The sequence below is a fragment of the Giraffa tippelskirchi genome, chromosome 4, assembly GCF_054371585.1.
Source record: "Giraffa tippelskirchi isolate mGirTip1 chromosome 4, T2T-mGirTip1v1.2.pri, whole genome shotgun sequence".
NCBI classification, from domain to species: domain Eukaryota; kingdom Metazoa; phylum Chordata; class Mammalia; order Artiodactyla; family Giraffidae; genus Giraffa; species Giraffa tippelskirchi.
In genome coordinates this window covers 208,161,475-208,233,153 of record NC_137278.1, presented here as the reverse complement: position 1 = coordinate 208,233,153, position 71,679 = coordinate 208,161,475, and the positions used below count along the sequence as shown (strand labels likewise).

Genomic DNA, 71,679 nt, shown 5'->3' with positions numbered 1-71,679 from the left:
ACTAGACCATTCAGGTATGACCTAAATCAAATCCTTATGATTATACAGTGGAGGCAATGAGTAGATTCAAGGGATTAGATCTGATGGAGTGCCTAAAGAACTATGGATGAAGGTTTGTAACATTGTATAGGAGGCAGTGACCAAAACCATCCCAAAGAAAAAGAAATACGAGACGGCGAAGTGGTTGTCTGAGGAGGCCTTACAAATAGCTATGAAAAGAAGAGAAGCAAAAGGCAAAGGAGAAAAGGAAAGATATACCCAACTGAATGCAGAGTTCCAGAGAATAGCAAGGAGAGGTAAGGAGGCCTTCTTAAATGAACAATGCAAAGAAATAGAGGAAAATAATAGAATGGGAAAGACTAGAGATCTCTTCAAGAAAATAAGAGATACCGAGGGAACATGTCATGCAAAGATGGGCACAATAAAGGACGGAAATGGTATGGACTTAGCAGAAGCAGAAGACATTAAGAAGAGGTGGCAAGAATACACAGAACTATACAAAAAAGATCTTAATGGCCTAGATAACCATGGTGGTGTGATCACTCACGTAGAACCAGATATCCTGGAATGTGAAGTCAAGTGGGTGTTAGGAAGCACCACTATGAACAAAGCTAGCGGAGGTGATGAATTCCAGCTGAGCTGTTTCAAATCCTAAAAGATGATGCTGTGAAAGTGCTGCCCTCAATATGCCAGCAAATTTGGAAAACTCAGCAGTGGCCACAGGACTGGAAAAGGTCAGTTTTCATCCTAATCCCAAAGAAAGGCAATGCCAAAGAGTGTTCCTTACTTGCCTCTTCTGGTTCCTGGCGGTCCCAGCATTCCTGAGCTGTGACCTCATCACTCCTGTCCCTGCTCCTGTCCTCACATGGCCTCCTCTGTGTCTCTGGGCTCCCTGCCTTCTCTCCGCTCCTGTAAGGACACTCACTTGTGATGGCTTTTAGGACCCATGCAGATAGTCTCTCTGGGTTATCTTCATCTTCAAATCCTTAATTTAGTCACATTCGCAAAGACCTCTTTTCTAGAAAGAAAGTGAAAGCGGCTCAGTCGTGTCCGACTCTTTGCAGCCCCATGAACTGTACACTCCATGGAATTCCCCAGGCCAGAATACTGGAGTGGGTAGCCTTTCCCTTCTCCAGGGGATCGTCCCAACCCAGGGATCGAAGCCAGGTCTCCCGCACTGCAGGCAGATTCTTTACCAGCTGAGCTATTAGGTTTCTAGATAAAGTAGCACTTAAAACATTCCGGAGAAGGCAATGGCACCCCACTCCAGTACTCTTGCCTGGAAAATCCCATGGATGGAGGAGCCTGGTAGGCTGCAGTCCATGGGGTCGCTAAGAGTCAGACACAACTGAGCGACTTCACTTTCACTTTTCCCTTTCATGCACTGGAGAAGGAAATGGCAACCCACTCCAGTATTCTTGCCTGGAGAATCCCAGGGATGGCGGAGCCCAGTGGGCTGCCGTCTATGGGGTCGCACAGAGTCGGACACGACTGAAGCGACTTAGCAGCAGTAGCAAACATTCTGGAGGACAAGACTTAGTATCTTTCAGTTCAGTTCAGTTCAGTCGCTCAGTCGTGTCCGACCCTTTGTGACCCCATGGATTGCAGCACCCCTGGCTTCCCTGTCCATCACCAACTCCCTGAGTTTACTCAGACTCATGTCCAGTGAGTCAGTGATGCCATCCAACCATCTCATCCTCTGTCATCCCCTTCTCCTCCTGCTTTCAATCTTTCCCAGCATCAGGGTCTTTTCAAATGAGTCAGTTCTTTGCATTAGGTGGCCAAAGTATTGGAGTTTCAGCTTCAGCATCAGTCCTTCCAATTAATATTCAGGACTGATTTCCTTTAGTATGAACTGGTTGGATCTCCTTGCAGACCAGGGGACTCTCAAGAGTCTTCTCCAACACCACACTTCAAAAGTATCAATTCTTCGGTGCTCAGCTTTCTTTATACTCCAACTCTCACATCCATACACGACTACTGGGAAAACCATAGCTTTGACTAGATGTTCCTTTGTCCACAAAGTAATGTCTCTGTGTTTTAATATGCAGTCTAGGCTGGTTATAACTTTTCTTCCAAGGAGCAAGCGTCTTTTAATTTTACGGCTGCAGTCACCATATGCAGTGATTTTGGAGCCCCCCAAAAATAGTCTGTCACTGTGTCCGCTGTTTCCCCATCTATTTGCCATGAAGTGATGGGACCAGATGCCATGATCTTAGTTTTCTGAATGTTGAGTTGTAAGGCAACTTTTTCACTCTCCTCTTTCACTTTCATCAAGAGGCTCTTAAGTTCTTCTTCGCCTCTGCTGTAAGGGTGGTGTCAGCTGCATATCTGAGGTTACTGATATTTCTCCCGGCAGTCTTGATTCCAGCCTGTGCTTCCTCCAGCCCGGCGTTTCTCACAATGTGCTCTGCATGTGAGTTAAATGGGGTGGTCATTATTCACCAGCCCAGGAGGCAGAATGTATCCCCATTATGTTTTTGTTTGTTTTTCTTTTATTCTTATATTTTCAAATGAATCCATATTTAAAGATATAAAAATATACAGAGAATAATGTTCTATTTTTTAAAAATTTAAATACTGAAGCCACAAAATATCTTTCAGTCCGTGTTTCCCCCTGTTTTTTGCCTTCCCTGCTTATCCAAATTCTCCTTTATTCTTTCAAGCCTCATCTCACCATCTCTAGTAAGTCTTCCCTGAGAGAGCTAGCTTTTGCTGGACCTCTCTTCAGAATCCCACAGAACTATCTTTTTTATTTTTTAAATTTTTTGGGCCTTGCTGCTCGGCATGCGGGATCTTAGTTCCCTGACCAGGGATTGAACCTGTGACCCCTGTAGTGGAAGCCCAGAGTCTTAACCACTGGACCACCAGGGAAGGCCCACCATAGAACATCACACTTTTTTTGGTCATCTTCCCCTGCATAGTCTGGCATTTAAAGTGTGAGTTTGTGTGTGTATGAACATGAATGTGTGATCTTTCCACGTATAAATAAAATCCTGGAACATTGGGTTCTGACTCTGTACTCTTCTGCTCTGGAGAAGGAGATGGCAACCCACTCCAATGTTCTTGCCTGGAGAATCCCAGGGACGACAGAGCCTGGTGGGCTGCCGTCTATGGGGTCGCACAGAGTCGGACACGACTGCAGCAACTTAGCAGCAGCAGCAGTCTCCTGCTCTCTAGAGGTCTTAAAGGTGTAGTAATGTGTTTAGCACAGTTTCACGCAGTGTTCAGGGGCATAGCTAGAGATGTGAAAATGAATGAGACATGGTCCCTATTTACAGGGGATTCAGAGAAGGAGAGAGATAAAGTCACATGATCACAGAAATGCTGTGATAGAGACACACTCAGCATGTGTGTGTACTTAGGAGGATGCACTTCACAACTGTTCTGTTGCAAAAGTTTATCATTCGTCACATATCTGCCCCTCAATGTCTTCACAGTTTAGTTAAGATGTCAAATTTTCCCCTCGATTGAGATTTTATCAACTTAATATTGGTGATTCTAGATGTTGCCCACTGATCAGAGTTGATATATTGTCTTTGATTTTTAGATATGAGGAATTTATAAGTTGATAAATATAATTTGGCAGGTGAAATCTTTCAAAACCTGGGAGTCCATTGCAGGGGGATGAACAAATGACATAAAAGGAATCACCTTTCTAGTGGGCAGTGTCTTAAACTTACATGTATTGTACATATGACAGCTGTTCATTGCAGGCGAATGGTACCCCTTGCCCTGCTCCCTGAATTCAAACGTTAAAGTCCTAGCCCCCATTGATCAGAAGGCGGCCACGCTGGAGATAGAGTCTTTGTCGTTGTTCAGTGGCTCAGTCGTGTCTGACTCTGTGCGGCCCCGTGGACTGTAGCCCGCCAGGCTCCTCTGTCCCTGGGATTTCCCAGGCAAGAATCCTGGAGTGGACTGCCACTTCCTTCTCCAGGGGCTCTTCCCTACCCAGGGATCGAGCCCACGTCTCTGGTGCCTCCTGCATTGGCAGGTGGATTCTTTAACAATAGTGCCACCTGGGAAGCTCCCTCTGCTCAGGCTGCCATAAGAAAGCAAGCTGAGTGACTTAAATGACAAACATCTGTTTTCTCATATTCCAGAAGTTTGGAGTCCCAGAGTAAGCTCTAGCGGGGTCAGTTCTCTTTCAGGCTGGTATTACAGATGGCTGCCTTCTCACAAGTCCTCACACGGCATTTCCTTGGTGTGTGGTGTGTGAGGAGATAGAGAGAAAGAAAGAGATCACTCTCTGGTGTCTCTTAAAGCAGTGGTCCCCAATTATTTTTGGCACCAGAGACCAGTTTTCTGGAAGACAGTTTTTCCACGGACATAGGGGATGATTTGAGTGTGTTACATTTATTGTGTACATTATTATTATTATGTTGTGATATATAATGAAATAATTATAAACTCACCATAATGCAGAATCAGTGAGGGCCCTGAGCTTGTTTTCCTGCAACTAGATGGTCCCATCTGGGGGTGACGGGAGACAGTGGCCGCAGGTCCCCAGTGCTAGCATCATCTCCTCAGCTCCACCTGAGATCATTAGACATTACATTCTCGAAAGGAGCCCTCAACCTAGATCCCTTGCACGCTCAGTTCACAGTAGGATTCTTGCTCCTATGAGAATCTAATGCTGCCACGGACCTAACAGGAGGCAGAGCTCAGACAGTAATGTGAGCAGTGAGGAGGGGCTGTAAATACAGATAAAGTTTGCTCGTTTCTTTACCTGGGCTCCTTCTGAGTGGCAGGGTTCCTAATGGGCCCATGGTCTGGAGGTAGTGTCCTTAAAGGACACTAATCCTATCAGATCAAGGCCCCACCCTTATCTCATTTAACCTTAATTACTTCTGTATAGGGCTTCCCAGGTAGCTCAGATGGTAAAGTGTCTGCCTGCAATGCGGGAGACCCAGGTTTAAACCCTGGGTCAGGAAGATCCCCTGGAGAAGGAAATAGCAACCCACTCCAGTATTCTTGCCTGGAAAATTCCATGGGTGAAGGAGTCTGGTAGGCTACAGTCCATAGGGTCGCAAAGAGTTGGACCCGACTGAGTGACTTCACTTTCACTTCTGTATAAGCCGTATCTCCAAATACAGACATATTGGGATTTAGGGCTTCAATAGGACATGTAAATTTGGGACTTGGGGGCACAATTCAGTCCACAACATGTGGCCCATCCAGGCTTAGAGTAATTTGAGAACAAAAGGCTCAAAAGTTGGTCTCTGTCTAGATATGAACTATAGACAGTTCTATTTTAATAAAAAGAATATTTTGAATAAAAAGGGGATATAGGATATTGAACAACAAATACAAGTGGAATGAGATAATCTGAGGTTGTGTATCTACATTATTATGTGCAGAATACTCGCACTGTGCTGTATTAGGCAAAGATACTACAATCCTTGGAACCTTTCCCAGAAGAACATGCTGCATTTCAAATATCTGTAATAGCAATAAGCCACCCAATCTATGATTTCACTTAATTATTTCTATCATTGCTTTGTACTTTAGGTTCTTTTCTTGCCAGCAAAACTCACATTTGGCATAGACTTCCAAATGCAAAATAAATTTTTAATATTTATGATTGGATAAACTTCATAGGAAAAGAATGTCTCAGAGCAAGTTCTTAAGACAGAACCTAAAGGTGGATAGGGCTTCCCAGGTGACGCTAGTGGTAAAGAATCCACCTGCCAATGCAGGAGATGTAAGAGATGCGGGTTCAATCCCTGGGTCAGGAAGATCCCCTAGAGAAGGAAATGGTAACCCACTCCAGTATTCTTGGCGGAGAATCCCATAGACAGAGGAGCCTGGCGGGCTACAGTCCATGGGGTCACAAAGAGTCAGACACGACTGAAGCGACTTGGCACAAAAGTGGATAAACTACTAGGTGAAGTTCCACATTATAGACAATTATGATATTCTGATTATCATGTCACTTTTGAGGGTTTTTTTTAAATGAAGAATAATCAGAGTACTTCTATTTTTTTTTTTTAATTGCTCTGTGTGGCGTGTGGCATCTTAGCTCCCCAACCAGGGATCAAACTGGCACTCCCTGCAATGTAAGGCACATTCTTAACCACTGGACCGTCAGGGAAGTCCCACGTTTGAGTTCTTTTACAATAAAAAAGCAACATTGTGAGAGAGGGATCATGGAGAGATGAGCAGTTAAAGAAACTAAATATGACACGTAAAGCCTCGTACTGAGAACTGCGAGAACTGAATAGTGAGACAAACTAGGTTGCAGTCTACACAGATTCTGCACGGAGATAAAATCCTGACAGCTGTATAGTTTGATGATTATGATTTTCAGATGAAATATACATCTGGGTATGGCTTCCCAGGTGGCTCCATCCCTGGGTCGGGAAGATGCCCTGGAGGAGGAAATGGCAACCCACTCCAGTATTCTTGCCTGAGAAATCCCATGGACAGAGAGGCCTGGTGGGTTGTAGTCAATGATGTCACAAACATCTGGACACGGCTGAGTGACTGAGCGTGCACACGTGCAGATATCTGGGTGAAACGTAATGTGAGTATACTGGAGACACGGCGCATACGATTTTCACAAGCGAAGACTGAAGAAGGTGTCAGAAGTCGATGTGATAGTTTTTATCTACAACTTTGTCTTAGCCCTCCCATACATTACCAGGTGATGAAGTCTCTTCAAGGATAATCTGGCTGGAGAAAATGAATATACTCATTGTACATTAAAAATACGAACCCTTATACTGCACCCTAGAAGCTGCTTATAGAACAATGCTGATACCCAGGGGAAACGCTCACATATTCTCTAAGCTCCAAATAAAATATCATAGGTGGAAGCACTTCTAGAATGGTGGACTAAGGGCCTCCAAAAATCAACTCTTTTTTAAATTTTAAAGAAATATTTATTTATTTGGCTGCATCACATCTTAGCTGTGGCACATGGGCTCTCTAGTTGTGGTACAAGAGCTTAGTTGCTCCGTGGGATCTTAGCGGCCCCGTGGCATGTGGGATCTTCCTTCATCGACCAGGGATCGAACCCATGTCTCCCGCATTGCAAAGGGGACTCTTAACCACTGGGCCACCAGGGAAATCCTCAGAAATCAACTCTTTTATAAAAGCAGGTACACCAAAGTACATGAAGTAAAACAGGATTGAACGCAGAAAAAGACAATTCAACAATAAAGGTTGAAGACTTAGATGTCCCACTTTCAATAGTGGGTAAGTAGGCAGATGATCCCCAAGAAAAGAGATGATGTAAACAACACTTTAAACCAACTGAAGCTAACAGACACCTGCAGAACACTCCACTCAACCAAAACAGAGTGCACGTTCTACTCAGTCGCACGTGGAACAGTCCCAGCACATATGTTACACCATAAAATAAGCCACATAAAGTTAAAAGGACTGAAATCACATGAAGAATGTTCTCCAATCACAGTGGAATGAAATATGAAATCAATAACAGATGGAAATTTGGGGAATTAAAAATATGAAACTTAAACATCATACTCATAAATAATGAATAGACAAAGATAATGGCACAAGAAATTGGAAAATACTTACAAGAGGAATGAAAATGAAGCCACAATATACCAGAACTTAAGAAAAACAGCAAATGCAATCTGAGAAGGACATCTCTATTACAAAGAAGAAAGATCTTGAAAAGATCCTATGAAAATCACATTTAAACTTCCTGAAGTTGTAACACTCTAATTTTTTTCTTTGGCTGCTTTGGGTCTTAGTTGCAGCCCATGAGATCTTCTGTCTTCTTTGGGGCCAGGGAGCTCTTAATTGCAACATGTGGGATCTAGTTCCCTGACTAGGGATCGAACCTGTGCCCCCTGAATGGGGAGCATGGAGTCCTAGACACTGGACCACCAGGGAAGTCTCACCCTTGGGTTTTAAATGAAGTTGGTTTTTGTCTGGTTTGCAGCCTCAGTGGTTCTCTCTTTAGAGGTCTCTGTTCCATTCATTCAGGTGATGAGGCCCTTAAGCACACACTAACCTTGTATTGTTTTCTCTGCTACAGGAATATCCACGTGAGCTTCTCCAACATGGGCTCGGTTAGCACTGGCTGGGAGAGGCAGGGGCCCAGGGGTAGCTTCCAGCCACCGTGAGAGTCTCACCTGAAGTCTCTTTCTTGCTGCCCCTCGCCCGTGGGGGTGTGGGGCTCCTCCTCTTCGGCTTTGCGAGTGGCCTGAGTGTGGCTGCTGCCTGGATGTGGAGGGCTGACAGCAGCAAAGGCCCGAGAAGCGCTGTGTGGGGACAGCTTGTGCTCATTCAGCTCCTTCTGGAGCTGACTTAGCTGTCTTCCACTCCTTGCCCTGAGGGGTTCCCAGGGGGCTTAGTGGTAAAGAATCCGTCTGCCAATGCAGGACATGCAGGAGATGTGGGTTTGATCCCTGGGTTGAGAAGACCCCTTGGAGAAGGAAATAGCAACCCACTCCAGTATCCTTGCCTGGGAAATATCGTGGGCCAAGGAGCCTGGCGGGCTACAGTCCACCAGTTTGCAAAAAGTCAGGCACAACTGAGCGACTGAGCGTGCGCTCTTCTCCTTGTCCCCACCCAAGCCTCTTACATGTATAACTTGAACCAGGGGTGTTCGTTTCCTCAGCAACTGCCTGAGCACCTGGTACCTTATGTTTGATGAGAATTGGATGTATTTGAACCAGCCCTGTGACCTGGGTCAACTCATTTGATATCCCTGGGCTTCCTTCCATCATCTTTTCTGCCAAGTAGGGACCTACCTTGAACTGGATGCTCTCCTCAAGGTGACTTTAACTCCAAAGTTCCCATCTTCAACATGTGTATGTCACTTTCTAATAGCTTCATCAACAACCCTTTCCATCCCCCCATCCCAAAGACAGCTGTCAGCACAGCCCAGGGTTTGGGGGAATGAATCTAGTCTTATAAGACACAAATTGTTTCTCTCATTTTCATTTCTTTCACATCTAAGATGATAATGATTGTTAGTATTTAATGATTTGTTTACCTGCAGAAGGTACCCAAGACTACTTTCAGGTTCAAAATTCTCAAGAAGGATTTGCAAATTCAGAAAGCTTTTATACTCATGGTCACATTAATTACCATGAAAAGAGATGGGTCCAAATCAGCAGAGGTAAGAGGTCCAGAGGGCAGGGTCCAGGGTAGCGCTGGTGTGGGACTCCCAGCCGCCCTCTCCCCGTGGAGTCGTGTGGACAGAGCTCCATTCTCCCAGCAGGGAAGATGCAGAGAAGAGGGTGACTCTGATGTATATTTAATCTGATTTGAGGATGCGTACGTGTTAAGTTGCTTCAGTTGTGTCTGACTCTTTGCGACCCCATGGACCACAGCCTGCCAGGCTCCTCTGTCCATGGGGATTCTCCAGGTGAGAATATGGAGTGGGTTGTCATGTCCTCCTCCAGGGGATCTTCCCAACCCAGGGACTGAACCCACTTCTCCTGCAGCTCCTGCATTGGCCAGCGGATTCTTTACCCCTAGCGCCACCTGGGCTGCCCTATAAGAACTGGCAAAATGTGAGCATTGATCAGATTTTCGGGGTCACACGACAGGAAGGTCAAGGATGACCCCCAGTTTCCTGCTTATGAGAGAGGGAATGTTGGAAGGGGTCTAGGTCTGGGGAAGGACGGGGAAGGATGGAGACAGTGAGTTTGGTTTTGAATATATTGGTATGAGGTGACTGTGAAAAGCTCGTGTGGGTCTGAAGTTCACAGAAGAGGTTTGAACTGGGAATAATAAGTGTTCAAAGAATTATCAAAGCCTTGTGAGCGGATGAAATTGCCTGGTGGTGGAATTTAGAGTGGGAAGGCACGTTCTTGAGGAGTTCCATTGAATGGAGTCTCTACTAGAGACTGGAGACTGAGGACACTCAGCCAGAAATACAGAAAGAAAACTAGGAGAAGATGTCAGCGTTTCAAGAGAGGGGATGGTTAGGGGAGTTGACTGTGCTAAAAGTTTAGGTAAGATGAAGTCGGTATTAATACAATGTCCATTGCATCTAAAATCACTGGTCATTGGTGACCCTGCAGTCAGCCGTTTTGGAGAAGGGAAGGGTGAGTAGAAGCCGTTTAGATGGTCTGAGAAATGAGGAGCAGACTCACTGTGGACCACTCGACAGAAGTTGGGCTGAGAACAGAAAGCCGGAGATCACGAAAGAACTGAGCTGGATAATGGGGTGGAGGGGTGATTTTTAAAACGTTATCTTTAAAAGTAGAGGGACTCTGAGCATGTTAAAGTACAGAGTGGAAGGATCTAAGAAGAGGCTGAAAACAAAGAGAGAGCGACAATGTTAGAATTCAGTTCTTGAGAAGGTGCGCCCGAAGCCAGGGCGCAAGGGGAGGCTTAACCCAGGAGAGCAGGAGGGAGGGAGCAGAGGATGGTTGCAGGCATGGGAGGGTCCGAGTGGTCACAGTCCCCTCTCTAATGCCACAGGAGGTGCCCATTTTCTGTTCAGTTCAATTCCACAAATACTCTTTGAAATGCTGGCTTGTGCCAGACACAAAGCTACTAGCTGCTGATGTGAGAGCGAATCTAAGGCTCTTGCAGAGTCAGCGAGAAGTAGGGGAGACAGGTGACCATGATCAGAGGTGACGTTCAGGGAGCAGGGACCAGGTTTGTTAACCAAGAGGGTAGCAATGAGATCTCATGACAGCTCAGGGAGTGAACAGCAGTGTGACTCTGTGCTAACAGATGAAGGATGGAAAGTCCAGAGAAATTAAATGACTCATCCCCAGTTAAAAGAAGCTGTGGGACTGAAATGAAAACCCAGAAAATCCCCCTGGACGCTGTGCTCCTCATGACGACATCACATGCCAGTTCTTGTCCCTAAACCACGTCGCAGGAGAGCAACTGGCCAAGATTCTGGGCGCCTGGTTATCTCTGGTTTTCCAGGGCAATCCTGGTTTAATGTCATTCTCATCTTTTCAGCGAAGGCAATTCATTAACTTTCCTTCTGGCATCTCTTCAGATGGCATGTTCATACTCAGCGATCATAATGCAGCCTGTTAACCCACTGCTGCTTCTGCAAAGCTGGTCTCTCTATGTATTAATCCTTCTTGGGTTTTTTAAAATTATAGCTCTTTTCTACATCCCAAACTGGGGCACACAGGACTTATTTTAATTTAGGAATCTTTATGGGAATCTTACAAAAGGCTCACGTGGGTGGGGGCGGGTAGGGCATCTCTGGTGGCTCGGTGGTAAAGAATCCACCTGCCAGTGCTGGAGACGTGGGTTCGATCCCTGCTCCGGGAAGATCCCACATGCCACAGAGCAACTAAGCCCGTGTGCCACAACTCCTGAGCCCGTGCTCTAGACACGTGTACGGAGCCCACACGCTGTAACTACTGAAGCCCATGTCCCTAGAGCCTGTGCTCTGCAACAAGAGAAGCCACTGCAATGAGGAGCATCACACTGCAACAAAGACCCGGCACAGCTCAAATTACTAAATAAAAATTTATTTGAAAATAAAGGCTCACAGAGATGATATGAGACTCTAATCTACAGCCCAAACTGCTGCCCTGAACTCCAGCTCCATATATCCAGTTGCTTACCCAGCATCTCTGGATGTCACCTTTCAAAGCCTGAACCTTCAAAGTCTGATCTCCTCCTGTGACACCACGTCCTTGTCTGCTGCCCCCCGAAGTCTCCCCATCATTAACCCTCAGCTAATGGTAACTCCAGCTTCTCAGGGGGAGGGGGATACTCTCCTTCTTGATTTTTTTTTTATTTTTTAAAAATTGTATTGAAGTATAGTTGATTTATAACGTTGTGTTAGTTTCTGCTGTACAGCAAAATGATTCAGTTAGGCATATATATATATATATATATATATATATTCTTTTCCATTATGGCTTTTCACAGGCTATTAAATGCGGTTCCCTGTGCCGTATAGGAGAAGCTTGTTGTTTATCTATCCTATATGCAGGACTTTGCATCTGCTAACCCCAAACGCCCTGTTCCTCCCTCCCCTGCACCCTTCCTCCTTTGGCAACACTAAGTCTGTTCTCTACGTCTATAAGCCTGTTTCTCTTTCATAGATAGCTTCATTTGTGTCGTATTTTAGATTCCATATATATAAGTGATATCATATGGTATTTGTCTGTCTCTTTTTAAACAGATTTTATTTTATTTTCTAATTTATTTTTTATTTATATATATATTTTTTGGTCATGCCATGTGATGTGTGAGATCTTAGTTCCCAGACCAGGGATTGAACTTGTGCCCCCTGCATTGAGGGCATGGAGTCTTAACCACTGGACCACCAAGGAAGTCCTGGTACATAATCTCAACATGACTCAATCCCGGGATGTTAACTTTGATCACTTGGTTAAGGTGGTAGCTTCACATTTCCACTGTGAATTTACTGTTTTCCTCTTCCAACGTTCTTCTTTGGGACAGAGTCAAGTTCATCTTCAGGGGGCAGGGCAGGCAATGAAGTGCCATTTCTTTGTGGGGAGAGTATCTAATATGTTGGTTGGAATTCTTCTGAAAGGAAGATTTGTCTCTTCTCCCTTTATGTGTTCAATCATTTATTCACATCAGTGTGCACTCACGTGGATTTTATTCTTTTGTTATAATCCAGTTCAGTCACTCAGTCGTGTCCGACTCTTTGTGACCCCATGGACTGCAGCACACCAGGCCCTCCTGTCCTTCACCATCTCCCAGAGGTTGCTCAAACTCATGTCCATCGAGTCGGTGATGCCAACTAACCTTCTCATCCTCTGTCGTCCCCTTCTCCTCTCGCCTTCAATCTTTCCCAGCATCAGGGTCTCTTCCAATGAGTCGGCTCTTCGAATCAGGTGGCCAGAGTATTGGAGCTTCAGCTTCAGCATCAGTCCTTCCAATGAATAATAATCCAACACCACACCTTTCTTTTGTCCTACTTGCCCCATTTTTTCCCCTAGCACTTCCTTTCTTTCTGACACTACAAGATGTTCCAAGCTTATCTTGTATTTTCTCTGCCCAAGCCCTAGAATCAAACATATCTCCATATTGTAACATTTTACAAACACCTTAGCGTAGTTTTTAAAAATAATTTCTTAATAGTTTTGAACAAATAGAACATCATCCTGAATTGTATTGAATGTTTAAGTATGAAAAAATGGAGAGTAACACATAGATTGTGTTGATGGGTTTTTAACCTTATGAAAAAAAGAGAATTATCTATTTATATTAATATGTATTGTTATTACCTTATCCTAAATATAATATTTAAATAGCAGAAGCTGTTTCCTGCTTGGGTATCTGGAAGTATATCCTGAAGTATACTGTTCTATATATGTCCTTTAGCTCAGGTTTATTAACTTTGATTTTCAAAAGCACTTGGTGCTTTCAAGATCTTTTAGTCTTTCGTATTCCACAGTTGAACACTGATATTCCAAAGTATGGACTGCTAAAAAAAAATCCAGATTAAAATTCACTGAGAATCCTGAATGTGACAATTAGTTTCTTTAATTAAATTAGGGAAATTAGCTACTATCTCTTCCCTATTCCATCATCTCCGGAACCTCTTCCTTGTTTCTCAACTTCCTGATTTTTCATCTTTATTTCTGTGTATATTGTATTCCATGTAATTTCTTTAGGTCTATCATCCAGTTCACTAGTTATTTTTCTACCTATGTCTCAGTTCAGTTCAGTCGCTCAGTCGTGTCTGACTCTTTGTGACCCCATGAACCACAGCACGCCACGCCTCCCTGTCCATCACCAACTCCCGGACTATGTCTAACCAGCTGTTTAGCATGTTGATGGTTTTTAATTTCAAGTTTTATGCTTTTTATTTCTATAAGTTTTGTTTCTTTTTCAAATCTGCCTGGTCTTTTTCTGTAGAGTTTCTCATTTTGTATTCAGATGTTCCATTCTCTCTTTAAATACGTTGGATAGATTTACTTTCTGTTGTGTATCTGATGATTTCCAAAATCTGGAGCCTTTGCTAGTCTGCTTTATATTGTATCTGCTCACTCACTCAGGGAGACTCACGTCTTTGTGTGTGTGTGTGTGTGTGTGTGCTGACCAAAAGTTAAGATCCCTGAAACATTGTCACTGGGGTTATTTGAGGACATGCTTGAGGGTGAAGATTTTAGTTTGATTCTGCCAGGCTCCTGGGACCAGTTTGGATCAAATTCTTAGTTTCAGGTTTTTCTGGACCCCAGTGCGTGCTAAGTCGCTTCAGTTGTAGCCCGCCAGGCTCCTCTGTCCATGGGATTCTCCAGGCAAGAATCCTGAAGTGGGTTGTCATGTCCTCCTCCAGGGGATCTTCCCAACCCAGGGATCGAACCCACATCTCCTGCATCGGCAGGCGGGTTCTTTATCCCTAGTGCCACCTGGGAAGGTGGTATTAACTGAAGTCATGTATGTGCGTGAAGACTAGTTTGCAGCTAAGAGTTTCCAGGGCAGCCATTCCCCCCTGCACCCAGAGTTGAAACTGAGACAGACTCATTTCCTCACTGACCCCCTTTCAGGGCAGGCTCGTTCTAGCTCACCCTTGAGGTGGTTTCCGATGCAAACACCCACCTGCGTGCCCCTGAGACTCGTCTTCTACATCTGAAGCTCTTGTTCCCCATGGTTGACAGAGGACGCCTCAAGGCTGGTTCTCCTTCCAGCATCCCTGCTCCCGCTTTGCTTTTGGTCTTGAGAATTTCCTTCTTTTTCACAAGCCCGGTCATGCATTTAAGAGGACACTATTTACATTTAATCTAGAATGTTAGGATTTTTCTTGGGAGAGCATCAGGATGACCTTTTGCTGGACTAGAAGCTTCTTGCAGAGCTCCTCCATCCTCTTGGCTGCAACGGGGCACGTGCTTCTCTTTCCTCATACTTGAGCCTTCTTTTATGACCATGGTGGCCCTAGTGGTAAAGAATCTGCCTGCCAGTGTAGAAGACGCAATGGACACAGGTTTGATCCCTGGGTCAGGAAGATCCCCTGGAGGAGGGCATGGCAACCCACTCCAGTATTATTGCCTGGAGAATTCCATGGACAGAGGAGACTGGCGGGCTACGGTCCCTGGGATCACAAAGAGTCAGAAACGATTTAGCGACTGAGCAGACACATTACGACCACACCTCTCACTCCAACAAACAGCTGTTCGCTTTCATACAATTTCACATTGAGGAAGCAGAAGGGGAAAAAAGGAGTGAGGTCTGTCTCCTCTTCCTTTGCTAACTTAGAATATAAACACTCCAAGAGTGGGCACTTCCTTAGGAATGCTTTGTATAGTAAGTAGCTGCTCTTTTTTAAAAAAAAAAAAAATTATTTTTACTTATTTACTTAGCTGTGCTGGGAATTCTCAGCATGCAGGATCTAGTTCCCTGATCAGGAATCAAACCTGGGCCCCCTGCATTGGGAGTGTGGAGTCTTAGCCACTGGCCACCAGGGAAGTCCCTGAGTAATTGCTCTTAATCATGAACTCTCCTGTGTTTCCACAGATCTCTATGACGAACTGGCTAGTTACTACCTTTAGGTCGGCTTTAGATGGCTGAGCGCTGAAGAACTGATGCTTTCGAACTGTGGTGGTGGAGAAGACTCTCGAGAGTCCCTGGGACTGCAAGGAGATCCAACCAGTCAATCCTAAAGGAAATCAGTCCTGAATATTCATTGGAAGGACTGATGCTGGAGCTGAAGCTCCAATCCTTTGGCCACCTAATGTGAAGAGTTGACTCATTGGAAAAGACCCTGATATTGGGAAAGGTTGAGGGAAGGAGGAAAAGGGGATGACAGAGGATAAGATGGTTGGATGGCATCATTAATTCAATGGACATAAGTTTCAGCAAACTCTGGGAGACAGTGAAGGACAGGGAAGCCTGGTACGCTGTGGTCCATGGGGACGCAAAGAGTCGGATGCGACTGAGCAACTGAACAACAACAAGATGGGTTTGGAGCTGAGCTGACTGTTTAAAGTCACCCTGATTGACTCCTTGTGTATTAAAAGATGTGCTTTGGTTGAATAGCATAAGAAATTTTGATTAAAGTGGGATACTTTTGGCATTGTGCAGCTATATGTAGATTTAACCAGCATGAGGTAACTAGGGGAAGCCTCTGGTATTATCTTAGTGGGCAAAACAATGACTCTTTCACAATTATATATTTGTGTGTGTGAAAGTCGCTCAGTCGTGTCCAACTCTTTGTGACCCCATGGACTGTATAGTCCATGGAATTCTCCAGGCCAGAATACTGGAGTGGGTAGGTGTTCCCTTCTCCAGGAGATCTTCCCAACCAATGTCTCCCGCATTGCAGGCAGATTCTTTACTGTCTGAGTCACCAGGGAAGCCCCAATTTATATATTTAACAGTCACCAAACTTCCATCACTCAAACAAAGGGATAGGTAAAGTCATGCTTCCTGGCCTCTGAGAAGTTGCTTTTGCCTGCTGCCTTTCAGCCCAAATGGGCTGATAACCACGTCAGGCTCACTGGCCAGGCAGGAAGATGGTTTTGCTAAAGTCTGGTCTAGCAGAAGGATGACAGAGTGATTGACATGCTTCATTATCCTAGGAGAACAGCTACTCATCACTCCTGTTCTTTCTGGGAATAGTTACCGCCCCTGGTTTCTTTCAGCGATAAGGGAACGTTCCCAGAGCAGAAGGCGACCCCGCAGCTTTGGACCCTTCTCTGCATCATCTTTCTGGAAAGCACTACCAGTATTTAGTTTGTCCCTGTCACCCAGAGCAGGGATACTCATCTAAAGTGAGCAAGGGCATGTTTCCCCCCGTGCCTTCCTTCCTTGTGCTGCAGAGACTATGCGGGAGCCCAAGGGGTCCCATGGACAGCAGGTCTCAGAATTATTTAGGGAAAAGGACTGGAGATGAAGTAAATGTTTTCCAAAGCTTTGCAAACCTCTCTCGCAAACCTACAAAGGACCGTTGGAGAGCTTCGACATGAGAAAGTATAAGATAATAAAGACGGAGATCAGACTGAGTGGGAGTAATCACAGAGTGAACGATCATTTTTCATCTTTGGAATCCTTTAAAGTGATACATTGCCCTGGTCAGTGCCAAAGATTCCAAGGAAAAGGTGCCCAGTCATCAGTTGTGTTAAGAATTTCTAAAAATGGAGGCTATGCTTTGAGTTTAAGAAAAATATTGAACAGAATTATGGTCTTTGTGTTATTTCATAAAACCTGAGACCTCTTAGACCTCCTTGCAAGCATAGCTGTCTTCGCAATAACAAGTTCATCAGTGGAGTCAGTAGTCAGACCATGCTTCGGCTGTTTGTTACTTTCCACTAGTCCAAGTGAGGGTCTTTCATCAAGCAGCTCCTTTGTGTGCCTCTGGTCTTGAGTTGTCATTTCTCCCTCCCTCCCCACCATCGTGTGTCTGCATGGTGAAAGCCCCCCGGAGCTGCCTTTTCAGTGTGCAGTACTTGCGGTCTTAATTAACGCGCCCACGTCTGTAGGGAAGCACAGTGTCCCATGGCACGTGGTAACATTGATATGGATCGCAGTCTAATTTCGAGCCGCTAAATGTCAGGAGAGCAGAGGCCACCCCGTTTTTGGACCTGGACTTTGAAGGCAGGTCTCGTTGCTAGGCTCCTCATCCCCTCCACCGGCTCCCATGGAGTCGAAGGGAAACAGCCGCAGCTGGAAGAAGTCTTCACACACCAGGGCAGCTTCCTTTCACCTCCCTGGACAATGGGCGAAAGCAGCTATTGTCAGCAGCTCCCAAGGTAGCCGTTCTTCCTGGGCAGAAATAAGAGGATGAATCATTTGAACAGGATCTTGAAATAGGAGTAAATATCATCAAATATGGAAAGGGATATTTTCAGGGGGTACCACTCCTGGCTACAAAGAGTCGTTAAAACAGACCAACTTTCCTACCATGAGCAATCATTTAAGAGCCAGATAAATTACCAAACACACCTGTTTGAAGGCATTGGTGAGTAACCAAGGCAACCAGGATGTGGCCACTTCTCCTGCTTTTGGGGCATTGATGCAAGGCGTGGAGCCCAGAAGCAGGGCAGGAGTGCTGCCCAGGGTTCCTGGCAGACTCGAGGTGCTGGGGACGCACTGAAGTCCACTGCCATAAAGCAGTGAGGACACTGATAAAACACTGTGAGTGGAGACACGCTTTACAATCCCAGTTTATCACTCGGTGGTGATTTGGTTGGTAAGTCGTGTCTGACTCTTGCGAGTCCTTGGACTTAGCTTGCCGGGCTCCTCTGTCCATGGGATTCTCCAGCAAGTATACTGGAGTGGGTTGCCAGTTCCTTCTCCAGGGGATCTTCCTGACTCAGGAATCGAACCCAGGTCTCCTGCACTGCAGGCAGGTTCTTTACCAACTGAGCTACAAGGGAAGCCCCAGTTTATCACTTAATTCACAATAAATGAGAAATAAAACTGTTTAATAAAGTGCTTGCTCAGCAGACCATGCCTTCCCCTTCTTCAACAGACAAACTTACTCTTCATCAGAAAGTTCGTGGTGAGAGTGAAATGAGATTCTCAGAGGGTGGAGTTTCCGCTCAGAGGCACTCAGCCAAACACGAGGGCTGGTCACTTTGTGATGGGCAGCTTGAGCCCTGGAGCAGGCACCCTGTTCCTGGACAGTGCCAGACAGGCGTTGTTTTTTTGTTTGTTTTTATTCTTTTTTTAACTGTAAGAGCAGGTACAAAGTCTATTATTAGAAACATAGCTTGCAACAAGAGGGAGAAGCAGTTTATTTTTAATATTTATTTTTATTTTGCTATTTGGCTGCACTGGGTCTTAGTTGTGGTACCTGGGATCTTCGGGCTTCATTGTAGCATGTTTCCTGGCCAGAGACTGAACCCAGGCCCCCTGCTCTGGGAGCTCGGAGTCCTAGCCACTGGACCGCTAAGGAAGCCCCTGTGTAGGCACCGTTGATTCGACTCTTTGGTCTTCCCTTTTCTCTCTTTCTTAGGATCACTGTTCTTTTAGTTTGTAGAGAATTCCTTCAATCAGGGTGAAATATGATTAATTTGGTTTCTGCTCACTGACTTACACTCACATTCCAGCCCTGGGGTGTGCTGGAGCCAGCTCCTATTGGCTTGGAAGAACTGACTATGCTTGTCTCTTCCCAACTCTGCAGCCAGTTATGTCGAGTCAATAGCTCGAACTGACTGTGGTGGAGTATTTGCACCATGGAAGCTGTAAATCCTACACATCAGGACTTCTTCCCAGAGAGCCCGTTGTTAAACACTGACCACCACAGCGTTGCCCAGACCTCTTCATCCGAGTCTGGAGGGTATTCCAAACTCTTGGGTCTCACGTTTCAAGAAATTCTCGATTGCTCCTGCAAATCATTCACATTGTCATTGTCCAAGACTTCTAGAGTATATCTCAGAGAGCAGCCTCATTCCTCTTATCTCTAGATTCCAGAGGGGAGCATTTTACTTTTGCCCCAAGTACTGGAGAAGGAAATGGCAACCCACCCCAGTATTCTTGCCTGGAAAATCCCATGATCAGAGGAGCCTGGCGGGCTACAGTCCACAGGGTAGCAAAGAGTCGGACATGACTTAGTGACTAAACAATGACAACCGCCAGCAGCAGGCCAGACTGTGAAGAGCCTTGAAGAGCAGCCGAAGGTGAGTGACAAGGAAAGACGCGCTTGGACGCTGCTGTACTGTCCAGGGAACGGTGACGGAGGCCTGCATGGGTGCACACTAGTCTACCACCCAGACTGTCGCTTCATTTGAGAGCCACCTCATTCCACCACCTGGGGGAACGTTCTCCCAGAATCACTGATGAGTCTCGAGGACTCTCAGAATGCCACTACACTTCCGTCCATTGCACACTTCTCTTTCCACACCTGTCTTCCAATTAGTCAATGTTTGGGGGGCTCTTGAATCCCGGGAGATAGATAGTCTTAGAAACAGACCCTCAGGTTTGCTATGCCAAAACTAAGTCATGTCAACCATGACTCAGAGGACAGAAAGTCCGTGGTCATGGAATGACAACTTAATGGTTGATGAGAAGAATTCATGGTTTTACTGTATTTATTAATACACAGGCATCTCAGGTGACTTGTTATTACTATACATCCAAAGTCTATTTCTTATAACCTGAGATTTTCCCCTGTTAAACCCTGTAATGACTGTACCCTGAGCAAGTAAGTTTTTGTTTTCCTTTGTTTTGCCTTAGAGTGTAGTCTAAAGTACAGTTCTGATTGCCTTGTAAATAGCATCTTCCTTGAGTAATTATCTCAGTAACTGCAGGTGGTTGTGGTTGATCCAAAAAATTTCCCTTGTGAGATAGAGTCTGTCCATGCTTCCCATTAAGTCATGGAGACCAAACCTAAGAGTGAGGTTGAATACTTATTTATTATTTACTCAGAGTGAGTTCACAGCAGCAAAGAGAGCTGAGAAAAATAAACAGCCATCAGCACAGAAGAACCTCATTAAATCAGCTGATGGGAGCTGGTAGCTTTTCATATTTACTGTAACATGATGGTATATAACTCAGGATCCTCCTAGAAGGCCTCCAAAAAACAGACTTAAAAAAAAAATGAAGACGCAGAGCTTAAATATTCATATTTGTTGCTGTTGTTCAGTTGCTCAGTCGTGTCCGATTCTTTGTGATCCCATGGACTGCAGCACACCAGGGTTCCCTGTCCTTCACTATCTGCCAGAGTCTGCTCAAACTCATGTCCATTGAGTCAGTGATGCCATCCAACCATCTCATCCTCTGTCATCCCCTTCTCCTCCTTCCTTCAGTCTTTCTCAGCATCAGGGTCTTTTCTAATGAGTCTGCTGTTCACAGTAAATATTCATATACTTTCTTGTAAAATAGTATCTACCTGTGCAGTCGTTTAAGCTTTTCCAAGATTCTTCATCTGTGTTATTGAAATTCTTATAACAACACTGTGAGGGGATGAGGTGTGCAAACTAGGTCATATCTCTCTCTTCTTACAGCTGCAGAAGGGGACACGGAGGTTCCAAGAATGATGATGCTGGCCAAAGTGACCCAGCAGTGGAACCACAGTAATTCAGGTTCAAGATTCTCGGCTTGGCATCTATTGTGCTGACCACAAGCCTCATCGCCATTTGTTTTGAAGGTGAAACGTACTTCACTGTAGGGAGATGTTTACTTTTGATTAAGATGTTTAAGTGGGCTTCTCTGGTGGCTCAGACGGTAAAGAATTCGCATGCAACGCAGAAGACTCGGGTTAAATCCCTGGGTCGGGAAGATCTCCTAGAGGAGGAAATGGCTACCCACTCCAGTATTCTTGGCTGGAGAATCCCATAGACAGAGGAGCCTGGCGGGCTATAGTCCATGGGATCGCAAAGAGTTGGACACGACAGAGTGGCTAACAGTTGCACTTTCAGAAGCAGCAAAAAGAGGTGTGGTTGGAATTGGGGTCCTGACATTGAGGCTAGTGTTGGCGCTGGTCTCCACAATGGCTCTGATAGACCCGCCCCTGGAATTCATCCTTTGTCTGGGCCCCGCCCACTCTGGCCACGTGACTCACTTCAACCAATACAGCGGCGCACAAGGGATGCTGCGCCAATTCTGGGGCTAAGCCTTCCTTAAAGGTGTTTTTGCACTTTGGGGAGCTCTGAGCTGCCATGTTAAAGGTCCCGCCACCTGGAGAGATCCCATGAAGAAGTCACATTAAGAGGGAAAAGCTCTGAGGCTACACGGGGAGAGAAAGAGAACAGAGAGAGACAGGCAGACGGACAGAGAGAGAGGAGGGGCAGGGAGCCCCCGCAGAGCCCTCTCCATCGTACCAGTTGTCCCAGCCTTGGGACAGGGGTTGCTGACCCAGAGCCTCAGTTCTGAATGACCTGAAGCTCATGATACACAAATTCCCACTCGACGAGTGTCTTTTCTGCAGAAAGGTAATACATTCCTCCGAGTTGTCGTGATTTGGTTTCTGTTTTGATAAATTGGCGCAGCCACTGTTAAATGTTGATTTTTACTTGTGTTTGGCTGTGCTGGGCCTTTGTTGTGGTGCGCAGGCTTCTCGTTGTGGTGGCTTCTTTTGTTGCGGAGCACAGGTTCCAGGGTGCATGCGGCTTCAGAAGCTGCGGCTTCCAGGCCCTAGAGCCCAGGCTCAGTAGTTGTGGCACACGGGCCTCGTTGCCCCGCGGCATGTGGGATCTTCCTGACCAGAGATCGAACCCGTGTCTCCCGCCTTGGCAGGTGGATTCTTTACCACGGAGCCACCAGGGAAGCCCTGTCATGATTTCTGAAGTCCCTCTATCGGTAATCAAGTCTCAGTTGTGGACCTGTAGGGAATGACTGTGGCCTCTCTCCTCAAGTTTATATTCTCACTAGGAATATTTAAAAGTGACAGTAGGAGTTAAACGACAGTCTCAGTTGAACAATGATAGAAGGTAACAGCACAAGCTGGGTCCCAGGACAGGACATGATGAACTCATCAATGGCAGGTCACAATTCAGAGAACAAGGAAGCGGCTTTGGGCTGAGCTTGTTTGGGGAAGCTTCACCCAGAAGAGGACGATTTTTATTTTTGGTCACACCATTCAGCATGCTGGATCTTAGTTTCCTGACCATGGTTTGAACCTGTGCCCCCTGCACGGGTGCGGAATCTTAACTACTGGACCAGCAGGGAAGTTCCAAGAGGATGTGACCTTGTGCCGCCCCGTCAGCAGTGGGAGCAGTGTGTGGACTCTCAGTGCAGCAACCCGGCCACTGGCCAGCAGACTGAGGTCCCTTAAGCTCAACAGCTGGACTGATACGGTTATGGTGGGAATCAGTGTCCAGAGTGATTTATGCTTTCCATTCCCCAGACCAGTTGCTTTGTATTTCTTAGCATTACCTGATGAATCTGTGTGCTAATTAGTAGCTGTTACTTCGTTCTAAGCAGCTTAACCTGCTACCAGAAATTCTGACAGAGCTAAAAATGAAAGATTGCCAAGAGACACTAATTACATCTCAAGGGACAGGCCCAAGATATTTAGATTATCTTTTCTCCTCCTTTATTGCCTTCCCCTGGTGAGTAAGTTTGCTCTAATCACTTTTGAAGGGAGCAAGTTACATCACAACTCCAGCACCGTGGGGTTTGTACGTGTAAGGGCCAAGAGGAGGATTTGATTCTTTAGCAGAGTGGTTGGCAGTCTTTGAAATGAGGAGTGTCCAGGCTATTTGCTGACTGCGCATTTGCGCAAAGGATAAAATAAGGCAGATGGTGGAATGAGACATCACTTTGCCAACAATGGTCCATCTAGTCAGAGCAATAGTTTTTCCAGTACTTATGTGTGGATGTGAGAGCTGGACCAGAAAGAAGGCTGGGCACTAAAGAATTGATGCTTTCAGACTGTGGTGTTGAAGAAGACTGTTGAGAGTCCCATGGACAGCAAGGAGATCCAGCCGGTCCATCCTAAAGGAAATCAGTCCTGAATATTCATTGGAAGGACTGATGCTGAAGCTGAAACTCCAATATTTTGGCCACCTCATGCGAAGAGCTGACTCATTGGAAAAGACCCTGATGCTGGAAAAGACTGAAGGCAGGAGGAGAAGGGGACAACAGAGGATGAGATAGTTGGATGGCATCACTGGCTTGATGAACATGAGTCTGAGCAAACTCCGGGAGACAGTGAAGGACAGGGAAGCCTGGTGTGCTGCAGTCGTGGGGTGGCAAAGAGTCAGGCATGACTGAGCAACTGAACAACAACAACAGGATGAGCACTCACTTTCCAGCTCCTGATTCAGGGCACGGACTCTTTCAATCTGAAATGAAGGGATTAAGGCAGGCAACAGCACATGAGGTCACAAGAACCGGGCATGACTGAGCGACTAAACCACCACCAAGGTGGTAGAAACAGTTCATGTACCAGCAGAACCTCGGAGGGTGCCGCCTTTGGTGCATGGTGAGCCGGCCTCTGTACCAGGACCTCACTGTGTCAGTATCTGTGAACTTCCCACCATACACGTGGCCACATTTCACATTCAAGTTGATAGTTAAGGATTAAAGACCTTGGGTATGTCGCCTTCAAAATAATGCCCTACGTGAGAGTTAAGTTTTATCTGGGGAAAAATGAGGATTGCAGCCCAGGAGACAGCACCTCAGATAGCTCTAAGAGACTGCTCCAAAGAGGCAGGAGGAAGGACAGTATCCATGTGATTTGGGGGAAGGGGGAGCACATGCAATCGAGCTCGCATTTTTTGCAGAAAGTTTCTGCTAGTGTCATGAAGCTTCTGCAAGACACTAGAAACAGTCAGCACCGTGAAGGATTTTAGTACTTATCTAGATGTGAAGAGATATAAGAACTGGGCTCATAAAATCAGTTCCTGAGAATATCTAACTATCTGAAGACCTGTCCTGCCAGTTTTTCCCTGAGCTTGAATACCTCTTTTCTGCTATTCACCCTAGACTCCTTTCAGACGGTATGAAGGTCAGCAGCTGCAGTAGCACGTGACTTAATCCTTGTGGAGGTAGATATGTGCTCAGCTGCTCAGTCATGTCCGACTCTGTGACCCCATAGACTGTAGCCTGCCAGGCTCCTCTGTCTACAGGAGTTTTCAGGTAAGAATATTGGAATGGGTTGCCATTTCCTTCTCCAGGGAAGCGTGTACTATGTGGTTCCTTCCAAATAAAGCAAAAGTTCAGGGACTGCCCCTGGATCTCCAGAAACACAGAGGGACTGTCCATCCTCACCAGCTGGCCCATCTGACAAATACGGAAGGGCAGGACTTGGATGACACAGTGTAATCTTCTAGGGTCTGAGGGGTTTGTCACCTAAACTATTATTACACTTGCGGCCCAGTGAGAAATGATTAATTGCCCCACAAACCTTATTTGAGCACCACTATACTTAAGTAACAAGTAACTGACATTTTGCTGTGGTGAACTTAATACAGCAAGGGCTTATTCCTGCCCTCCAGGAACTTCCTGTCAAAGGCATGAATAAGAACAAAGAGCCTCCAGAACAGCTACTAGAATTGTTGTTCAGTCGCGAAGTCCTGTCTGAGTCTTTGAGACCCCATGGACTGCAGCATGCCAGGCTTCCCTGTCTTTCATGATCTCCTGGAGCTTGCTCAAACTCATATCCATTGAGTTGGTGGTGCTATCTAACCATCTCATCCTCATCAGGGTCTTTTTCAATGAGTCAGCTCTTCGTATCAGATGGCCAAAGTTTTGGAGCTTCAGCTTCAACATCAGTCCTTCCAATGAGTACCCAGGGTTGATTTCCTTTAGAATGGACTGAGTTGATCTCCTTGCTGTTCAAGGGACTCTCAAGAGTCTTCTCCAGCAGCACAATTCGAAAGCATCAATTCTTTGGTGCTCAGTCTTCCTTATGGTCCAACTCTCACACCAAGTCCCACATAACTACTGGAAAGACCATAGCTTTGACTATGGTCTTTGTCGGCAAAGTGATGTCTAGGTTTTAAATATGCTGTCTAGGTTTGTCATAGCCGTCCTTCTAAGAAGCAAGCGTCTTCTAATTTTGTGGCTTCAGTCACCATGCTGAGTGATTTTGGAGCCCCAGAAGAGAAAATCTGTCACTGCACACTGAAATCGGTGGGCCCTAATCCAGCAAGACTGGAGTCCTTAGAAGAACAGGAGACACAGGGACGCCCAGGGAGGAGGCCGTGGGAAAGCAGCGTTTCTTCCCGGCTCAGGGAGCTTTCCCCAGCATCTCTGTGAAGCCTGGCATCGAGAAGGCACCACCAAGCACCCCAGGAAATGCCCATACTCACCCTGGGCAGGCCCAGGGACTGAATTCAGTATACTGGGGACGAGGCATGTGTATCAATAAGCAGAACATATGGAATATTAGGAGATTAGAGTTGATAGAAGTTTTAGAAGTTGATATATTTTAGAAGTGTAATTGCCTCATCATATGGATTATGTCTTTGGTCCAGAAGTACTCAATAATTTGTCAAAATGCGTAGAACAGGTTAATGAGAGGAATGTGTGTATGTGTGTGTGTATGATATTAAAGCTACACCATGAAATATGTTGAGGCAATTTTTTCATTTTTGGTCACACCAGTTGGCTTGCAGGATCTTTCTTCTTTGACCAGGGATTGAACTTCGGCCCACGCGATGGAAGCCCAAGTCCTAACCACTGGGCCACCAGAGAATTCCCATGTTGAGACAATTTTTGAACAGTAGCCTATTTAAAAAGATACACACACGCGCACACACACACACACACACACACATATAATCAGGAATTTGATAAAATGATAAGATTTCGTCAACAACCACCCGACGTTCAGCAACCATTCAATAACGGTTTGCTCTGTGCCCACACTGCTCTGGGCACTGTGAGTGCGGCGGAGATGGAGACAGAGAGGGTGCCTGTCTTCATGAAGCTGATATGCTAGGCAGAGCAGAGAGGCAGGCAGCAAATAAAAACAATGGACAGGCTGTGGTGCTTGTGCTGTGACAGTTATAAGACATGGTCAGCTCTTGCCTACTTCATTCACTGGACAAATGTTTACTGAGCTCTGAGTGTATGCCAGGTACTGCCCTGGGCCTTGGTGACCTGGTGGAGAAAGGACAGAACAGCTCCCTGAACTCATGGGGATGCAGCAAATCCATGAGTAGGTATAACAACTGCAGGTGACCAGCTGCTACGAAGGAAGGAAGTGGGGTGATTACCTTGGAGCAATAGAAGGAGTAGCTTGGGAGGGGTGGATGGAAGGGGTGGGCAACTTAGAAGCTTCTCAGAGCAAGGCAGCGTGTGCTACCTTAGTTCCCAGACCAGGGATCCAACCCACATCCGGGGGTCTTAACCACTGGACCACCAGGGACGCCCCTGTCTCCTCTGCTTTTAGCCCTCACTGGCTGGTGGCAGACGAGCAGAACTTCAAGCCTCTTTTCTGATTGGTGGGTGCTCCCTGGGGCCCCTGCCTTGGCACGGAAGGCTTTGTGCAGACAGCCTCTGAGTGTTCGATGGCCTCCCAGGCTAACCACAGTGGGTCCTGAGCAGTGGCTCTAACACATACTCAGCCCATGGACGAGGTGCCCACTGTTTACTGCACAGCGCAGAGGGGGTCCCGGGGGGCTAATTGCCTTCATTGTGTAAATCTAGGCTTAGAGACCGTGGGTGCACGCCGATTATGCACTCAGCCGGCTGAAATGCTTCTCTGTTGCTGTTACAGTCAATGGTGAAAATCACACACACCACTTTGTAAAGTAAGCGATTTTTTTTCACCTGATAGAACATAATAGCTCTCCAGAGTTGTTAAGGTCTAAACAGTCCATTGAGAGCTTGTGGAGCTGGGGGTGGGGCGGCAGGGGGGAGTCAGGGAGTGAGAAGGGGAGTCTTATCTTTTCACTCCTTCCAGAAAGCCAGCATGAGAAAAACTGGCAGGCATTTTTTTTTTTTTTTTAATTTTGGCTGTGCTGCCTGGCAGGTGGGATCTTAATTCTCCAACTAGGGATCGAACCTGCGCTCCCTGTATTGAAAGCCTGGAATCTTAACCACTGGACCACCAGGAAAGTCCTTTCCTTTTTTTTTTGTCACTTTGGTGGCAGGCACTTTTACCGGCACTCCAGTCTTAACTCCATCTGTACTTCATGGGCTCGTAAATATCACTGGATCCTTTTCTGCATTTCCATGCACAACTCTCTGCTTGGCTGGCACCTGACTCCCGCTCTTTCGTAGTAAACCCTTTGTAGTGCGTGTCAAGAACAGGAAGGGCCATACATAGTTGAGGCCTGCAGCCGGGTCCCTCTGCTTTGAGATCCAACTCAGGACCCACCCTCATCCTCAAGGCTTTGCTTTCCTCTGAATCCTGATGGTGACGGTGCCAACAGCGGTGACGATGATGATGGTTATGACAAAGATGACAACAGCCAGCACCCACTGGGCCCTTGTGAGAGCCTAGATCCACTGAGCTCTAAGTCCTCTATCTGTGCTAATCAATGTAATATTCATACGACAGCGCACCAAGCCGCTTGATGTTGTTCCCACTAATTAGACCAGGAAACGGAGGCAGGACAGGCTAAGTGACTACCCTGGCCACACGGCTACTTGGACGCAGAGTGAGGATCTGGAATCCAGGCCACAGGCCTTAGGAGCCCAGCCCCAAACCCCCCCAGCAGGCTGCCTCGCTGAGGTCATAGGTCCTGGTCTTGCCCTCGTTCCCCTGCTGGGATTATCAGCTAACTGGCTCCACTACCATGCCTCCTTCACTTCTCAAAGCTGAGTCATCTTAGTCTTTGTAGTCCCGAAGTGTACGCAGTAAGTGCTCAACTATCATCAATCAGCTGGCCAAGACCCTGACGGGCAGATGGTGAAATGCTTTCATTTCACAGAAGCAGGCCCTCGGCTGGCTCTTTCATCCTAAGGGGGAACACCGTGGCGCCGACCCAGGCCCCGGGGGTGTCAGAAATCCAGAGATGCCTGGTTGAGGGGAGATAGAGAGGAGGCACGCTCCCAGGGGAGGATGGGCAGGAGGGGTTGGTCCTGGGAGGAGCACTCTGGGGGTGGGGAAGAGGCAAGACCCAGTCTCCAAGGTCCGGCGGGGAGCCGCAGGGCTGGCGGGACCCCTGCAGAGTCCAGTCCAGTCCAGTCTGTTAGCCTGACTTGTCCTCAGGTGTCAGCAGCCTGGAGGGCAGGAGGAGCCCTGGGAGCAGACCAGGTAAGATGGCTCGAGAAGGCAGCCTGGCCACCCACCCAGCTTTTGAAAGGAGTAGGCCCCACCTAGTAGGTTGCAGGGGGTGCTTCAGGGCTCCTGTCTTCAGGCAGAGCATAGGCAACTGCTCTGACTCCCACGTGGACTTCAGGAGGCAGAGGGGCCCTGGCCTCCGCCCTCTGATTGGCTGTGGGAGGCAGGTCAGCCACAGTGCCTGGCACAACGAAGTAGGTGCTTGAGGCTTGTTGAATGAATGCAGGAACGAATGGACCAGAGCCACACCCTTCTGCATGAAGCAGTTCCACGCTGTCATCCTGAACGTGGGGGCAGGAAAGCAAGGACTCTGTTCACATGACTCAGCTGGTGGCTTACAGCGGACCAGGGGGTCCACAAGGGTCTTTCTCAAAGGGTGACCTATGGGCAGACTGGGAGGGGTCCAGGAATCTGCTCTGGCAAGCTCTGTAGGTGATTCTTATATGGAAGACGGGGCCTGACGATTAAGAGAAAAAACAAAACAAAGAATAAAGTGTTCCTGTGAACTCAGAGCAAAACAACAGCTTTGGTCTAAGATGGCTCAGGATGACTGTCTGACTAACGAGACCCTCTCTTTTCAGAAAATATTTACTTATTTGTCTGCCCTGTGTCTTAGTTGCAGCGCCTGGGATCTTTGGTTGTGGCACACGGACTCTCTAGTTGGGGCACAAGGGCTCAATAGTTGCGGTGTGAGGTCTTAGTTGCTCCATGGGATGTGGGATCTTAGGCCTGATCAGAACCCATGGCCCCTTCTTTGGGAGGCAGGTTCTTAACCACTGGACCACCAGGGAACTCCCAAACCTTGTTTTTTTGTTTTTTTTTAAAGTAAACAATTGTATATATTAAAGAAATATAGCTCCATGTCTTGATATGTATATGAGCAGTGAAATCATTATTACAGTCAAGTTAATTAACATATCTATCCATCTCCTAACACATTTAGCACTTTTTGTAGCAAAGGCACATGAAGTCTACTGTCTTAGCAGATTTCCAGTATATAATTCAGTATTGTTAACTATAGTCACCGTGCTAGACATCAGATCTCAAGATACTATGGACAATGAATACTAACACATTAGCTATATCAACGGACACATTTTAACAGCATCAACAGGACGATTAAAGTCAACAAACTCTGAAAACAATTTATTATGAGGCCATATTTATACGAGCGTGTCTTTTAAAAAAATTTTTATTGGAGTATAGTTGATTTACAATGTTGTGTTGGTTTCAGGTGTATAGCAAAGTGAATCAGTTATACGTATACATATAGCCACTTTTGTTTTTTTGGAGCGTAGGACTGACATATATATACCATGGTGTGTGAAATAGACAGCTAGCAGGAAGCTGCTGTGTAGCACAGGTTGCTCAGCTCGGTGCTCTGTGATGACCTAGGGGGGTGGGATGGGGGGGTGGGAGGGAGGCTCAAGGGGGAGGGGACCATATATACATATAGCTGATTCCCTTTGTTGTACAGCAGAAACTAACACAACAATATAAAGCCATTATACCCCTATTAGAAAATAAATATTAAAAGATTCTTTCCCCATGTAGGTCATCAGCTAGTTGTCCGTGTTTAGTTCTTTGAGTGAGTGAGTGAAAGTCGCTCAGTCGTGTCCAACTCTTTGCAACCCCATGGACTATACTGTTCATGGAATTCTCCGGGCCAGAATACTGGAGTGGGTAGCCTTTCCCTTCTCCAGGGGATCTTCCCAACCCAGGGATTGAAGCCAGGTCTACCGCATTGCGGGCGGATTCTTGACCAGCTGAGCCACAAGGGAAGCCCAAGGATGCTGGAGTGGGTAGCCTACCCCTTCTCCAGGGGAACTTCCTAACCCAGGAGTCGAACGGGGGTCTGTGTCTCCTGCACTGTAGGTGGATTCTTTACCAACTGAGCTATGTTTAATTCTTTAAAGAACTGCTATACCTAACTCTCTTTCTCCCTTCTCAGCAAAACGCTTTGTTTAAATGTAAGTTCCTATCTTTCCTCAACTCTCACCTCCTTGGTGACAGTTTGGCACCCCACTCCAGTACTCTTGCCTGGAAAATCCCATGGACGGAGGAGCCTGGTAGGCTACAGTCCATGGGGTCGCTAAGAGTCGGACACGACTGAGCGATTTCACTTTCACTTTTCCCTTTCAAGCACTGGAGAAGGAAATGGCAGCCCACTCTAGTATTCTTGCCTGGAGAATCCCGAGGACGGTGGAGCCTTGTGGGCTGCCGTCTGTGGGGTCGCACAGAGTCAGACACGACTGAAGCGACTTAGCAGCAGCCACCCTTTTGGCCCCTCATCTGAGCACTTCTCTCTGTGTCCAAATCTCCAGTTGCCTTGAACCGAGTCAGTTTCATCCTTCCGGCGTCGCAAAGCTTTGGCTCACACCTCTCCATGTCACTAGATGGCGCACGAGAGTAATTTGGTTTTTTCCCCCCCCTGGGGAGAAAGACCTTGTTTGTTTCCTTCTCCTGGGGTGGAGAGTCCCGTGCCAGGGGTGGGGGTTTGCTCTGCAGTGTCCCCTGTCTAGGGTCACACTGACCAGAAAGTTGACGTTTTTGAGCATCTAATGTCTTTAGCTGGAGAAGCCATCATGGGGTGGCTGTCCAATGGCCTGGAGGGAACTCTGAGAGTCACACCACGGGCACAGCAGAATCAAAAGTCAGGGGCATCCATGCACCCTCTGGCTTTGGCTTTTGGCCCGGGAAGCCTCAGTGGGCGGACCTGGTGGGAGCTGGGGGGCAGTGGGTGAGCAGGAGAGCAGTTTGGGGGTAGGGGGACGAGGAGGGTAGAGGGGGTAGACAGCCTCCATTTGTCTCCTTGGACGCCTAAACTGAATACCTAAGCCTGGGGCCTTAAATAACAGACGTGTGTTTCTCTTGTCTGCACATGTGCGATCAGGGTGTGAGCAGGGCTGGGTTCTCCTCCTGGCATGCAGACAGCCGCCTTTTTGCTGTATCTCATCTTGGCATCGGAGAAGGCAATGGCACCCCACTCCAGTACTCTTGCCTGGAAAATCCCATGGACGGAGGAGCCTGGCAGGCTGCAGTCCATGGGGTCGCTAAGAGTCGGACACGACTGAGCGACTTCACTTTCACTTTTCACTTTCATGCACTGGAGAAGGAAATGGCAACCCACTCCAGTGTTCTTGCCTGGGGAATCCCAGGGATGGAGGAGCCTGGTGGGCTGCCATCTGTGGGGTCGCACAGAGTCGGACACGACTGACGCGACTTAGCAGCAGCAGCAGCAGAGTTGCATGCAAACAGGTTCTTAGAAAGTTAAACGCACACCCGAGTGCCTACCTAGTAAACTACAAGAGCTCTTTTGTGTACAGGTTCTTTCACTCAGCAGAATGATTTTGAGATTTGTTCATGATTTTGTATCAGTAATCAATTTCTTTTAATATCTGAGTGTGATTCCAGTGTGTGGACATGCCATGATTTGACTATTCTTTTGCCCACTGGTGGACCCTTGGGTCGTTTTCAGTTTGGGTCTATGAAGCCGCTCTAAATGTTTGCGTGCAAGCCTATGTGAACAACTTCCATTTCTCGCAGGTTAGTGCCTAGATGTGAAAGTCCTGGGTGGTGTGGGGGGTGTGTTTAACAAGAAGCCGCTGAGCACTCTGTTTTACACTCCCACCAGCAATGTGTGAGGGATTCACTTCTGCTACATTCTCTGCAATTCGTGGTGTTGGATTTTACATTTAAATAAAAATTTTAGCCATTCTAACGTGTGGATGGCATCATGGACTCAATGGACATGAGTCTGAGGGAACTCCAGGAGGCGGTGAGGGACAGGGAAGCCTGGCGTGCTCCAGTCCATGTTGACGTTTGGAGTCGGACGTGACTTAGCGACTGAACAGCAACCACAAATGTATGCGTAGCGGTACGATCGCTACTGTGATCTTAATTTGCATTTCTCTGATGAATAATGTTTGTGAGCATCTTTTCATGTGTCTATTCATACATCTTCTCTTATGAAGTTGTGAGCTCTTTCCTGGTCCCTTTCAGCTGGTCGTATCTTTTTTTCCCCTTAAATTCCCATGATGGGGTACAAGCAAAAGGGTTACACCAGACTAGAAATGTCTCAGAGGCAGGAAGCAGTTCCTTATCACCTGTCCTGCACAGCCATCCTGTTGGGGTTCTATGAAGCTGTTTTCAGCTGTGTGACGATTTCCCCAGCTCCTAAGACTCCACGCTGCTTGGGTAGCATGGGAAAGACTGACCCTTCACTCTTCCAACTGAATAGACGCATTAAGAAAATCACTCTCTCTCCACTGAGGTGAGTATGAACATTAACCACAGCCATTCTGAACTCCCTACTTCTCTGGAGAGATCTGGGAAGAGAATAATGTATCTGGAATACGAATGACATGTAGAGATCTGAAAGGAGATGGAGGAATGGATAAAGAAGATGTGGTTTACACACACACACACACACACACACACACACACACAGTGGAATATTACTCAGCCATGAAAATGAAATCATGCCATTTGCAGCAACATACATAGATCTAGAGATTATCATACTAAATGAAGTAAGTCAGACAAAGACCAATATCACACGATATTGTTTATATGTGGAATCTAAAAAAAATGGTACAAATGAGCCTATTTTAAAAAGCAGAAATAGAGCCACAGATGCAGAAACCAAATTTATGGTTACCAGGGGGTTGGGGGGGGAGACATAAACTGGGACCCTGGGATTGACATATAGACACTACTATACATAAAACAGACAACTAATAAAGACCTAACGTATAGCACAAGGAATTCTACTCAGTGCTCTGTAATGACCTATATGAGAATAGAATCTAAAAAAGAGTGGATATGTGTATAACCGATTCACCCTTCTGTACAGCAGAAACTAACACAGTGTTGTAAATCAACTATACACCAATAAATTAAGAAAAAAGATCTGAAAGGAAATGCCCATGGCCTTTTTGTTCTTAATTTTACAAGATCTAAGCATTGATCATATTAGTATATGAGAGTCCTGTGATGATGATGCTACAGGGCCCTGCTCCACAGGGCCCTGTTTACAAGCTGACCTTTATGATTAATTTTTAAAACATTTTTATGAAGCTGATCTAGTTACAGTAAAAACCACTATTATTCAACATCATGGGAAAGTGCTGCTTTTGCTCCAGATGGAGACTGATCCTTTGTGGGCTAAAGCCCCTTTTTTCAGTTTAAATTTTTATTTTTATTCAAAAATTTTTTCTTTTTTATACAGTTTTAAAGGTTACAGTCCATTTACAGTTATCACAAAATGTTGGCTATATTCGCCTTGTTGCCTCTCTTACGTTCCTGTAAACATTCCCACAGCCTGTCCTACACTCAGTGGTTTGTGTCTCCCGCTCCCCCATCCCTATGTCGCCCCTCCCCCTCACACTGGTACCCACTGGCTTGCTCTCTGTATCTGTGAGTTGGCTGCTTTTTTTGTTACATTAACTAGTTTGCTGTATTTTTTTTAATTCCACATGTAAGTGATATTGTACAGTATTTGTTCCTCTCTGTCTGACTTATTTCACCTAGCATAATACTCTCTGAGTCTGTCCATGTTGCTGCAAATGGCAAAATTTCATTCTTTTTTGATGGCCGAGTAATACTCCATTGTGTGTATATACCACATATTCCTTAATCATTCATCTGTCAAGGGACACTTAGGTCGCTTCTCCATCTCAGCAGCTGTAAAGAATGCTGCTGTGAACGCTCCCTGGGGTGTGCGTATCTTTACAAATCAGTGTTTTCCTTTCTTTCCGACATATACCCAGGAGTGGGATTGCTGGGTCATGTGGCAATTCTGTTTTTGGTGTTTTAGGAGCCTTCACACGGTTTCCCACCGTAGCTGCGCCAATTTACACCCCAACACCGTGTGCAAGGGCTCCCTCTCTCCAGTCTCCCCAAACACTTGGCATTTGTGTCCCTTTAACAACAGCCATTCTGCCAGGTGTGAGGTGATAGCTCACTGTAGATTTGATTTGCGTTCCCCTGCTGATCAGTGATGTTGAGCATCTTTTCATGAGCCTATCGGCCATTTGCATTTCCTCTTTGGAAAAATATCTGTTCCGTTCCTCTGCCCATTTTTAAATCACTGAAAAAAAAACCCATTATTTATTTCTGGTTGCCCTGGGTCTTTGTTGCTACACGTGGTCTTTCCCTAGTTGCAGTGAGTGGGGGCTACTCTTGGTTGCTGTGCTCCGGCTTCTCATTGTGGTGGCTTCTCTTGTCACGGAGCACAGACTCCAGGTACTAGGGCTCAGGAGTTGTGGCTTCAGTTGCTCCCCAGCATGTGGAATCTTCCTGAACCAGGGATCAAACCTGTGTCCCCTGCACGGGAAGGTGGATCCACTGTTCAGTTCAGTCGCTCAGTCGTGTCCGACTCTTTGCGACCCCATGAACCGCAGCACGCCAGGCCTCCCTGTCCGTCACCAACTCCCGGAGTCCACCCAAACCCATGTCCATCGAGTCACTGATGCCATCCAACCATCTCATCCTCTGTCGTCCCCTTCTCCTCCTGCCCCCAATCCTTCCCAGCATCAGGGTCTTTTCCAAAGAGTCAGCTCTTCTCATGAGATGGCCAAAGTACTGGAGTTTCAGCTTCAACATCAGTCCTTCCAATGAACACCCAGGACTGATCTCCTTTAGGATGGACTGGTTGGATCTCCTTGCAGTCCAAGGGACTCTCAAGAGTCTTCTCCAACACCACAGTTCAAAAGCATCAATTCTTCGGTGCTCAACTTTCTTTATAGTCCAACTCTCACATCCATACATGACCACTGGAAAAACCATAGCCTTAACTAGACAGACCTTTGTTGACAAAGTAATGTCTCTCCTTTTTAATATGCTATCTAGGTTGGTCGTAACTTTGCTTCCAAGGAGTAAGCGTCTTTTATTTTCATGGCCGCAGTCATCATCTGCAGTGATTTTGGAGCCCAAAAAAATAAAGTCCGACACTGTTTCCACTATTTCCCTATGTATTTGCCATGAAGTGATGGGACAGGATGCCATGATCTTAGTTTTCTGAATGTTGAACTTTAAGTCAGCTTTTTCACTCTCCTCTTTCACTTTTATCAAGAGGCTTTTTAGTTCTTCTTCACTTTCTGCCATAAGGGTGGTGTCGTCTGCATATCTGAGATTATTGATATTTCTCCCACCAATCTTGATTCCAGCTTGTGCTTCCTCCAGCCCAGCATTTCTCATGATGTACTCTGCATAGAAGTTAAATAAGCAGGGTGACAATATACAGCCTTGACGTACTCCTTTTCCTATTTGGAACCAGTCTGTTTTTCCATGTCCAGTTCTAACTGTTGCTTCCTGACCTGCATACAGGTTTCTCAAGAGGATCCACTGAACCACCAGGCAAGTCTCGGGTTGTTTGTATTTTTGATGTTGAGTTATATGAGCTGTTTACATATGTTAATAATAACCCCTTCTCTTCATATGGTTTGCAAATATTTTCTCCCGTTCAGTAGGTTGTCTTTTCAGTTTGCTGATGGTTTCTTTTACTGTGGAAAAGATTTTAAGTTTACGTAGCTACCCCAGTTTTACATTTTATATGGAAACTGTTCTAAAGCAGAAGATGTGGTTCTTTTCATTCTTTTTTAAAAAAATTGTGATAAAATACACATAACATCAGATTTACCATTTTAACTCTTTTTAAGTGTACAATTCAGTCCATTCATATTGTTGTTCAACCATACCCACCATTTGTCTTCGGAACTTTTTCATTTTTCCAAAACTCTGTCCCCATTAAACACTAACGCCTCATCCTCTGTCCGCCTCCCCTGGTACCCAGCACTCTACTTTCTGTTGCTATGAACTTGAGGGACCTTATGTAAATGGAAGTATACAGTGTTTGTCTTTAGTGGGCGGCTTATTTCACCAGGCATATGTTCTCAAAGTTCATCCTTGTTGTAGCGTGCGTCAAAATTCCCTTCCTTTTAGAAGCCACATTTTCTTTATTCATTCATCTGATGAACACGTGGGTTGTTTCCACCTTTGGTGATGGTGAATAATGCTGCTATGAACACGGGCTTACAAATAACTAAGTCCTGCTTTCAGTTCTTTTGGCTGTATGTTCATAAGTAGAATTACTGGATCATGTGGTAACTCTTTGCTTAATTTTTGGAGGAATCACCACACTGTTTTCCGTATTGGCTCAGCCATTTGACATTCCCATACTTTCTTTAATTCTTAAACAGAGTGTCCTGGGTAGGATTCCACGTCTGGTCAGCACCCTGGAGTCCTGATCATGCATCTCCCTCGAAAAGGCTGAGTAAGCAGGGACTCTCTCCCCCAGACTCAGCTCAGGCATCTCTTTTCCATCGAGAGTTTTCTATTCCATTGCCCTCTGCTCATCTCTGATCTCCATCATAACTGTCTATCTGTAAGTCTGTCTCCCCAGCTTGGGGCCAGGCTGGTTGGATTCTCTTCATGAGGCTCCCCAGCTGCTACGTCGTAGAACTCCCAAGGATTTTTTTTTTAAAACAATAAAGCCCCTATTGTTGTCATTTACAAGTTAAAGAACTTTAAAATTAGAAGGGGGACTCCCCTGGTGATCCAGTGATTAAGAAGCCACCTGCCAAGGCAGAGGACACAGCGTTGATCCCTGGTCTGGGAAGTTCCCACATGCCCAGCAGCGACTAAGCTGTGTTCACACTACTGAAACCTGGGCCTGTGCCCCACAAGACAAGTCACGGCAATGAGATGCCTGCGCGCCGCAGCAGAGAAAAGCCCACACAGCCACGAAGGCCCCGCACAGCCAAAACGAAAATAAAAAAGCACATTTTTAAAAATTAGAAGGAATCTTAGAAACAAATTTTAATACACTCTCCCCTCCTGTTGATCGGGGAACTGAGGTCAGAGCAGCTAAGCAGCCTGCCAGGGCACTCAGTGAGTTGCTGCGGGCTGGCATTTTCACCATTCCTCCCAACCTTGCCCTCTTTGGTCACCGTCGCCAGCTGGGTTGAGTGGCTTCTCTCTGTAAGAATCCCATGGACAGGGGAGCCTGGAGGGCTACGGTCCAGGGGGTCACAAAGAGTCGGACACGACGGAAGTGACTTTGCATGGCCTGTCTCCTTACAATGTGCTGAGAGCGGATCCCTGTTGCTCCTCCAACCCTGCTCCCCCAGCGTCCCCTTCGCCCCTGGGCCCTTGCATGCACGCTTTTTGGAAGACTCGTCCACCAGCTTCTTGCTTGCCTGATGAGGCACCTCGGGAGAGCTTCTCAGGGCCGACCCCTAGGCCAGACCCCTGCTGCAGGAGGGAGATAGAGCTGGTTTGGTCACCGTCTGTGCAGCGAGGGCGTGTACACACGGCCCCAGAGGCTCGTCAGCATCTGATCTGCCACCTGATTCCGGTTTAGGGGACACACACTGAGCCAGACCTGTGATGCCCTGGTGGGGAGACAGACTTACATAGAGTTATGATGGAGATCGGAGATGAGCAGAGGGCAATGAAATAGGAAACTCTTGACGGAAAGGAGATGCCTGCGCTGAGTCTGGGGGTGCGAGCAGGAACCAGCTGGGGGAGAGAGTTCCTCTTCCAGTGATCCGTCTTGCACCTAAGAGAGTGATGAAATGCCTGGCTCCTAGCTCTTCTAGCTCAGCCCACAGCCTCCACGACTCCGAGGACCAGTTAGCTGGTCGCTGGCAACTGGGATTCTGTGAAGATGCTCAACGGTATCTCTCAGGGTAAATCTTGATGTTTGGCCAAATTCATGATGTGCGTGGGGAGTGTGTGCCTGTTTCGTGTTGATCACAAGAAGGAAGAGATCACTACCACCACTAACACTGAAATGCCTCCCCTTCTGCCATGATGCAGATCTCTGAGAACACCGAGGGGGGGAAAGTGGAGCTGTGGGAAGAGCAGGACTGGCCTGGAGAACAGTGACCCACAGCGCAGCCCTAAGCGTGTCAAGGGGCCCTGCGGGTTCAGGGAGAACAAGGCCCCTCTGCATCGCGCGGGGTGGCTGCTAGCGCCAGGCAGAACCGCGGATGGGGCTGAGCGCGCATTGAAAGATTCTGTTGTTAAAGACTGTGTGTGTATGCTCAGTCGTGTCCGACTCTCTGTGAGCCCATGGACTGTAGCCCGCCGGGCTCCTCTGTCCATGGGATTCTCTAGGCAAGAACGCTGGAGTGGGTTGCCATGCCCTCTTCCAGGGGATCTTCCCGACCCAGGGATCAAACTCGAGTCTCTTGCGTCTCCTGCTTTGGCAGGTGGGTTCTTTACCTCTAGCGCCACCTGGACTGTGCTTTGCTTAAAGGCATAAACAAGGATCTAGGATTTACCGAGCAGGAGATTCTTGGTTCCAAAACAAGAAGTGAATGTTCTGGATGAGAACACACGCATCGTGTGTGTGTGTGTGTATATGCATGTGTGTGTGTGTGTGTATAAAGGCACTAAAGAGCTTGGGGCAGGGTAGGTGGACATTTTCTTTGGATCAAATAATGAAGGATCATGGATGGTTCTTCAGAGAGACTATTATTCATGGCTTGTTGTGAATAAATGTTTACAATTTTCTTTTCAGAGTTTGGATCCATTCATTCTGAGAAAATCCTTTTGTCATCGAACAAAGCCTGGGATTAAAGACTCCCTCCGAGGATTATTTTCTACATATGGCTGGATCGGATTATGGTGCCAGAGGGGGTGAGCCAAGTAAACAACACTTTCTCCAGGATGCAGCTCCGATGGGGGGAGGTGGGTGCTGAGGCTGCTGCGTGTTGGTCCATGGGGCCTGGACCACTGGTTTTGCTCTGATCTCTGGTGTTTAGCAGAGAGAGCAGATGGCTTTTCAAATCCATCTCCTGCTCCCATTCTCACTACTAAGCTTCAAATAGTCTTAATCCCTATAATTGGATTAAGGTAACCTGGGATTTCTAGAGGCCCTAGGTGCCTACCAGGAGCAAAAGTAAATCCTCTGTGGAGGAATATATCATTTTAGCCCTCAAATTATTTCTATAATTTTTCATACAGAACGATTGAGTCTGACACTCAATCAAAAATAACACAGCATCAAGGAAAGAAGACCATATGATCAAATCCCAAGAGAAACAATAAGCAATAGAAACAGATTCACAAAGATTCCAGCTAATGGAAAGAAGAGATAGAAACTTTAAAAATAACCATGTTTTGAATGTGTTTGAAGACTTAGGAGAAATGAGTGTTAGATCGCTAGAAACTGTGAGAAAGAATAAAATCGAAATTCTGGTTCTGACAACAACCCAAATTCTCTGTCTATACAGTAACTGCGATTAAAAATGAAAGGGTTTAACAGCAGGATGGACATTGCCAAAGAGAGATTTGGTGAACTGAAAAATAGATCATAGCCAGAATAAAGGATGGAGAGTCAAAAGAATGGGATATATATAACGAAAAAGAAATTCTACTGCAGGAAGAAAAGCACATCCAGAAATATCTTAAGAAAAATGAAGAACAGGGAGGATTTCTCAAAGAGAAGTAACGACAACTGACTTCTTTACAGAAACAGTGGAAACCAGACGACAACAGGATTAATATCTAAGGTGCTACAAGAAAATAAGTGTCAGCCTAAAACCATGTCTTTGAAGATAACCTTCAAGAATGACGGTAAAATAAAGATGTTTTCAAACATACAGAAACTGAGATAATTTGTCAGCAGAAAATACTAAAGAAAATACTAGAAGGAGAGACTGGAAAAAGAACAATCATGCTGATGTACCCGCGGTGATACTGAAAAGGAAAAAAGACACGAATCCCCAAGGTCAGGAATGAAAACGGGGATCGTAGAAGATATGAAGAACAAAATGCCAATAAATGTGAGCATTTAGAAGAAAAATTCCTAGATATATACAGTTTATCAAAATTGACAGAAGAAGAAATAGAAAATATGGATAATCCTTTAAACAATTTGTAATTAAAGTCCTCTAGGTAAAGAAAGTATTATGCTCAGAAAGCTTTCATAACCAAATATGAAATAAGAAATAAAGTCAGTATTTCACTGATATCTTTCCGAGGTTTGTCACAGCCAGTCTGAACCATTCAGTAGTGATTAGAATTAAGTTCATATTCCTTAGCTTGCTGTACACAGCTTAAGATTTGACTTCTGTTTACTTTTTTTTTAATAAAGCGCTTCTTGTTTTATTTATTTTAAAATAGTTGCTCATCTATTTTTAATATTTACTTATTTGACTGCGTCATGTGGGATCTTTCACTGCGGCGCCCAGACTCTCTAGTTGTAGTGGGTCAGCTCAGTTGCTCTGCAGCACGTGGGACCTTCCTGGACCAGGGATCAAACCTGTGACCCTGCATTGGCAGATGGATTCTTTACCACTGAGCCACCATGGAAGGCCCTGGACTTTAGCCTTAATGTGGCGGGGTAGGTTGTGTTCTGTAAATAAACTTCGGGCAAAACAGGTAAGAAAGATTTGTACAGCTGGGCTGAACCCTCCACGCCTGCGGACAGGTAACATGAGCCGTGTGGGCCATCTGAGATCATCTGGGAGCCACGTCACAGAAAGGAACAGTCAGGTTAAAATAACGCTAATCTTTATATTATTTAACCCAGTACTTCCAAAATATTAGCCAGTCAACGTGTAATCCACACAGAAATGATGAAGGAGATACTTTGCTTTCTTTTTGTCATGCTTGCTGAGTCCTGAAATGCGGCAGTGATTGGTGACAAAGATGTCTCGGGCCCAGCTGTTATTAGATGGGAAGAGAGAACACAGGAGTGAAAGCCCACTCGCTGACAGGGGAGTCCAGCCCCAGGCCCAGCCTGGACACACCTGTCCCCAGGCAGCCAGCATCACGAGCCCTGTGGGCGACTCGGAGGCGTGGCTGGGCGAACGGGCAGCGCTGCAGGCCCCCCCGGACCTGGGGACGGAGTCCCTGACTTCTTGTCTTGTTTACTCAACCAATGCTTGCTGAGCACCACTGATGCGAAACACTCCGTACACCACATTTGGTGTGTCAGCGGTCCTTCCTTCTTAGGTGCTGAGTCTCTAGTTTTGTCTCTTCCACTCTCCTGTTGATGCTATGATGGTCGCTATATGTAGCTTCCTTTCTGTATTTTTTTAAATTGAAGTATATTTGACTTATAGAGTTGTGCTAATTACTGCTGTACAGTAAAGTGACTCAGTTATATATATATACACACACACAGTTTTTTATATTCTTTACATTATGGTTTATCACAGAATAATAAATATAGTTCCTTGTGCTATACTGAAGGATCTTGCTGTCTACGCATCCTATACGTAATAGTTTACACGTGCTGGTCCCAAACTCCCAGTCCGTTTCTCTACTCCCACCCCTCCCCCTTGGCCACCACTAGTCTGTTCTCTGTGTCTGTGAGTCTGCTTCGGTTTCATCGATATGCTCATTTGTGTGTATCTCAGATTCCACATGTATGTGATATCATATATTTGTCTTCCTCTTTCTGACTTAATACGATCATCTCTAGGTCCACGCGTGTTGCTGCAGATAACATCATGTCACTCTTTTTATGGCTGAGTAGTGTTCTACTTGAGGATCAAAATGAGTGTATATAGAAGGTGCTAGAACATGCCTGGTGCATAGGAAGTGCTTTAAAATACCAATTAATGCATCTCACTCAAATTAACAGCATCTCCTTAGAGACAGACTCTGCTCTTGGTGGGGAGGGGGTGCATGCATCAGGGAACCAACCACCTCCGCTGGCCTGAGGGCCATTGTGGAAGCCGGCTTGAGCCAGCTGGTCTCGGCTTCTCCTCCTCACTGTCCTCCCTGGATGTGGGCCCTTCCCGGGCCCTCCTCTTCCTGAACCACTCCACAGCCACCCAGGTGACCTGGCCAGAAGGCTCCCAACGTCCCTCCCTTACCTGCTCCCTGGCCAGTCTGCCCCCAGCTCTGTGACAATATGGTGTCCTTCACCTCTCCCCATCCTTCCCTCCCACTGTTAGTGCGTTAGTATAAGGACCTCAGCATCTGTAAGGACTCTGTTTAAGGTCCGTACAGTCAAAGCTATGGTTTTTCCAGTAGTCATGTACAGAGTGAGAACTGGACCATAAAGAAGGCTGAGCACCGAAGAACTGATGCTTTCAAACTGTGGTGCTGAAGAAGACTCTTGAGAGTCCCTTGGATTGCAAGGAGATCAAGCTAGTCAATCCTAAAGGAGATCAACCCTGAATATTCATTGGAAGGACTGATGCTGAAGCAGAAGCTCCAATACTCTGACCCCCTGATGCGAAAAGCCGATTCATTGGAAAAGACCCTGATGCTGGGAAAGATTGAAGGCAGGAGGAGAAGGGGGCGGCAGAGGATGAGATGGCTGGGTGGCATCACCAACTCGATGGACATGAATTTAAGCAAACTCTGGGAGACAGTGAAGGACAGAAGAACCTAGCGTGCCACAGCCCATGGGGTCGCAAAGAGTCAGACACAGCTTAGTGACTGAACAACAACAAATCTATAAGGACCCCACCGTATGTAAGGTCTCCGTCATCTCTAAGGACCCTGTTATCTATAAGGACCCTATCAAGCCTTGCCTAGACTAGTTCAGCAGCCTCCTGGCTGGTCTGATCACCCCAACCCTCTGCCAATCCATGTTCTGGAGGAAGCTTTCTTAACTGCAAATTCTTTGTCTACAGGAGAAACAACAGCTCCACTCTCATCTGCAAGGTGTGGGCAGCCCTCCCTGTGGCTCCTCTGCTCATCCTGCCCTGGCCGAGGCTGTGCCCGCCTGCCCTTGGGGAGGGAGGACCAAGGCACGAGGGTGTTCTCAGGGGGGCTGAGTGCCTCGGTCAGCTTTGGGCAACACAAGACCCTCAAACTCGGGGGCTGAAATCAGCTACTCCTTTGTCCTATGGCTCCGATAGGTGGTTCTCCATTCTTGGGGTCTTCTCACATGTCGGCGGAAAGCCCCAGGAGCATGCGGTTTTGCTGGCTCTGTCTATCTTCCACCTCTTGGGCCTAGACTGGACCCCTGGGCTGATGTCCCACCCCCCACCCCCACCCCCCCACTCTCCACGTGCTTAGCTCGGGCAGGCTGGCCCGGACTTCCTCCTGGGAGTGGCAGGGTCCCACCACTCCCTCCCTGTCTGATTCTTTGCAAAGCGGCTATTGAGAATTTTAGAGGCAGATACCATGGTGGCCTGTGAGTCAGTTCTTAGAACAGGAGATGATCATCTCTTCTGGGAAGAAGTGTTTGCAGCCACTGCTGATTCCTGACTGAGTCACAGGCGCCTTTATCAGGAGGCGGGAGAGCATGGCTTAGGTGCCCGTGAGCTGGGTGTGCGCTTCTGCTTCTTAAGCTTCAGCATTCACAGCCCCATGCTCACTGCACCATTTGGATGAGCCAGTGGGCTGGGAAGGAAGCTTGGAGCCAACGTGACTAATAATTTCTAAATTCTCTAGGTGGCAATTATAAAGGATAAAGAGAAAGGCGTAATTTCAAAATTTTCTAACAGCATTGCTCTGGGTATCTCTGGTTATCTTCTTAACTCATTTTTAGAGCTCCAACTATGTGCCAGGCAGGGCTGGGTTCTTAGAAACACGATTTTGTTTACTCCTACACAGCCTCGTGAGATGGACATGATTATTCATTCTGGGGCTCAGCGAGGTCATGCGATTTGCCTAAAATCACACAGCTAGAATCAGTTAAGCCTAGATGGGAGCTCACGTCCAACTCCAAAGCCAGGTCCTTTGACCTCCATATGATGCCGTAACTGAATGCCCCTTGTCTCCCGCCCGGAGCTGGGAAGAATCCATCTATTTTCTAAGAATAGAGCATGTCAGGGAGTTGGTTCACAGGGCTGGGTGTTTGCCACGGGAACTGTCCGGCTTTAAGCACAGGAGAGAAGGCTCCTCAGGACAGGCAGTGTCCTCCAGAAGCCAATGTTAGACATGGGGAAAGGAGATATATACTTGGACAAAGAAGATACCTTCAGTTCTGGGAGAATAGCATTGAAACATGTATATTATCGTATGTGAAATAGAACACCATTCCTTTTTCGATGCATGAGACAAATGCTCAGGGCTGGGGCAATGGGATGACCCAGAGGGATGGGATGGGGAGGGAGGAGGGAGGGGGGTCCAGGAAGGGGAACACATGTAAACCCATGGCTGATTCATGTCAATGTATGGCAAAAACTACTACAATATTGTAAAGTAATTAGCCCCCAACTAAAATAAATAAATTTATTTAAAAAAAAAAAAAAAGAAGAGGATACCTTCAGATGCTGCTCTGTGCCTAAAGAAAAGGGAAGTAAGTCTTGGCACAGAGCGTTCCTGGGTGGTCAGCAGTCTGGGGAGGCCTCTGGGAGGATGGATGTGTGAGCGGGGGTCTGAGTAACGACCTGGAGGCAGCCGGGCGGCGGGAGGGCAGTGGTGCCAGCAGGACAAAGTGTGCAAAGCGGCCCATCCCCGTCCGCTCCCCTCCTGCCTCTCTGCTGTTCCTCCCCATCCTGCTTGCCCATTCCTCTGTCCCAGGCCTGTCCTGTCCCTGTGTTCCCCATTGTTGCACACACACCATTGCCCATCCTGAGACCCAAGCCCAAACCACTGGACCCTCCTGGACTCCTCCCTGCCTCTCGTCCCTGGAACAGAGTCCACTGTGTCCTGTGGGGTCTGGCCCCGCCTGGCTCCTGACTCCCCGCGTCCTCCTCTCCCCAACTCCCTGCCAGCATCTTTGTCCAAACCACCGCCATCTCTTGCCTGGGCCTGCCAGCCTGGGTCCTGGGCTCGGGTTGTGCCCACCCAAGGTCCTCTTCGAAGCATGAATGTGGTCCTGTCACCCCTGCTGGGCACCCTCCCATTCTTTCCTCTAACTTAGGAGAAGGTCCGAGTCCTACCCGTGCCCGCGAAACCTCAGTCCCTGCTCCCGGCCACCTCGCCACGCTCACCCCACGCCACCGCCATCCCACCGCTGTGTTCCACGTCTCTGTGGTCTGCCTGGGTCTCAAACAGGCCCCTCTGTCCCCTCCCTCTGGCCTTGGAGCTGGCTGAGCCCCGCCCCACTGGTGTGCCCTTCCTCCAGGTCCTCCCTCTGGCCCTCACCTTTTGTCCTGAAAGCTGCTCCCCAGTGGGGAGTCCTTGCTCCCAAGCTAAACTCCCCCCAGAATGCAAGCACTCTCGCTCTCTCTCTTTCCTGATGTTGGTTGGTTTGTTATCAGGACCCCCAGCTCCCCACTAAACCCTAGGCCCCACGAAAGCGGGACCCCAGCCATCATAATTCTCTAACACGTCCTGGCATTTATGTGTTAGCGGGTTAGTCATGTCCACCAGGCGCCTCCGTCCATGGGATTCTCCAGGCAAGAATACCGGAGTGGGTTGCCATTTCCTTCTCCAGGGGATCTTCCTGACCCAGAGATTGACTCTGGGTCTCCTGCACTGCAGGCAGATTCGTTACCATCTGAGCCGTATGGAAGTCCCAAGGCATTTATGGGCACTAACAATTATTTGTTAAAATAAAAAGTGATCAACCTCAGTTTTCTCACCCGTAGAATAAAAAATGTGTCTGGCAAAATGCCATCCAAACAGTAGCTGGTATAATTGAGTGCCCCGCCATGTGTGAGGTCATTCAGTACTGAAAGACAGGCACAGGCGGTCGTGTGGTTCAGTGGTTAAGACTCCGAGCCCAGGGCGGATGTGGAGAAAAGGTAACTCTTGTGCCTCGTTGGTGAGAATTTAAACTGGTGCAGACAGTGTGGAAAACAGCATGAAAGTCCTCAAAAACTTAAAAACAGAACTACCTTACAATCCAGCAATTCCACTTCTGGGTATTTTACCAAAGAAAACAAAAACACTAATTAAAAAAGATACATGCATGTTTATGTTTATTACAGTATTGTTTACATCAGCCAAAATACAGAAGCAGCTCTTAAGTTGTCTATCAACAGGTGAATACATAAAGAAAATGTGATATTCATATATATATTGTGTGAGTATGCTAATGACTTTCTTTGTGTCCGACTCTTTGCCATAGGGACTGTAGCCCGCCAGGCTCCTCTGTCCAAGGGATTCTCCAGGCAAGAACACTGGAGTGGATTGCCACTTCCTCCTCCAGGGGATCTTCCTGACCCAGGGATTGAATCCATGTCTCTTATCTCTCCTGCATTGGTAGGTGGATTCTTTACCCCTAGTACCACCTGGGAAACCCTCGTGTATGTATATCACTCAGCCACAAAAAAAGGATGAAATCTTGTCATTTGTGACAACATGGGCGGACCCAGAGGGTGTTACGGTAAGTGAGATGAGACAGAGAAAGAGAAGTACTGCACGATTTCCCTCATATGTGGAATCTAATAACAAAACAAATGGACAAATATTACAAAACAGAAACAGACTCATGGATAGAACAAACAAGTGGTTGCCAGAGGGAAGGGTGGAAGGGGGTATGAAAAGGGGACAAAAACGGTAACCACGTGAGGAAATGAATGCTAGGTAGCTGATTCTTTTGATCATGTCACAATGTTTATTTATATGAAACCATCGGGGTGTCCACCTTAAATATATATAGTTTTTGCAATTAAAGCTCAGTAAAGCTGAAAAAAGATTCTGAGCCCGTGAGTCACACGGACCGGGCTGAATCTTGGCTTCCGCTCTCACCGGTGGTGTGACCTTGGGCCAGCCACCATCACAAGACTGTTTCCTAAGCTGAAAAGCCGGGACAACAGTCACCACCTTATGTGGTTGTTACAGGGATCGCATGTGCAACTGCGTGGAAAGCGCTTTGCTCAGCCCTTAACATGTAGTAAGTTCTTGCCTGGGATGGCTGCTGTTCTTTCACTATTCTTGTTATGATGAGGAGGAGGACGATCAGGGTCTGGAAATACTTGGCTCGTATTTTTAATGCCTGCCCATGATGTGTTACATATCTCATTCTCTTTCTCACTTTCTCACCTACCCTGATGTTTGTTTCCATCCACCCATGAATACATCTCATCTGGCTTCTTTCCAGATGCCAAGTCATCCCCAGGGTGTGCGTCCACAATGCCCTCTCCCAGCCTTGGGTGGCCTTGACCCTGTGAGAATTCCAAAGACGTGTGTCCTCTGAGGGGACTTGCTGCATCTCAGGCTAATACTTCTTTAACCAGAGACTCGGAGGTGGGAACTTTCCTTGGGGGTGAGTGGTGCAGCCCACCTCCCCCAGCAGTGCATGAAACCTCTGTGTTCATTCCATCTGAGCCATGGCATTTTCCAGTCTCTGCCAGTGTAAAGGTGTGAAGTGACCTGCTCTGTCACTGCGGTCTCTTTGATTACCGAGGCTTTTGAGCATCTTTTCCTCTCCTTGTTGATGTTTTGCGTTTCCTCTTCTGGAAATCCATGCTGTTTTCTGCAGGATGTTTGTCTTGCTGAGCTCTACATCTTTTTCAATGGGCTAAATTATTCTTTTGATTTTGTCCTTTTCTTCTTATGTTTTGGCATCTGGATATTGTCTTCAGTCTCAAAAACATTCCACAGACCATGAAAGCTCACAGGTCTTTTGGAGCAGTGCTGGTATTGCTGCTAGGATATATTTAACAGGCAACACTTATTGACCGCTTATTAGGTGTTGTTCTACATGCTTGTATCACTCAGCCCTCAAGGCTCTATGATGAGGTAGGTGCTCTTACTGTTACCGCTTGTAATTGTTATCATTCCTCCTGCACCACTTTCCAGATGTGGCACGAGGCACTGAGTGGCAGCTCCTCACCAAGGCCACCATGGTGAGCAGAGTGATGCCCCTGCCCAAGGATGTCCACAACTTAACCCCTAGACTTGGGCATACACTGCTTTCCATGGCAAAAGGGACTTTGCAGGCATGATTAAGTTAAGCATCTTGAGATGGAGAGATGATCCTGAATTATCCCGGTGGATCCAACATAATCACAAGAGTCCTTATGAGGGGAGGAGGGAAGCAGGAGGGTCAGAGACAGGGAAGAAGATGTGTTCAGAGAGAGAGAGAACAGGGGGAGAAAGGAAGATTGGAAGATAGAAGATTCTATGATTCTGGCTTTAAGAACAGGAAGAGGGGACTTCCCTGGTGGCCCAGTGGCTAAGACTCCATGCTCCCAATTTTGGGTCCCTGGGTTTGATCCCTGGTCAGGGAACTAGATCCCACATGCTGCAACTAGAGATCCTGCATGCTGTAACCAAGACCCAGCGCAATCAAATAAATAAATACAGACAGACAGAAAAGAATCTGCCTCCAAAGCTGGGTACCCGGGTTCAATCCCTGGGCCAGGAAGACCCTCTGGAGAAGGGAATGGCTACTCACTCCAGTATTCTTGCCTGGAAAATTCCATGGATAGAGGAGCCTGGTGGGCTACAGTCCATAGGGTTGCAGAAAGTTGGACACAAGTGAGCAACTAACACTTTCACTTTTTTCATAATAAAAAGAACAGGAAGAGGCCATAAAGCAAGGAGTGCATGTGGCTTCTCCCAGATGCTGGGGAAAGCAAGGGGAAAGATTCTCCCAGAGAGCCTCCTGAAGGAGTACAGACCTGCTCACACCTTGATTTGGGGACTCGCGACCTGGCTGGGCCTGTGATGCTGAGAAGGTGCCTCCAGGTGTGACTCAGGACTCTGGGCACAGGGCACAGGGGTTGAGAGCCACTCACTAGGGACATCCCACTGATTCAAGATCTTCCAAAGTTGTTATCATCGAGACCACAGCCACAACTGGCTCAATGGAAAAATAAGGTATATTTTACCAAAAACAATTTTGAAGCAACCCGTTAGCCGAAATGCATCTACAATAAGTCCCCTACTTACAAAAATGTGTTCGTAAGTCCAGTTTATTTGTAAGTTAAGCAAAGTTAGGTACCCAACTAATGCAATTGGCTATAGAGTACTATACTGGAATAGGTTTATAATACTTTTCACACAAATAATAATACATTAAAAACAAACACAAAAAATAAAGCATTTTGAATCTTACAGTCCAGTATCTAGAAAAGTACAGTAGCCCAGTACAACAGCTGGCATACAGGGGCTGGCATCAAGTGAACAGGCAAGAGGAGTTACTGACAGGAGGAGAGAGAAGAGGTGGGAGATGGTGGGGCTGAAGGATCATCAGCAACAGAGACAGAGGGCGAGCTGCTGTTTCACTCATGCCTGACCTTGATGCTCAGGTTCTGGTTCCTGGCTGGAACCCAGATGCACGTTCGTATCTTTGAAAATTCACAACTTGAAGGTTTGTATGTAGGGGACTTCTTGTACTCCACACACTGGGGGTTTTACATGCACGGGGACATCAAGGGTGCATTCATTCATTCATTTGCTCATTCTGTGCCTACTGTGTACGTGGCATCCAGACATCTGGCCGGGAAACTCTGCCCTCCCTGAGCATTCGGTCCAGAAGGGAGACAGACAGAGTCACACACACCAACGTGGATTACAAGCTGACAAAAGGGCGGAGGAACCATGTGGGGTTATAGATGAGAGTCTGCTGGAGTGCCTGGATATTCAAGTTGTTCACTGCCCATGATGGTGCCAGGCACATGTAGGGCCTCAAGGACCGCTTGTAACAAAGCTGGCAGTAGGCTGGCAGCAGGGATGAGCCCCACCCCCCCAGACTAGACCCTGGGGCCCTAAGCTGGGGGGACAGGGGGCATCAGTCTTTTGAAGCTCACCTCCACCACTTAGTAACTCCCCACTTTGTGCGTCTTTACCTCTCGGTCTCAGTCTCTTCATCCACAAAACGGGGACGATCACAGAGCCCACCTGGCCCCTCCTCCGCAGGACTGTTGTAAGGATTCATTGGGAAAAAACAACTAACTGTAGAAAGCCGCTTGTAGCACTTGCGAGTGGAGGGAGAGACAAGGCCTGAACCAAGATGGGCAGAAGGAAACAGGTTTGTAGAGGCCTGAGTTGGGGATGGGGTGGCCTGGGTGTATGTCGGGGCGTCCTCGGTGTTCGTGGAAGGTCTTCTGAAGTGTGACGTCTGCTGCAGCAGTCTCTTCCAAGGCCCTCCTGGGTCTTCAACAAGATCTTCTGGCTGCAGTGGAAGGGGCCAGATTGGACAAAGAGGGGCAGGAAGGAGGGCGGGGTGTGATGGGGGAGGGGCGGCTGTGGCGGGTGGGGAGCAGGAGGATCCCAGGGTCATTTGGGGTTCGGAGCTGAGGAGGGGACGGGAGGGGCTTTGTCAGGATGACTCTGGCGTGAGTAACTGGGTGGGTGGCACTCCATTTAACCGAGGTGGGAAGAGTAGGGGAGGAGGTAGCAGAAGTGATAGGTGGAAAGCATCGAGCTTGGTTTTGGGCAGTTTTGGAGACAATCCACAAAGACTAGAAAGAAGAGACAATGGAGGGGAAGCTGTGGAGCATCCGGGGTTCATGACTCAGGGAGTGTGTCCTTGACCCCCACAGATGTGAGGGGCAGAGTGGGAGGGGTCCCAGCCCTTATTCCAAAAGGACTGTGATAGCATCAAGGAGAACAGTGAAGTTGCTCATTCGTGTCTGACTCTTTGCGACCCCATGGACTATAGCCTACCAGGCTCCTCCATCCATGGAATTTTCCAGGCAAGAGTACTGGAGTGAGTTGCCATTTCCTTCTCCAGGAAGGTCTTCCCAACCCAGGGATCAAACCCAGGTCTCCTACATTGCAGGCAGATGCTTTACTGTCTGAGCCACCAAGGAAGCATCAAGAAGAGGAACACCTAACTGAGACTCTGTCCTGAGGCCACCAGAGCAAAGAGCAGGGTTGCTGGTCACAGAGAAGAGCTGGGAGGGAGGCCGGGACAGCTGTTTGTTTCTGATGGCCTCGTGCTTTGCTAAGGAACCACCTCAGCTCTGCCGAAGGTTCTAGAGCCGTCCCGGTGGAAACTGGACCCAACTCCTGCCTAGAGATGCCCTTCCCCAAGCACTGCAGAGGTTCTCCTGGAACCCTGGGCAGCCTGTACTGCTTCACCCCTCGTCCCCATGGAACCCCGCCACTCTCCCCCAGGGAGGGTCTTTCTTCTCCAGCTCCTCCTCTGCCACTTCAAGGACACTGACCAGACATACACCCCCAACGCCCCCCAACACCAGGAGGCACTGCCAAGAGGAAACTTTTACAGCTGCTGCTGCCACCTGTCCCTGCAGAACCCGCCAAAGGGCACCTTCCCCAGAGGGCAGGTGGAGGGCGGCCACCATCTCAGAGGCTGGACACTGAGGCCCACCCTGTCCGTGCCAGCTGGACGCGGTGGGGCTTCTGGGCCCCGGGGCCTCAGGAGGCTGTGCGGTCCTTCCTCCTCCCCTCCCCTCCCCCCTCCCCCCCCACCTCCAGCTCACTCCTCCTCCTTGCACAACGCACACTCACTCTCACCCTGCTGACCATCTGCCTGGAGGGCCGGCCCCCAGCTCTCCTTCTGACCATTGTGACGGCAGCTCAGCCCCGCCTCCCTGACCCTCTCCCTCCCCACCGACCTGCCTTCTTCCCTGAAATCCTCTTTTCTGGCTGCCCCCATGGATGCTGCCCCATGGTCTCTACGCAACAATCAGGCAGAGACCAGGTCAGCCCCACTTCCTCGGGGACTGGAAGGGCTCCTGACACATAGTGCTTGCTCACTCAACACTGGTGGCTGCATGAATCTCTGTAAATAGCCGACAAACCTGAAGCAATTAGGTGATGAATCCAAAGCCACACCGTTCGTATCAGATGTGATGGAACCAAACTGTCTCTTTAGAAAGACAAAAAAAAATTAAGCAGGGAGAGAGAAGACAAGGGAGTGTATAAGCCCCTGAAATCAAAGCAGTATTTGTGGAAACGTTTGGTTTGCTGGTGGCTGAGAAATGAGTCACAAAACTCAAAATGACACAAAACCCGTTGTGTCAACTTTTTCCGTCATGACGTATGCTGAGGATTCTGGCCATGTGGAGTGAGGAACCCAGGAAGCGCCTACTACAGTCACCTACTCGGAGATTTCATCTCTTCCTCAGCGGACACGCAGGGCCATCGCATTAAGATCTGTTGCCTGGAAAAACTGCTGTCCTCGAGAAGATCAGAGCTGCTAAATTACATCCAAAATAAAAATAAATGCTTAGAGTAGGAGCCAATGGAGGGGGGAAGCCCTCTTGTGAGTTATATTTGTGAGTCTTGAAGTTTGGGGGTGGGCATCTGTTTTGAAAGATTAGGAACATGTCTTTGCTATTTCTGGTTCTAGAGGAGGTTCCAATAGTGAGGGAGCCCATGGCAGGTGTCCTGAGGCCAGGGGTCACTAGGGGTTGGCTTGGCCTTGAGCCTGCGTTGGGAGGCCTGGCTCCAGCCCCTGTCCTCATGGGCCCCTGGAGGAGGAACGCGTGCCTGTCTTCAGCTGGCAGCGGAGCCAGCCCAGGGGAGTTGGGAGTAACCAGCCCCAGGCCGTGGGAAGGCTTTCAGCTGGCTTCTGAGCTGCCCACAGTGACTAAGAATGACGCTTGAAAATAGCAGCTGAAAATGTCACCACCCACCTCCCAACTTTCCAAGAAAAAAAAAAAAAAGGAATGTTGGCCCGGGGAATAGCCGTATGCAAGCAAAATGAAGAAGCAACAGTTTATTTGTGGTCAGAGAGAAGGCTCCCCCGGAATGAGCAATCTCAGGCCTGTCTTTGTTCCTTACCCACAGGCCCTCAGGTCCCGTGATGGGCGTCTGTGGCTGGAGCCTGGTCCATTCCACGGGGCAAGACTCCACCCTCCCACTCGGGTGGTGGCATGAGTTTGTGGTGACGTGGCAGAGTTCGTGGTGACGTGGCAGGTCAACTGTGTAATGTAGAACATGCCACGTACAGTCTGGCAGCCTCCAGTCTGGCCCCAGGCTGCCTTCCACGGTGGATGTGTTTTGTGAAGGAGGAATAACGTGCTATCAGCCCCCACCTGTAAATCTCTTTATCACGACTGTCCTGTCCCTGACTATGGACCTGTCTGATGGGTGGGAAGCAGGGGCCACCATGTCACCCAAGGAGCGGTCCTTTGCCCATGTTCCTCACCCCTGCCCCGACAGGAACCTCCTGGTGCTCCCTGACCTTGGGTCTGAGGACAGCATCAAGTCTTCTCCTCATGGAGATGGAAGGGGCTCCTGCCAACCTCAGTCCTCCCCATGGGGCAGGACATTTGGGAATACAAAGCACCCTGGCCAGCACAGACCCTCCTTATAAAGGGCCAAATAAAGTACTGAACCATGAAGAAAGCTGAGTGCTGAAGAATTGATGCTTTCAAACTGTGGTGCTGGAGAAGACTCTTGAGAGTCCCTTGGACGGCAAGGAGATCCAACCAGTCAATCCTAAAGGAAATCAACCCTGAATATCACTGGAAGGATGGATGCGGAAGCTGAAGCTCCAATCCTTTGGTCACCTGATGCGAAGAGCCGACTCTTTGGAAAAGACCCTGATGCTGGGAAAGATTGAAGGCAGGAGGAGAAGGGGACGACAGAGGATGAGATGGTTGGATGGCATCACTGACTCAATGGACATGAGTTTGAGCAAACTCTGCAAGATGGTGAAGGACAGGGAAGCCTGGTGTGCTGCAGTCCATGGGGTCACAGAGAGTCAGATACGACTTATCAACTGAACAACAACAGAAGTACTGAAAAGTATAACTAAGTGACTCTGAGAAGCCGGTGATCTCAGAGTTTCAAGAAGAGTTGGAGGGTATCTGGTCCACCCAGTGTGGGGCGGGATTGTTAATGGATGCAGAGGTTTGGCTCTGAGCCCCGCCAGGTTCCCGGCTGCTACACCACACACCCTGACCTCCTTCCTGGAGAAAAAAACCTTTAAAACCAGCCAGACTATTAACTAGAACAAAACCACAGGAGGCAGATACAGCAGTGGGAGAAAACAGTGGCATGTGAAGCAGACAGGAGAGGAGGGGAGAGGGATGGAGCAGGGGGAGGTGGTGGAAGGGGACAGGCACAGAATTCGGGAGTGACCGGAACGCTGTGTCCAGTCACAATGAGGACTTTAACACTGGTGGCTGCTCATCTTTATTCAGCTGTTACTGTGAGCCTGGCAGTCTCTAGAGCTTTCCTGGGTTCACGAATTTAGTCTGATTAAAGACCACCCTGTGACCTCCACTACTTTGGCCACCTGATGTGAAGAACTGATTCGTTAGAAAAGACCCTGATGCTGGGAAAGATTGAAGGCAGGAGGAGAAGGGGACGACAGAGGATGAGATGGTTGGATGGCATCACCAACTCGATGGACATGAATTTGAGTATGCTCCGGGGGTTGGTGATGGACAAGGAGGCCTGGCGTGCTGCAGTCCATGGGGCCTCAAAGAGTCGGACATGACTGAGCAACTGAACTGAACTGACTGTGACCTCCACATCCACTATGACCCCCATCAGGCTGATGAGGAAACTGATGCTCAGAGACATGAAATGAATTGTCCAGCATCATTCTGTTGGTTAGTGGCTGAGTGCTAGATCCTGTGTGTGTGTGTGTGTGTGTGTGTGTGTGTGTGTGAGAGAGAGAGAGAGAATGTGCATGAGATGGAGAAAAGGAGGTAGCCTAAATCATTATCTCTTGGTTTCCAGAAACTTCTCCTCTAAAACTTCAGTCTCCACAGTGTAGTTGATGGGAATATGAATGTCTTTCTTTTTTAAAAAAAATATTTCTTTATTTGGCTGTGCCTGATCTTTGTTGTGAGGCTTGGGATTGTTAGTTCCATGTGGGATCTCTCTAGGCCCCTGATCTGGGACTGAACCTGGGCCCCCTTCTCTGGGAGAGCAGAGGCTTAGCCACTGGACCACCAGGGAAGTCCTGAATGTCTTTCTTGTGGATTTATTTGTTTGGTCAATGATAGACTCAGGATTTTCTTAGTCTGCTTTGACTATCATATTGAGAGGGTAACAGGCAGGAAGGCCAGGGGTCTCCAAATGGAGGAAATATGCTGCAAATGTCAGACATTTTTTATCTCTCTCTTAAGCGACAGGAGGAAATAAACTACAAGTGTCAGATTTTTTTCCTTCTCCATACAAAATTAAAAGGTTTCTCTACAGAAATGTTTTTCTTAAGCTATGTTAATGAAACTGTGTATTTGCTTTGGAATTTGCCTTTTTTCAAAATGGTTCCAACTAAGACTAACTTTTTTCTTTTCTCAAACCTTGAGCTAATAATAGCTCAACAAACCAGTACTCCTGTCAACTGTTTTATGGCTGGGGGGTGACACACTTCGTGTCATCCTATCTCAAAAATGCATGTTGTGGGAGAGGGGCCTGGTGAAACTCCGTGAGCCTTGAGGTGTCTCTCTTATCTGATTAATAGCTTTCTAACAGACATAAAACAGCTTGCTAAAACTAGCAAAAAGGGGCCCTCTCCACCCCCCTTCTGATGTCTATGTCAGACGCTTTCTGTGTCCTGTTTTATACTTTAATAAAACTCTGCTATACAAAAGCTCTTGAGTGATCAAGCCTGGCCCCGAAGTTAAATCTTCTTCGGAGATCGCGAATCCGACACTGTTCACCGTAAGCTATCAATATTGCTGCACTTTGCTTCACAGTCATGGTTGTTATTTAGTTGCTCAGTTGTGTCACATCTGACTCTTTGTGACCCCATGAACTGCAGCACGCCAGGCTTCCCTGTCTTTTGCTGTCTTCTGGAGTTTGCTCAAACTCATGTCCAGTGAGTCGGTGATGCCATCCAGCCATCTCATCCTCTGACGCCCACTTCTCCTCCTGCCCTCAATCTTTCCCAGCATCAGGGTCTTTTCCAATGAGTTGGCTCTTCACATCAGGTGGCCGAAGTATTGGAGCTTCAGCTTCAGCGTCGGTCCTTCCAATGCATATTCAGGGTTGATTTCCTTTGGGATGGACTGGCCTCATAGTCATTGGATTCAGTTTAAAAACAAAAAAGACAGCTCTAAAGATTCAGAGACAGCACGGAGAGCAGAGGACCAGGCTCGACAGTGCCTTAGGAGAGTGTCTTGCCCGGGCCCCTGTTACTTGAAATCTGGGGACGCTGGGGAGGCCAGGCAGAGGGATGTGAAGTGGCGGGGCCTGAAGCTGAGCCAGTGTGGATCTGAAGCTGGTCCCTGGCCCCTCCTCTGGCCACGGTAGCCCCTTATTTCTGCCTCTGTCCTAAATCCCGGTTGGGGTTTGTTTCTTTCTAGGACAGTGCCTGGTACCGTGCAAATGCTGAGCAAACATTTGTTCCATGAATGGACACATGGATGAGGAGGGTCTATATCTCCCGATACTGTGTAAAAGCCCTTCCACACCACATTATCATATTCTTGGTCGAGGTCATGGGGGAAGATGGTACTGTTCCCATTGTACAGGTGGGGTAAGTGGGTCCGCCACACCCAGGAGCCATGCGTGTGCCTTTCTGGTCCCTCTCTGGCTGACGATTGGATTAGAAACACCCCTGCTTGGTCCTTGGTGGGTAGTGGACACCCTGATTCAGATGTTACTGTCACTCACAACCACCGGAGAGGCTGGACTCAGGGTGCTGGCCGTGGAAGTGGCACGGGCTTGGATCTGTGCTCTGCAGTGGGTGCTCCTGTGTATGGGGTGCCTCCTGCATGGGTGTCCAGCTAAGAGGGCCAGGGGCTTGGGTGGCAGCACCATTCCTGGATGCAGGAATTTTTGGTGAGGGAGACGTCCAGTCTGGACACAAAGATTTTGAAGGTCCTGTAACACTCGATGGAGGAGGAAATGGCAACCCACTCCAGTATCTTTGCCTGGAAAAATCCCATGGACAGCGGAGCCTGGCGGGCTACAGTCCGTGGGATCACAAAGAGTCGGACACCACTTAGCGACTGAGCGTGTCACACTCCGGTGTGAGATTTTCTGTTGACAATTGGTAGAGCATTAAGGTGCTTTCAAATCTTAGATTCAAAAATGTCTGTTCACATTAGACTCTGAGAACCATGAGATAATAGAATTTTATACTCAATAGATCATAACGTTGTAACATACTCAAGAAAAGATCTAAATATCTTCATAAGAACACGGATGAATCTCCAAGAAATTATGTCGAATGAAAGAAACGAGACACAAAAGGGTATGTACTCTTTTATTCCATTGATGTGAGTTTCCCAGAACAGGCAAAACTAAACTATGGGGACAGAAATCAGAACAGTGATTGCCTCTTTGGGGGTGGGAGCGGGCATTGAGAAACACAAGGAAACTCTCTGGGATGATGGAAATGTTGTAGATTTTTACTGAGCTGTGGATTCCACGAGTGTGTATGTCTCTGAAAGCTCATAGTACCATTTCCTTAAGATCTGTGTGTTTCTCTGTGTGTCAATGCGTGGTGCGAAGTCGTTTCAGTCGTGTCTGACTCTTTGTGACCCCATGGACTGTAGCCTGCCAGGCCCCTCTGTCCATGGGATTCTCCAGGCAAGGATACTGGAGCAGGCTGCCATGCCCTCCTCCAGGGGATCTTCCCAACTGGGAAATTGAACCCTACGTCTTGTAAGTCTCCTGCATTGACAGGTGGGTTCTTTACCACTGGCACCCCCTGGGAAGCTCTGTGTGTTGATACTTGTATTTAAAAGATAAAAGAAGAAAAACTCTGGGGGTCCCCTCCCCTCTGTGTGAACGTGGCCCCGTTGGGGATCCCACTGCCTGCTTCACCACCTGGTGACAGCAGGGACCCCTCTGACATGGGCCCCAGGGGACCTGCCCGGCTCCCCCTTTGCAGCTGGCACCCATCCAGCCCCCACCCAGGCCTTTCAGGGGCAGGAGAGCTAGGGCCGCCAGAGGCCCGAGGGACCAGCTTTATGGGCTTGGGGTGAGGGGGTGCCGTCCCTGTGGCGGTCGCGCTGTCAACAATCTCACACTATTTATAGGACGCTGTGCCTTCTGTGCCGTGATTCACCCTTTCTCTGAAGTACGCCAGCTCCTTTAGAACGCAACGCATGGCGTTAAAACGAGCTCTGCATGTGTGAAGGGAAGGTGTTTACACTCCAGACCAGAAGCCAGCAACTCAGAGTCCGGGAATTTCCAGGCTGGAAGTTTGGGGGCCACTGAGATCCATCCCACCCCCAAACACACACAACCGCACGCACACACACCGACCTCTATTTTTGCTCAAGGACCATACAGAGCCTACAGTACGTTCAGCTGGTCTGTTCATGCTCAGGTCTTTTTGGAGGGCAGGTGTGACTTGGGGGAATAAATAATGTAGATAATGTCATGGGATAATGTAGATGGGAAAGAAACTAAAGGTTCATAACTCTACACAGCATGACTGAGGAGGGACCCCCTCCCCCGAGGGACCCCAGTGGGGTCACCATGTGTGATCCCCTCTCCTTGGGTGTAGGCGTGCCCTGGGCTTCTCCCCAGATTATGGCAAAGGAGCCCATGTCCCTGCTGTGTTAGGACAGCCACTTGTCAAGGTGCTGGGATGGCCCTTGGGTGCAACCCCTTGCCTGAGACCCCCTCAGGCAGAGGCAGTGGGAGACCCTCCCCTACTGGCCTTGGGGAAACAGACTGTTGAGCTGAGAGAGTCTGCAGGGGGATGCATGATAAGAGGGGCAGGGGTCTCTGGGAGCTGAGAGCAACCCCCGCTGACACCCAACAAGAAGATGGGACGCCAGTCCTACAACCGCAGAGCACTGAACAGGCCTGGAGGAGGACCCTGGCCCGGCGGGCAGCTTGGTAGCACCGGTGAGACCCAACTGAGGGCCCACGCCGCCACGGAGCCAGCTCCTCCCGCACATAAGCTGTGAGATGATCAGTGCGTGCACCTCTGCCAAGTTTGTGGAATTCATCACAGAGGACTAGAAAGCGAAGACCAGCACTTCCTCCACAAGGGGCGTTGGTGCCCGTATTTGCCTCTGTATAGATCCTGGGAGGACACAGGAGGAGCCGGCTACCGACTGCGTGTGTGGTGGGAGGCGCCGGGGCTGGAGGCTGGGAATATCTGCTCTGCATCTCTGTCTACTTGACTGATTTTGCAAAAAAAGTCAACATCGAAACCTTCCAGAAGAAAGTAGCGCGCTGACAGTGACTAGGGCAGCCGGCAGTGAGGGGGCCCGGTGTGATGGACTGTATGTGAAACCGCTCATTCAACCTTTCACTCTCCTGTGAGTCGGAGGCTATTACCAGCTGCACTGGACAGACAGGGACACTGAGGCCCAGCTAACTCCCCATCACCCTCGGGCTGAGAGAACCCCGCTCTCCGGGGCTGGGATCTGGGTCAGCCCGCTGGGCTCCAGGCCTGTGTCCTGCTCTGCTTGGCCCCTGACTTTCGTCCAGGTCTCCCACGCTGGGGAGGTTGGTGGAGGTCCCCTGCTAGGCTTGGGGCCGGGGAGACACTATCAGAGCTCTGTGAACTCCACGCTTTATAGCCTGTGGTTAACTTTCAACAATCAGACCGGAAGGACGAGCCTTTGCATTCTGGATATTTCCATGCCATGACCTTTGTAATTCACATCTCTATACATCAGCATCCACCGCTGTCCCCTTCACTTATTCCTGAGTCTCCGTTGGTAAAAATTCCAGTGGAAAAATCTCCTTTGATTTAAAAAAATATTTGTTCTTTGAAAAGGTCTGTATATTTCTAACCTCGTTGTTTTACATGTATGAGTTGGATTTCGTCAGCAGATTCTTAGAGTTTCTGTATGTCATTATACTATTTTTGGAAGTCCATATGCAAGCATTGTTTCGTAGGTAACATTTCTGATATCAGTGTGTTTCTCTTTGGTTAATAAAAGCCACAGTTTGTAAATCAGGCATAATAGATGGCATTTCCCTTAGCTCCCAGGATGGTGCCATGGTGAAAATTCTGCAGCTTATGTCTTCCTTGATTTTTTTACTTTTATTCCTTTGAATTTCCCTCAGGGAAAGCCCTCTAAATAGTTTCTTTAGGAGATAAGGAGACCTATGTTTCTGGGCTTCCCTGGTAGCTCAGCTAGTAAAGAATCCGCCTGCAATGCGGGAGACCCCGGTTCGATTCCTGGATCAAGAAGATCCACTAGAACAGGGATAAGCTGCCCAGTCCAGTGTTCTTGACCTTCCCTGGTGGTTCAGTGGGTAAAGAACCTGACCACAATGCGGGAGACCTGGGCTCAATCCCTGGGTTGGGAAAATCCCCTGGAGGAGGGCATGGCAACCCACTCCAGTATACTTGGCCTGGAGAATCCCATGGACAGAGGACCCTGGCAGGCTGCAATCCGTGGAGTCACAAAGAATCTGTCTCGACTGAGCAACTTGCACTAACGTTTCTGTGAGTTTTATTTTCACGTCCAGGTGCACCTGTAGAATCTCTCCGCTGTGCCTCCCAGCTGTGAAGCAGCATTCTTACGTAGCCACGCTGCCCGCATCCCGTGGGGTTTTAACTGTATTCCCCTTCTCCCTCCCTCCTCCTCCCTCCCAGTGGAGCATCTTGATGGGAAGAGCAGCAGAGCAGAGGGGTGGAGAGTTAAAGACACTGAACTTTCACTCCTGGGTTTGCACTGTCTTATTCACTTTGTGTCCTTGGATAATTGCTAAACCTCTCTGGCACTTGGGTTCCTACCATCGGTGGGGTCATCTCTGTATAGTGTTGCTGGGACAGAGCACCTCTTTTCATTTCATATTTGGTTGTGCTGAGTCTTCATTGCTGTGCAAGGGCTTCCTCTGTTTGCAGAGAGTGGGGGCTGCTCTTTGCTAGGTGCACAGGCTTCTCACTGTGGGGACTCGTCTCCTTGCTGGGCATGGGCTCTAGGGCACACAGGCTCAGTGTTTGCAACGCACGGGCTCAGTTCCCCTCTGCATGTGGGCTCTTCCCAGATCAGGGATCAAACCTGTGTCCCCTACACCGGTAGGCGGCTTCTCAACTGCTGGACCACCAGGGAAGTCCACAGAGGACAACTTTACATGAGATGGTTGTTGTCACGATTGTTGTGAATCCTCAATCAGCACTTGGCATGCGGAGGCCAGCTGTCAGGCAAGCCTCCTACCGTGGATCAATTGCCAGGGTGCTCAATGGCTCGTCATGAGACAGTCTACACAACAGAGGACAGGTGGTCACGGCCAGGCCCACACCAGTCCACTAGGTTGCCTCCTAGTGGACTCGGACAGCTTGGAATCCTTCTTTCTTTACTGATATAATGTCTTTGTGCTTCTGCCAATGGCTAGAATCTGCAGAAAAACCCAGGTGTTCAGATTGTTACAGGCTTCAGGGGACTGCCAAGGTGAAGGTCCAAGGGGTTGCAAAGAAAACACTGTTGGTCCTTCACATCTTGGTTATGTATTTATGATGCGGTGAAAATTTCAGGACTAGAGGAGGAAATGTTCCCCGCCTGGTGTCTAAGCGCACACACAATACGGCCACATGTGCCTTTGTGAAAGGTTCCAGGAGCAGGTCAATCAATGAACCAGTCCAGACTCTTGGTTAGTGGTGGCTCCATCCATTTGAACATCGGTGGGTTGAGTGGTCCACTGATTCACTGGGATTCCCTTCTGGCGATAACCCTGACACACTAGGGTGTTCCCTGGGCCCTGGGAGTGTGTCCTGTGACCTGCCTCCCTGGCCACCACAGAGGGGTCCACGCAGTGACCTTTCACCCCAGTTACCTCCTTTCCCTCTGGGTCTACGAGGATTAGCTGTGTGCAGGGACTGGTCACCACCAGCCCTTTGCTCCGCAGTCCTGGGTGGATATAAGAAAACGGGGGCCTTCAGCTGAGCAAGTGATGTGCGTACTTGGCCTTAGAGGACAAAAGGAGGAGAAAGGAGGAAAAGTGAACATCCCAGGATGCTGGAGGGGCGGGGGGCGGTGTGTGTGCAGAGAGGCAGGGCCCCGCACGGTGGGCTCAGCACAGGGCAGCGTCTGACCTCCCCACAAGGCTGGCAGCATCCCAGGCAGCGGCCGACCCAGGGCCTTGGCACCTGATCACCTGAGCAGCTCCCGCGGGTCACCTGTGTGCTCAGTTGCTCAGTCTTGTCTGACTCTTTTCGACCCTATGGACCATGGGCCTGCCAGCTTCCTCCATCCTTGGGATTTTTCAGGCAAGACCCCATTTCCTCTGCCGGGGATCTTCCTGACCCAGGGATCGAACCAGCATCTCCAGCATTGGCAGGTGGATTCTTTACCACTGACAATTACCACTGCACGAAGATATTATGTCATATTATATCACTACCTTTACCACCACTGAGCCACCTGGGAAGTTCCCCTGTGGGTCACAGGAAGGTCTGAATCCCAGAGCCCCTCGCATCCAGCTGCTACTTGCTCAGTGCAACCGGGCTGGAGTCAGCGTGCTGTCTCCTCGCATTTTATGCTGAATAAGCGTTCCTGACCAACCGTCCTCTGCTCTCCCTTTGCTCCCCCTTACCCCCACCCCCACAGCCCCCTGGGGTGTTTTTATTCCCCTGGAAGCCCAGCGAACTAATGTGTGCTGTAGCATGTGATCTTCATAAAACCCCTAACAGTGTTATTTGAAAACCAATTTCATTTCCTTTTAAATATGGCAAAGTCAGTGGTCTTAACTCAAGGACTCCAGTGCCTGAGGTTTGACCTGGCGGGCGAGTCTCAGGCAGAGACAGGAGAGATAAAAATGCCCCTGTGGATGTGCTGAGATGCCCCAGGGGACAGCTGGGGGGAGAGGCGCTGGGGGATCGGAGGTTTTTGTTTCAGGTGAAGGATGTGTTTCTAATGTTACCCTTTGAGCAAAGGCCCTGCTGCACCAGAGCCATGGGTGGTCCTGGCACACAGACTCCTCTGGGATATTCTGAAGCCCCCAGCACTCTCAACCCAGTATATCCTCCCAGGGGGCTCTCCTCATATGACAAGGGGGTCCCCAGGATGGAGTCTGGGTCACAGCTGAGTGTGTAAAGGGATCTGAACTTGTCGAATCTTAGATTCAGGAGGCAGGGAGGCTCCTGTCTCTTGCCTGCTGGAAAACCAGCCCCTCAGCAGGACTCTGACACCTGGAGGTCCTGGAGCCACACTTCCCCACCCCCACCCCCACCCCCCTGGCCCCGCCACTGGCCTCTGATGCTCCAAGTGCTCCTCTTTCTGAACAGACCGAGCCTCTGTCCCCTACTGGGTCTGTCCACAGCCTTAGGACAAGGGTCCAGGCTCTCCTTTCTCCCAGCTCCACCCCTACCCCCGCCACCCACAGTGTTTTTCCCTGCTAAACCCTCTTTCTCAATTTCACTTTCGAATTTCATTTTTCTGTTCTTTTTTTTTTAGCTCCCCAGCCAGCAATGGCATCCATGCCCCCTGCAATGGGAAGCTCAGAGTCTTAACCACCGGACCCCCAGGGAAGTCCTCCTTTTCTGTTCTTTTGCTCAGAACTTCTCTCCCAGACGGCTCATATTTCAAATCTCAATTTCCATGCCGCTCCCCTGGGGAAACCCTCTCTGACCCTTGGGAATGTTGGAGGCCCTGGGCCAGAGGCTGCAGACACAGTGCCTGGGCTCCATGGGTCCACAGCCTGATGTGGCCGCCGGAGCTGCAGTGGGGCAATGACAGGACCACAGGAGAGACCCCCCACACACACAGGGAGCCACAGGCGTGCCCGAGCGCTGGAAAGGGGGCATGTCCCTTGCCTGGGAGGCCAGGAAGGTGACCCGAGGAGATGGTTGGGGGAGGTGCCTGCAGAATGGCCCCAAAAGTGGAGGAGACAGATGTCAGTGAAAGAGACAGAAACCCCTCCTGTCCACACGCTTCCACCAGCTCCTGCTCGGAGCTGCCTGACCGCCATGCCAGCAGCTTACCCAGGCTCTGGGTGCCAGTCACCCCGGGGGCCAGTCGGCAGTCAACAAGGGGCTTGCAAACTGTGCACGTCACAGAGCCTGCCTGAGTCTGAAACACAGTGAAGTCCCAAATAGAGGTGACTCTGACCACAGGTAACTTGGGAGGATGATGCTGGCCTGGCTGGAGCACCCACCCCTGGAGGAGATCAGTGTTTCCTACTGATGCTTCCCCACTGACCGTCTTCCCCCTTCCATAATCTGCAGGAATCCTCTAAGCTCTCGCCCCCTCGCAATCCACCTCGCCCCTGCAAACCCAGGCGTTAGTTCTTTCTAGGTGAACAGAGAAAAATGGCACCTAATTAAGAGTAGATGTGCTGATGGGGTTCTTTGAAACTTATTTCCCTCTGTAAGCCAGTAATCTCTATTGATCACCCCTTTCAGGGCAAATAATTCACCCTGGGAGACAGTGGCAGTGTGCATTGTACCTGATTCATCTTAAATGGCTTTGAACCTTTAAAATGTCCCCCTTTAACTGTGGAGTTGAAATAGCTCAGAATTCTTATAATGATTGTAATTATAGCTGCTGTTTAGTTAGTACCAGTGATCTCCTAGCTTCTTCACAGCCATTCTCTCTACTTCCCAGAACTCCGCTGCCAGCCAGGGATTATTATTCCTGGGGTAGGGGGAGATGGAGAGAGGTTGGGGATGGATATCTCAGAGAGGTTAAATAATTTACTTAAGGTCACACAGCTGAACGGACCTGAACTAAACCTGCCAGCCCATGCTTCCTCCATCCCCCGGTGAGGCTCTGAGTCAAGGATCTCAGCGCTGGGAAGGGCTTTAATCACATCCTCACTGTTTTTTTATTTTTAACTTTTTATTTTATATTGGAGTATAGGAGGTCACGGAGAAGGCAATGGCACCCCACTCCAGTACTCTTGCCTGGAAAATCCCATGGACGGAGGAGCCTGGTGGGCTACAGTCCATGGGGTCGCTAAGAGTCGGACACGACTGAGCGACTTCACTTTCACTTTTCCCTTTCATGCACTGGAGAAGGAAATGGCAGCCCACTCTAGTATTCTTGCCTGGAGAATCCCGAGGACGGTGGAGCCTGGTGGGCTACAGTCTATGGGGTCGCACAGAGTCGGACACGACTGAAGCGACTTAGCAGCAGCAGCAGCAGCAGCAGCATAGGAGGTCAAACCAGTCAATCCTAAAGGAAATCAGTCCTGAATATTCATTGGAAGGACTGATGCTGAAGCTGAAACTCCAATACTTTGGCCACCTGATGCGAAGAACTGACTCATTGGAAAAGACCCTGATGCTGGGAAAGATTGAAGGCAGAAGGAGAAGGGGAAGACAGAGGATGAGATGGTTGGATGGCATCACCGACTCGATGCACTTGAGTTTGAGCAAACTCCGGGAGTTAGTGATGGACAGGGAGGCCTGGCGTGCTGTAGTCTTTTTCGACTCTTTGCGCAACTCAGCAACTGAACTGAACTGAATAGCCAATAAATGATTTTGTAGTTTCAGGTGAATAGCAAAGGGACTCAGTCATACATATTCATGTATCCATTCTCCTCCAAACTTCCCTCCCATCCAGGCTGTCACATAACATTGAGCAGAGTTCCATGTGCTTTTCAGGAGGTCCTTGTTGGTGACCCATTTTAAATATAGCTGTGTGTACACGTCTATCCCAAACTCCCTAACTGTCCCCTCTCCTCCACCCTTGCCCACTGGTAACCATAATTTCATTCTCTGAGTCTGTGAGACTGTTTCTGTTTTGTAAATAAGTTCATTTGTACCATTTCTTTTTAGCTTCTGCATCTATCCTTCCGTCCCCCACCACCTGCAGGTGAGGATGCGCAAGGCTTGAGGGAAGCTGAGAACAGCTTCAGAATTCAGAGTCCTGGGGGGGGCGAGGTGCAGGATAAATGAGGATGGGGCTGCCTGCGCTCCTGTGGGGGGGGGGTGGAGGGAGGGGGCGACGGCCAGCTGGAAACAGGCTAGACCTCGGCCAGCCATGGACCTACGTGCTGGGCATGTCGGGGGGGAAGGAACATGCTTGGACAGGGACAGACTGCAGCCAGGCAGGTCTGCAGAAGGAGCAGGCCGGCCAGGCCACCAGCGTCACCCCGGCAGCTCCTGCCACCACTCTGCGCCCCTGCCAACCACCTGATGGCTCCTTCACCTTGATGTCACGGGTGCTCACAGCTCTTCCAGCAGGCAGAATAGATTCTGGTAGATTCCCATGCTGTCAGGTTACCCAGATCTGTGTGCTCTGCCACAAAACCACCGCTTTAGCCAGAAATCAAAGAATAGAAGCTCCCAGGCAGGCAGGAGGAGGGGGAGGGAGAGAGATAGTGCAAAGGCCTGGGGGTGAGCACGGGTGAGCTTAGGGACCATGAGGAACTGCTGGTGGTCCACGTGGCTGGAGTGACCAGGGAGGCCGGGAGGGAGGGTGCCAGCTCTCAGGAGCTCTCTATCCTGGGGCTGAGGACTTTGAGCCGGGGAGGGACAGGTGCCTGTTTGATGAATGAGTTGAAAGGAGGCGGGGCCAGGGCAGCAGGGCCACCGAGGTCTCCAGGTGAAGGAATTGCCTAGGCAGTGGTGGACACGCGGAGAGCCACTTTGTGGTGGGGCCGGGGACTGACTGCGGGGGTGAGAGCCGCATGGGTGGGGGCCATTCCCCCGGGCCCCCAGACACAGGGGGAGGAGAGGGAGTGGGGGTGGATTCTGTTTGGGGCACATGCTGTTCTGTTCGCTTCTCCTGGTGGATGAGCTCACAGATTGGTGAGTGCGCTGGACGGTGCAGGTGAGGGAGGCCACCTGCACAGAGATGGAGATTTGGCAGCAAACGATCATTTGGCAAACCTGGGACAGAAGAGTCGCTTTAGCGTGCAAAGGCAGAGACTGGCGATAGAGAATGGAGAAGCTGCCTGAGTGACCCTAAAATCGACACGGGCCCACACAGCTGGTGTCCAGTCCTGACCCCAGCTCTGTATTCATCTCCCATGGCTGCTGTACTTTGGCCACCTGATTCGAAGAGCTGACTGTTAGGAAAAGAATCTGATGCTGGGAAAGATTGAGGGCAGGAGGAGCAGGGGGTGACAGAGGATGAGATGGTTGGATGGCATCACCAACTCAATGGACATGAGTTTGAGCAAACTCCAGAAGACAGCAAAAGACAGGGAAGCCTGGAGTGCTGCAGTCCATGGGGTCACAAAGAGTCGGACACGACTGAGCAACTGAACAACAACATGGTTGCTGTAACATATTATCCAAAATAGCGGCTTAAAATAACACAAATATATTCTCTTACAGGTCTGAAGGTCACAAGTCAAATCAGTTTCATTGGGCAGAGGCAAGGCATTGACAAGGCTGTCCACTCAGACCCCCTCTCATCTCAAGGCAAATGACATTCGCCATCGTCACAATCTAGGGTTGAGAGCCACAGAACAGTGCCTACGGCAGCTTCCCAGCCATGGCAGGACTCCCCTGTGTGGGGCCCTGGAAGGAATCTCTTCCTGGGACTTTCTAGTGGTCCAGTCCAATGAACAGGGTCAGGTTGGATCCCTGGTTGGGGAGCTGAGATCCTACATACCTTGTGGCCAAAAAATCAAAACATAAAAAAAAAAAACCCACCCAGAAACAATATTGTAACAAATTCAATAAAGACTTCTAAAGAATCTCTTCCTTTCTTGGTCAATGGCCAGCCTCATGGATACATGCCCTGGACAGTGGCATGGCCTTTGGCACTCAGAAGGAGTCCACCCTGGATTGAACTCTCTGCTCTCACTGTCTTGAAATTCTTTATCGTTTTTTTTCATCTTAGGGTTCACTTTAATGAAGATGGTAATGTTCCACATTCCTATCGGTTTGGATGAAAGTATAATGACATATATTCATTATAATGTCATTCGAAGTATTTTCACTGCTCATGAAAACTTCTGTACTCTGTGTATTATCTCCCTGCAAACTTCTGGCAACCTCTGATCTTTTTATCGTCTCCATAGTCTTGTCTTTTCCAAAATGGAATATAGTTAGAACCTACTTTTTTCTTTTTCTTTTTCCTTGAAAAGTGAAAGTCGCTCAGTTGTGTCTGACTCTTTGCGACCCCATGGACTATACAGCCCATGGAATTCTCTAGACTAGAATACTGGAATGGGTAGCCTTTCCCTTCTCCAGGGGATTTTCCCAACCCAAGGATTGAACCCAGGTCTCCCACATTTCAGGCGGATTCTTTACCAGCTGAGCCACAAAGGAACAAATCCTTTATAAGACCACTCCTGGTCCACCCATGCCACCAGACAGGCTCTAGGTGGCAAGTTCCTCCACTTAACACTTCCAAAATTGAGCCCTGTCCCCCTGGCCCTGCCTAGCAGTCATGTGGAGGGGCAGAGGAACATGTGTTAGGTATTTGTTTGTGGGAAGCCCACAAATTTTGTGCCCCTTGTTACAACAAACCCAGATTCCTATTGAGTGTATTGTAAATCTTTATAATTTTTGAACATGCAGTATGCATATTCATTTTGTCCCAAGCTCTGTAAATTATGCAGACTCAGCATATGAGTCTGACTCAGCCCTAACGTCTTACCTCCAGCAAAGACACCTAGAAATGGACTTCATAGTTTTTTTGGACACTTGACAGCATTTTAGGTAATAGCCCATTGTATTTTTCTGGCCTAACCATTCATAGGCATTATTACTGCCCCAGGAATAAAGTTTTTGTCAACAAAGAACGTCCTTGTAAGATGTTCTTTTTATTAAGAGAGGCAATATGGTCAATGAAGATTCAAACACAGGCACCGTTTGAATTAGGGAGTGATTATTCCCATTAAGAAGAGGTTCTTGTTTTCAGAAAAGGGTTCCGTATGGAGTTTTTTAAATAGCCAGCTTTCCTAATGCATTTTTAATGTGTTTCAACATATTAAAAATTGCTTAAACGCAGGCTTCTCAGGTTTGTTCACGGAACCACTGCACCCTGAGCCCCTGCTCTGTGTCAGCCCCACAGGGTTCAGGAGGAACTGAGTCTGGCAGGGTGGGGAAAGGTGGTCCCTCTTGGAGGAGCTCTGCCTGCTGGGGGGTCACTCAAAGCAGTGGACAGACGGGATCCGGTAGGATGCCCTGGAGCAGTGGCAGGAATAGGAATTCCAGGGACAGGAAGATCCTTGAAGGGGCTGAAGTTTGCAAGTGGGTGGGGACTCTGGGAATACCCTGGGCATTGCGTCTGGGGGAGGGTCCCCAGGGGAGAGGCCTGGTTGGCAGCACAACAAGGGCCCTCCTGCTGGTCTGAGGAGCCAGGCCTAGGGAAGAGAGGAGAGAGGATTGCCAGCCCCGGAGCCATGAGGAGGGAAGATAACTGCCCGCAGGAAGGCAGATCGGAGCTCGGGATCCTGGAGCTGCAGGTGGCAGAGAGGCGCTGTAACAGCCGTCAGACAGCGGAGCAGTGGACCTTGGCAGGCAGAGGGCCTGGGAGGGGGCACAGGATTCACAAAGGGCACCAAAGCTGGAACGAGGGGAGACTTGGGGGTGGGAGGTGCCCTCAGAAACGTTACTCGTTTGTTAACTTGGCCATGTCCGACTCTTGCAACTCCACGGACTGTAGTCCGCCAGGCTCCTCTGTCCACGAGCTTTCCCAGGCGAGAAGACTGGAGTGGGTCCGACCGTTTCCTCCTCCAAATCAAAGCTGGAGGGAAGGGCTATGGCTGGATGTGCAGGCAAGTCTCTTGCTCCAGGTGCAGACATGAGGATCCGGGAGAGAGACCCGGCCGGTCCCAGTAGGCTTCTGAGAGCTGATTTTGCTGGAAGCTTCCAGCGTGGGGGCAGGAGACACTGCTCTGGAGGAAGGCGAGGAGAGAAAATTTAAATGTGAAACCCAGTGAGCCTGGCGGCAGGAGGGACAGGCTGAGGTGGGTGGGCTGGCGGGGGGAATGGACCCACTCGGGTAGGGAAACCCGGGTGAGCGGGGCATGGAGGCTGATCTCGGACCCTGCAGGCCAGGAGCAGAACCCTGGAGGGAGGGAGGTTTGTGGCCACTGATGCACTTCGGGAAGATGGGAAGTGAGGCGAGGGAGGGACGGAATTGGAGCAAGTCCACAGTCAAGGTCAGGAAGAAGCCCATGGCGGTGACAGTATAAGAGACCAGCCTGGGGGCTCCCCGGTGGCGCAGTGGTTAAGACTCCTCGCTACCACAAGACTCCTCGCTACCACTGTCACGGCCTGAGTTCAATCCCTGATTGGAGAGCCGAGATTCTGAAAGCCTTGTGATGTGGCCAAAAAAAAAATTAAAAATAAAAATTAAAAAAAGAGAAAGAGACCAGTTTAAAAGCCAAGGCTCTTGTGCAGCAGGGCTGCTCAGTGCCCCTCGGCAGGTGCCCATTGTGACTCTTGTACAAGCTGGGGTGCAGGCTGCCGCCCGTGTCGTCTCTGCACCCAGGGTAGCTCCTGGGGCCGCGCCCCCGTTGGCCAGGCCAGACCGCTGTTTAGCAGAAGGCCCAGCTGCAGGAGCTTCTTCTCTCTGCCCTGCTGACACTCCTCCGTTGAGGCCAATCATCACCTGGGTGAGGTGGCATCACCATCTTCATATAGAAGGCCAGGGAGCTGGGTCACTCATCCGTAGTCACGTGGGGTAAGTTGGACTGCAGGCTGAGCCTGCCCAATTCTGGGCCAGCCAGGACCCTTTCCAGCACTGGGCACTTCTGCCAGCACCAGTGGACCACTGCCCCCAGGTAACACTGTCACCTACCCCAGTAGATCACTGGCACCCACCCATGGACCGGTACCACCCATGGAGGAAACATCACTTGCCAATGGAACCCCGGCACAAAGGAACAAACACAAAGGGAAAAGAGGTTTTTTAGGATGGCTTGGCCTTGGAACTCGTGTAGGACATCCAAACAGAGGTGGTTAGCAGCAGGCTATCTGGGGATTGGAGGGATGTTGGCACGTGGCTGACCATTGAAGCCTCGGCTTCACAGAGGATCCCCAGGGAGACTGTAGGGGGTGGGACCCTCAGGCGCCAGGGGACAAGCAGGGCCATCTCTTCACCTGGGTGGGCAGGACCACACCTGACCACGGCCAGTCCGTCACCAGAGATGCAGGAGGGCAGGAGCAGCGCTGTCCTCCTTGGCCCTGGGGGACAGGCTGGTGGGTGGTGTCTCTTCCCTTTTCTTTTTCACTCAAAAATAGCTGCTGGACTTCCCTGGTGGTCCAGTGGTTGAGAGTCCACCTGCCAATGCAGGGGACACCAGTTCGATCTCTGGTCCAGGAGGACTCCACATGCCACAGGGTGAGGAGGCCTGAGCACCGCATCTACTGAGCCTGCATGCCCTAGGGGCCACACTCTGCAAGATGAGAAGCCACTGCAATGAGAAGCCCCCAACTAGAGAAAGCCCCGTGCACCAATGAAGACCCAGTGCAGCCCAAAATAATTAATTAAAAGAAAACTCAGGGCGGCCAGAATTTGGTATAAGAAATCAGTGAACAACTATCGTGTATTAATGCATATATATGGAATCTAGAAAAATGGTACTGATGAACCTATGTGCAGGGCAGGAATAGAGACGCAGAGAACAGACTTGTGGACACGGTGGGGAAGGAGAAGGTGAGACGCATAGGGAGAGTAGCATGGAAACCTACACATTAC

The 71,679-nt window shown here is 48.5% G+C and overlaps 1 long non-coding RNA gene, 1 other non-coding gene and 1 pseudogene across 2 annotated transcripts; 1 reads left to right on the top strand and 2 right to left on the bottom strand.

Annotated features, from left to right (window-relative positions):
• Positions 1 to 2,801: 2,801 nt before the first annotated feature.
• Positions 2,802 to 2,874, bottom strand: TRNAG-UCC (transfer RNA glycine (anticodon UCC)). The gene has a single exon. It is a non-coding gene; the product is annotated as a tRNA-Gly (tRNA).
• An 18,549-nt stretch (positions 2,875 to 21,423) lies between these two features.
• LOC145544473 (uncharacterized) lies at positions 21,424 to 68,770 on the top strand. Its single transcript, XR_014081449.1, has 4 exons — positions 21,424 to 21,761; positions 39,039 to 39,157; positions 46,452 to 46,585; positions 67,356 to 68,770. It is a non-coding gene; the product is annotated as an uncharacterized LOC145544473 (long non-coding RNA).
• Positions 68,439 to 68,548, bottom strand: LOC145504129 (small nucleolar RNA SNORA11; annotated as a pseudogene).
• Positions 68,771 to 71,679: the final 2,909 nt, after the last annotated feature.